This window comes from Populus alba, chromosome 1, assembly GCF_005239225.2.
Source record: "Populus alba chromosome 1, ASM523922v2, whole genome shotgun sequence".
Classification (NCBI taxonomy): Eukaryota; Viridiplantae; Streptophyta; class Magnoliopsida; order Malpighiales; family Salicaceae; genus Populus; species Populus alba.
Genome location: NC_133284.1, coordinates 44,889,207 through 44,950,154, shown reverse-complemented (window position 1 = coordinate 44,950,154; position 60,948 = coordinate 44,889,207). Strand labels below are relative to the sequence as shown.

At 32.1% G+C, this 60,948-nt stretch overlaps 3 protein-coding genes and 1 non-coding gene across 4 annotated transcripts; 1 reads left to right on the top strand and 3 right to left on the bottom strand.

The window, feature by feature from the left end:
* Positions 1–1,215: 1,215 nt before the first annotated feature.
* Positions 1,216–2,400, bottom strand: LOC118038207 (ethylene-responsive transcription factor 4). Its single transcript, XM_035044529.2, has one exon. It carries the CDS (start codon positions 2,214–2,216, stop codon positions 1,551–1,553), a length of 666 nt encoding a protein of 221 aa, XP_034900420.1. The 5' UTR covers positions 2,217–2,400; the 3' UTR covers positions 1,216–1,550.
* A 14,373-nt stretch (positions 2,401–16,773) lies between these two features.
* On the bottom strand, positions 16,774–18,186 carry LOC118038218 (phenolic glucoside malonyltransferase 1). Its single transcript, XM_035044540.1, has one exon. The coding sequence runs from the start codon at positions 18,184–18,186 to the stop codon at positions 16,774–16,776; it is 1,413 nt and encodes a 470-aa protein (XP_034900431.1).
* A 2,180-nt stretch (positions 18,187–20,366) lies between these two features.
* On the bottom strand, positions 20,367–21,797 carry LOC118038220 (phenolic glucoside malonyltransferase 1). Its single transcript, XM_035044541.1, has one exon. It carries the CDS (start codon positions 21,795–21,797, stop codon positions 20,367–20,369), a length of 1,431 nt encoding a protein of 476 aa, XP_034900432.1.
* A 21,187-nt stretch (positions 21,798–42,984) lies between these two features.
* LOC118038228 (small nucleolar RNA R71) lies at positions 42,985–43,088 on the top strand. Its single transcript, XR_004685730.1, has one exon. It is a non-coding gene; the product is annotated as a small nucleolar RNA R71 (small nucleolar RNA).
* Positions 43,089–60,948: the final 17,860 nt, after the last annotated feature.

Below are 60,948 nucleotides of genomic sequence, written 5' to 3'. Positions count from 1 at the left end.
GTGTGGTTAAAATACCGATTATTCAAGATTTAAAATTATTTTTTATTTAAAATTAAAATTTTAATATTTTTGAATTTTTTAATGTTTAGAATAATTTTTTTAAAAAACGTAACTACTCTTTTGCCCTTAATAAAGAAATATAAGTTATATAACAACTAACAAGGTAATCGAAGGTAGTTTCTGCTTCCGAGTGACGGTGGAGGGGCCTACGGGTGACGTAAACGGACAGATCTCTAACATACGCCTTGTATTACGCTACGCCTGCGCATCAAAATCAACACCCAGCTATCATGCCGGCGACATGCTGTTGGGCACTTGGATGTTGCTTACACATTCAAATAAGCAGCCAGCTAATAAATAATCAATAAATACTACATTTAAGACTGTCTAGTAATTTGTTTACCTTTTATATTACATTTAAATTTGCTTTTAAAAATATATTTTTGTTGTAAAAATATTAATTTAATACATTTTTTAATATTCATAAATGATTTTGATGTAGAGATTTAAAAAAATAAATTTAATTCTAATATATATATATATATATATATATATATATATATATATATATATATAGAGACCATATCATATTTGACAGCCTTATATATAAAATTACACAAAATGTTAAGAAAGTTACAAATTTCATTTCAAATAAGATATTTTAACTTCGGAGAGATTTCTGGTGGTATTTGGTAACTTCCCCGTGATTCTTAATAAATGAAAGCCGAAAAAGAAAATGTAAATATTAAAAAACCTAATGAACAGTTAAGACTTCTATAAGATTTTAGAACTTGTCGTACAGCTATATTTATTTTTATATTTCAGAAAGTGTTTTGAAAAAAATTTAAAATAAAAAAAATATTATTTTAATGTATTTATAAATAAAAAATATTTCAAAAAAACAAAAATATTAAAAAAAAAACATTTCCTTCGTGACCACTCTTCCAAAACTCCCAAACAGGCTAGTATGGCGTGAAGTAGAGAAATCCTAATGTATCGTTTTCAGACACCTCAGTTTGAGAAATCCTAATGTAACCTTCATTGGATCAAATGAAAACAGTTTTCCCTTCTTTTTTTCCATTCTTAATTATCTAGCAACGAATTAACTTCTACTAAAGCAATCCATCTCCCTAGCTCGACGGATTTTTTTGGTGGTGTTCTTGGTAAGCATTTGTGGATACAATAAACCAAACCTCTGCAGCAACCTCAGCTGGATGAGACGAGTATAAACTTTGAATTTTAATTAAAAGATTTGATTGATCATACATGACGAGCAACAATGGCAGTACGACCAGCATTTGAGAAACTCCTAGGATTTCCCAGATGCAAAAACAAGGACAACTTTCTAGATCGCCCCCGTTATCTCTCTCTATATACACAAAACATATGTCAGCTGCTTCTCTGTTTTTCCTCCCTTAATTAGCTCTACATCTTTCTCATTTCCGGTCGTACACAGGAAATTAACGAGAAAAAAAATCGACAAACACTAAAGCCACAAGACGACTTCAAAATAAGCTGTCCCCGTGAAAAAAAGAAACAAAACCACACAATCATGCGACTTCCGGTGGTGGGGGCAGGTTTAGATCAAGATCAAGTGATAATCCCTTGTTATCATGATGATGATCATAATCAAGGACTGATGATGAATCACTGTGGACCCCACCTCCATTCACCATCGCTGTCCGGTCAAACCTGCACATGTTAATATTATTCGCTATACTAATTTTGTCATTATTCTTCGCCTGTGCAAACGCGTCGAAAAAGAAAACTGGGCGCTGGGCAGCATGGAGTGGGAACCACGCGCCTCCAGGGAAACTAACCCCATCTGGGAACTGGTGGCGGGCGGTATTGCGGTGAGCACTGTTAAGGGTGAGATCGAGTGGTGGCGGAGGAGAAGCGGCGCGTGGGTGAGTTGGGGAGGAGGACTCGACAGTGCTGCTTTGGCTGGGACTGCGCGTTGGTATAGGAATAAGCTCACCGACTGTAGGGAAATTAGTTTTGGCTTTGGCTCCGCGAAATTCGCGAGCTGCCGCGTCATACGCACGCGCGGCCTCTTCAGCAGTATCAAAAGTGCCAAGCCACACCCTCGTTTTCTTGCCAGGGTCTCTGATCTCAGCTGCATAACGTCCCCAAGGTCTCTTTCTGACGCCTCTAAAACGGATCTCTGATCTGGGGCTATTTGGGTTGCTGCTGCTGGGTTTTTCTATGGGAGCCATTTTGGTGTTGAGAGGGCTTCCTGTTTCTACTTTTATCACAAAAATACAAATGGGATTCGTTTGATGATAAGGTGCGAGGATGGATGGGAAAGAAGCAGGGAGCTGGTTTATTTATAAAGCGGAGAAGCAGAGAGGAAGAGAGAGAAAGGCATGCTGCTTTTGGGGGCAGTTTGTTTGTGTTTTGTGTGTACATTCAAAGATAGGATATGTGGCTTCTCTTACACGAACAACTCAAGTGAGTTTTTGGGCCAATCAGATCTTGACACGTTAGGTTCTCTGAGAATGAGATACTACGAGTCCGTTTGAAAAGGAAAAAAATATATTCGGGAAGTACGTGATTAAATGTTTTATTTTAGAGTGTAAATGTTTTCGTTTTTTTTCGGGGAGGAATTGGGACTCCCATGTGATACTCATTAAAGTGGCTATTTAAAGGGTTGTCCTCACACATAAAGGTTTTCATGTTCATTACTATGGTCAAATACCATTTCTACTTCTTCTTTTCCATTATTGTTTTTGTGCATTGACTTTTCCTTTTTATGCAAATTAACCTCACTCAAGATTATTTTTGTTAATTTCTTTTAATATAAAAAGAAAGATGATTAATAGATGATAACCCTAATTGACTCGGGTTAACTTGACAAACATGTAGAATATTAAATAAGGATCCCTCGTGGAATGGAAAGAGAAAAGAACATAAAAATCAAGGCCTAATAACCTAACTTCAAATGATAAAATTTACACACAAAAAAAAAAACCTTGAATCAACCTGAATTCACTCTAGTAACTCTTCACCTGCAACATAAGATCATGATTAAAAAATTAATATACTAACAAATGACCTAGAGAAAAGTTAAGTTAAATAAAAAAAATATTGAGTTACCTCGGGTTAACCTAAATAATCCATGACCCGGGATAATTTAACTAACCTACGACCCAAGATAACCGTATAGAAAGGAAAAACATAAAAAATCAGAAAAGTTTAAGACTCAATAGCCTAATGTTAAAGTATAAGACTAAAAAAAATTAAAATAAAATCTAAATAACTCGGGTTAACTTGACTAAAAGGCTATTGAAAGAATAAGGACCAAAATTGGATAAAAAGTAAAATAAGATGTTGAGGGATAAAAAAAATTACAAAAAAAAATCATAAAAAATAGCAATTAAAACAATGAGGATCAAAATTAGATAATAAATGCATAAAAAAATATTGAGGGATAAAATAAATAACTAAAAAATTAAAAAAAGAATTAAAAGTAAAAATTAAAAGAATGAGAACCAAAAATAGATTAAAAAAATAAAATAAAATGTCGAGAAAAAAAATAAAAAAAGAAACGAATCAAGAAAAGGATTAAAAAAACAACAATCAAAACATTAAATATCATATTTGATATAAAAATTAAATAAAACCAAATGAAAATGAATGAAATTCAAAACAAATCAAAACCAATTAAAAGAAGGAAGACCACAATTAAGACAAATAAATAAATGGGAGGACAACTCTAAATTTTGGTTGACCTATCACGGATTTCAAAGAGATGAGAGATAAAAGAGAAGGGAGTAGAAAAAAATCTCGCTTGCGTTGAACTGATATAAATTGCACTACATGTGCCACTCATTAACCGTGCCACCACTGGATACTTTGGAAGACATGGTAGGTGAACCTTTTGGGCTGCTAAAAGATGCCGCATTTGCTGCCTAAAGAGAGCGAGTGAGGTACATTTGCTATCACATGCAATGTAGACGCCATCTACCTTTTCTTTATAATTATTTTTTTGTTAAAAATATAATTTGCCCCTAATTCAAATAAATCAGAACAGAAAAAATAGTATAAAAATACCAAAATGCCCTTTGAACCCTTCATTATTTTTTTTACTTGAAGGGAAATTAAGTAAATTTTTTATTTAAAAAAATTGAAATGAAGCGAGAGCCCCTCTCATACTTTAATTTTTGTTTTACTTTTTAAGGGTACTTTTGTCATTTAACTATGCAAAAATTTGATAAACCATTATACCCCCAGTTAATTTCATAAAACCAAATGAATCCCTGAAATAGACTATCTTACCCCATATAAAGGTCATTTCTTTTGTGTAATGAAGGGTAAATACATCATTGCACTGCAACAATTAATAATGCAAGGTGTCTTGTCCTATAATAAAAGATTAGTGCAATTTAGTGTATTTTTTTAATGGGAGTAATTACTTAGATTTATGTTTGCTTTTTATAATAACATTTTATAAGTGCACTATTCTTTTCTCTAAAATAAGGTTTTAACCTACTCCACTGTTTATTTTTATTTTCTTTTTATGCAAATTAACCTTATATGAATAGTAAAGCATATCTCTCTTCTTCTTTTTCTTTTTCATTTTATTTTCGTTTTTTTTTCATTGATTATTTTTCATTGTTTTTTCTTTAATATCATTCTTCAACTTTTAATTGATTTTGAATTGATCTTCATAATTGATTTTGGTTTGCTTTTTATAAGTTTATTGCAATTTCAAACAAATATCTCGATATTTGGTTTATGCTTGATATTGCAAGAGTCTACTTTTGTTATTATATAATTAAGTAAAAATATTTTTTTTAAATAAAGTTATTAAACCTAATAGAGTCCATGATCTGAGTTGGGATTTTGATGTTGGTATTTTTGTTGATAAACCATTATACAATCAATTAATTTCTTAAAACCAAATAAATTCTTGAAAAAGACCATCTTATCCCATATAAAGGTCATTTGTTTTGTGTAATGAAGGGTAAATACATCATTTCGTTGTAGCAATCAATAATGCAATGTGTCTTGCCCTATAATAAAAGATTGGTGGGGTTTAATGTTTTTTTTAATGGGAGTAATTACTTAGATTTGTGTTTTCTTTTCGTAATAACATTTCATAAGTGCACTATCTTCTTCGCTAAAATAAGATTTTAACTCACCTACTCTAATGTTATTTGTATTTTTTTTTCTTATGAAAATTAACCTTATATGAATAGTAAAGCATATCTCTCTTCTATTTTTTTCCTTTTATTTTTGTTTTTTTTTTCTTTGATTTTTTTTTTCCAATTTCATCATTCAAAATTTAATATTTAAATGATTTTGAATTGGTGTCTCAACATTTAATTGATTTTTTATTGGGTTTTCCCACTTTGCCCTTTTTTTTCCTTTCATTTCATTCTTTTTTTTTTCCTTGATTTTTTTTTCTAATTTTGTCCTTCAATATTAGGTTTGTATTAAGATTTTTTTATTTTTTTTTAATTTCATCCTTCAACTTTTGATTAATTTTAAATTGATCCTCATAATTGATTTCAGTTTGTTTTTTATGAGTTTATCGTAATCTCAAACAAATATCCTGATATTTAGTTTGTGCTTGATATTGCAAGAGTCTATTTTTGTTATTATATAATTAAGTGAAAATTATCTTGTTTTTTTTTTAAAAAAACAAAGTTATCAAACCTTGTAGTGTTTATGATCAGAGTCATGATTTTGACGGGTTAAGCAGCTAAATTTATGTCGATCCATTAAGTCACTATCTCAATATTAAAAACAAAAGGATGCCATTTTGATTATTTTTTTAGAAGAACAAACCACGCTTTTTAATTGTCACCCGGGTAGCCTTTAACCTCGCTAAATTGAATGTATCATGTTAGAAACACCCACAAGATTTAGCTTTAAACCCATGTTAGGTAACGAGTTCAATCAAAGATTCAAGGTTGACCTATCAAAACTAAATTTAATAATAATGTCATATACTTCCTTGCAACCTAAATATATATATATTTTTTTATCTAACCTGCAATGTAGCACATGCATGTAAATGAGTATATCTAAATTTTCATAAACAAACTTAGCAAGTGATGCATGATATTGTTTATGAAAAAAATATATCATTTTTTTATTTGTTTGATAAAAATATTTTTAATTAATTTATATATTAATCAAGGTTTAAGAATTCTATCTCGAAAATATTTTCTTTTAATATATGTACATCAAAAGTTATCTTTTCTTAGTGGGTTTTTTTCTTTATAAATTTGTTTCTAAGTGATGTGTGCATATTTGTGATTTTTATTTTTATTTTGAATTACCTAAAAATCCTAGTTATATATACATTGGTTTTAGTATGCTATATTAATTGAGATTAAGAATTCTCTCTAGAAAATATTTTCTTTTAGCATAAATACATCAAAAACTATCTTTTCTTAGTGGTTTTTTCTTTATAAATTTGTTCCTAAGTGATATGTGCATATCTGTGATTTTTATTTTAATTTTGAATTACCAAAAAATCCTTTTTATACTTTTCATAGTTATATGTAGATTGGTTTTAATATGGTTACTTGCATTGACTCAATAAAACTTTTTAGTAGGATTATTAAATTATACTTGGCTTCTGAGGTTCAATCTAGCTCAGGTTAGATTTTAAAGTAAAAAGATAGGAGTTGACATGTGAGACCAGGTCAATTTGATAGGTTCACAAATGATTCTATTAAACCGATCAAAACCTAGCTTGATTGTTTTTTTCTTTTGAAAAAATAAAATTTTAAAGATGACATTATTTTAACATTCTTTACAAACATTGAAACAAAAATGTTTTGAATTAACTCGGGTTTATCTACTGAACCCATAAATCGGGTTATGAACGTGGTTGGGTTTAAGAACTTCACTTTTTGAAATCTTTTTTATATTTAGTTATATGATACTAAGAACAAATATTTATAGTAAAGATAACGAATAAAATTATAGGCTCAAGTTAACCTAAATCAACCAGATTTTTTTGTTTTATAAAAAAGTCAAAATAATATCCTTTTGTTTTAGAAATGAATATAGGAAATATGTTTTTGATTGAATTTTTCCCCGAGTTCACCGAAACATCGGTCTATTTTCATGATTTAGATGAGAGGTTTATCTAAGTGTCCTAAGTTTTTTTAGAAATTGCTTTTTTTTTATTTTTTTTATATATATTTTGTTTTCAATTCTCAATTTTATATTTTTAGAGCTTGATTCCATGAGGTTTGACAATTATTAGTTTTTTTTTTATCTATTATGTTGAGTTGTTGATTTTTTTCATTCTTTAAAATACAATGAAATGTATTAATATTATTTTTTTATGCTATAAAGAAATTGACTCGGTCCGGGTAAAGCACGACCAACAAATTTAGTTAAATACAATATCTAATTATTTTTTTTGTGTAAAAGTTAAAAAGCCGTTGAGATGCTAACCGACAACATTATGATTCTATCAATGCCATAGAATTACTCTCGATTAATTATATCGTGCATGATAAATTTATTTGTTTCTTATCTTTCTTCTCTGAACGGTGAATTTTCTAATAATTTTTTTTTTAAAAAATAGGTGTCATTAAAAGTTCATTCAAAAGTCCTTGAATTTTAAATTATTTCAATTATAGTATCTGTTTTTTTATTCAACTACAGTACGAAAAAACACCACATTCTAGTAAAATAAAAGCCACCACATATCCTGCTCCTAAATAGTAGTATAGTTATCATTATTTTTTAAAATATTTTTTAATTTAAATTATATTTAAATAATATTTTTTTTAAAAAATATTTTTAAAATTAATATATTAAAATGATCTAAAAATAATAAAAAATATTATTTTAAAAAAAAAATTTAATTTTTAATTTATTTTTAAATACAAAAAAACAAACCAGAGATAATTGAATTATTCAACTGTAAATGAACTAGTCATAAAATAATAAAAAAATTTACACCTCTGAAAAGGGATAAATCAACTTACTAATTTGCAGAGCCCTCTGCTTTTTTTTTTTTTTTTTCAAATTAAAAACAAATAATTACAGACACAAAGAGCTCGCGTAACCCGACTCACGTGTGTTATCCAAACTGCAACGAAATCGAGAAAGGGTAACACGTGCATAAGAGCGTGGGTTGTATTAAGGCAACAAATTGTACTTGTTAGCCAAGGGCGTTTGAAGCACGCGCAAAACACGTGGTACTGTGGCTCCCATTATTTTATTGAGCTAATTGATTGTGAACCAAGGGAGGGCTCAGTCAACGAAGTGTGTATAAATAGGGCCGCCGCCCTTACCGCAACTTAATAATTATAGCAACATTTGTTTGTTCTCTTGCGTGTATCTGCTCCTCTATAAATTCACGCCGCCTCTTTATATATCTGCCGCCACGTAGCCACATCACGCTATGGTGGCAGGCGGAGTTTGGCTTCTTTATTTTAAGACTTCCTCTTCTTCTGTTTTTTTTTTTTTTTTTTTTTTAAAAACATGCTAGTTCCCTTCACAAGGATATAAAAAAGAATAAAATCTGCTACTGAATGAGTGGACTTCACTAGTGTCATCCATGTTTTTAAAACCTGAATTGGTTGATTCAAAACTGGATCAGATGGAGTTCAAAAAAATAATAATAATAAAAAAAATTTAGCGTGACTCGGCAACCCGGTTATAAACCCGTTGACTTTTATTTTTTTTACTAAAATAATATTATTTTGATTTTTTTCTTAAAATTTTTTTTTGACCCGGGCCAACCCGGTTGCCTCGCCTAAACCCTGATGACCCGGTCAAAAAACCAGGAACCCGAGCCTTGCACCGGGCTGGGTCCTTAAAACTATAGCATCATCCATATTTTATTTTATTGTGCATATTTTTTTCTTTTTCTTTTTTTTTTAATTATAAATTATAAATCTTGATTTTGAATTATAATTTAAAATTATTTTTATAAATACTTATAATAAAAATAGTTTAAATGGCTTTAAGTATATTTGATAAACAAATTCACTTAAGATATTTTTTTTAAAGTGTGTTTGTTTTTGTGTTTAAAAAATATTTTTCAATTTTTTTGCTTCAATTTATTTTTTAATGATTTTAAATTATTTTTATGTGTATATGTTAAAAATAAATTTAAAAAAGTTAAAAAAAATAGTATTTTAATTTTAAACGATAAATATTTTGAAAAAGCAATCATTACCATAATCTCAAACACCGTCTATATTTAAACTTTTGATTAAGTAAAATTTGGAGTCAATTTTGTAATAATCCTTAGATTTGAGTCAAAAGTTGTTCAAACTAAATATATTTATGATTTTTATTTGATTCAAAATCAAAAGTTAAAAAACTTAAATCAATTTGTATAAATCATATGGGTGAGCAAAAAAATCAAAAAACCAATTAAACCAAGACAACCGGAAAAACAATAATTGAAAAAACTAAATCGAACCCAAATTGAAAAAAAAACCGAGTCAAACTGAAAAAATCGAGCCAAATTGATCCAAACAAAAAAAACAGAGCTAGATCGAAAAAACCGAGCCAAACCGGAAAAAACCGAGCCAATACCAATCCAAACCGAGCCAAAATCGAGCCAAACTGAAAAAAAAAATCGAGCCAAATCTATTAGCATGGTCCTTTCCACTAGAATCATTCGTTTCCATATATATATTTGTTATTTATGTCAAGAAAACAGCTGTAAATATTTATGTAATCATAGTGTAATTAGCTTTCTATAATTAGGCTGAAATTATAGTTAGTAGTAGTAGATTTTATGGAATTTAAATCAAAATTCTTCCTATTTAATGAAAGAGACTCTCATGAAGAGAGATTATTCAGCCAAATCAACATGGTATCAGAGCTATACTTTTGAATTTACATTCCATTGTCTTGCCTTAGTTTTTTTTTTTTCTTAGGTTTTCTTGATTGAGTTTTGGTCAGTCCTAGATACATAGGGCTCTTGGTTTTTTTTTTTTTTTTTTTTGGATTTTCTTTGATTCTTGGTTATCTTTTGGGTTTTGGATTTTCTTTGATTCCTCTTGTTTTGGTTTGTCAAGACAATGACATCAAATAATTCTGATTTGACTAGTTTTTGATTCACTAAAAAGAATTATTTTGCATGGGAATTTCAATTTCAAGTATTTTTCACGGGGAAAGAATTATGGGGTCATGTGGATGGCAGTGATCCAACCCCTATTGATTTTACAAAGTTGCTTCAATAAAAGGTCAAGGATGCTCGGGTAATGTCTTGGATTTTAGGGTCTGTTGATCCTCTTATTGTTCTTAATCTAAGGCCATATAAAACAACAAAAACCATGTGGGAGTACCTGAAGAAGGTTTACTATTAAGACAACAATGCTAGACGTTTTCAATTAGAAAATAATATCTCTAATTATTCTCAATCCAATCTTTCCATTCAGGATTATTACTTTGCTTTTCAGAATTTATGGGCAGAATGTACTGATATTATTTATGCCAAAATACCAGCTAAATCTCTCTCTGTTGTTTAACAGGTTCATGAGCAAAGCAAACGAGATTAATTTTTAATGAAATTGCAATCTGAATTTGAGATTACACACTCAAATTTAATGAACAGAGATCCTTTTCCCTCCTTGGATGTTTGTTTTGGGGAATTATTGCGCGAAGAGTAGCGTCTCCTTATACAAGGCATTTTCAAGTAAGACAATTCACCTGCAGTTGCTTTTATGGCTTAAGGAAAAGGAAAGGGTTGGAATATGAGCAATATACAGTGTTATAGCTGCAAAGAATATAGACACATTGTTAACAATTGTAGAAAAAAAATTCTGCAATTATTGCAAATAGCAAGGCCATATTAGCAAAGAGTGCCCCACTCATCCTCAAAACCGTATAATAAATACTTTTCAAACTGTGGTGTCTGACAATTCATCTACGACAGCTGCATCCGATACTCTTACTCCTAAAATGGTACAACATATGTATCTTACATCCTTTTCAGCATTGGGGCTACAGGATAATACTTCCAATTCTCAATTTTGGCTTGTTGATTTTGCTGTCTGAAATCATATGAACAACTCATCTAATATGCTTAAAAATATGCGTGAGTATTATGGTTCATCACAAATTCAGGTTGCTAATGGTGGTCATATACCCATTACTAAGGTTGGAGATATCACTCCAACTTTTAAGAATGTTTTTGTATCACCAAAGTTGTCTACTAGTATTATTTCGGTTGGTCAATTGGTGGATGATAACTGTGATGTGCATTTTTCTCGTAATGGTTGTCTTGTGCAGGATCAGGTGTTGGGGAAGGTAATCGCGAAGGGGCCTAAAGTTGGAAGATTATTTTCGATGTATTTTTCCATTCCTCATTGTATATCTTTTGCTTGTACAACTATTCAAAATAAGAGTGAAGTATGGCACAAACGTTGAGGCCATCCAAATTCTGTTATTTTTTTTCTCAATTGTTGAATTCTAGTTTGTTGGGAAATAAAACTCAATTTTCTTCTCATGATGTTCTTTTTAATTGTTCTACATGTAAATTAGGCAAGAGTAAAACTCTTCCTTTCCTTTCTCATGGCAGTCGTGCTACAAAATGCTTTGATATTATTCATAGTGATGTTTGGGGTCCTACACCAATTATTTCTCATGCTCATTAAAAGTACTTTGTGACATTTATTAATGATTACAGTCGGTTTACTCGGGTGTATTTCCTTCGTTCCAAATCTGAGGTCTTTTCTGTTTTCAAGTCATTTTTTTACCTATATTGAGACTTAATTTTCTACTGGTAAGGTATTAAGATTTGATTTGGGTTGGGAATATATGTCACATGAATTTCATGATTTTTTTATAGCAAAAATGTATTGTCTTGCATTGTTCTTGTCCATATACACCACAACAAAATAGGGTTGCTGAGCGTAAGAATCGTCATCTTTTGGATATCACCAAAACCTTATTGATCGAGTCTTCTGTACCATCTAAATTCTGGATTGAAGCCTTGTCTACTGTAGTTTATTTAATTAATTGATTGCCATCACAGGTGTTAAATTTTGATTCCCCATACTATCATCTACACCATAAGTCTCCTAGCTATCATGACTTACATACTTTTGGTTGTGTTTGCTTTGTTCATTTGCCTTCTCATGAATGACACAAACTTTCTGCTCAGTCTGCTAAATGTGTCTTTTTAGGTTATAGTATTTCTCACAAAGGTTTTGTTTGTTATGATCTAAGCTGTAGCAGATTTTGTATTTCTAGAAATGTTGTATTATTTGAAAATCAATATTTCTTCCCTACTCATGTTGCATCTTCCTCTATTGCTCCTATTCTTCCTCATTTTGAGGATGTGTCATCTTTTGAGTAGTTCAAGCCTGGAATTATGTATGAAAGATGTCAACCAACTTTGCCACTTATCGAGACTGACCCGTCATCTGATACTGCTCCTGAGATTGCTTCTAAGCCTTCTACTTATCAGCATGCTCTTTGCTGCTCTATGAGAGCATCTCATCCTTCTGATCGGTATGGTTTTTCTGCTACTCTATGCATTATTATTGTTCCATTATATTACTCATAAGCTGTATAGCATGAGTGTTGGCAGAAAGCCATGCAAGAGGAATTTCAAGCTCTTCAGGATAATCATACATGGGATCTTGTTTCTTGTCCTCCAGCTGTTAAGCCCATTGGCTGTAAATGAGGTACTCGATTAAGCTTCGCTCTGATGGAACTCTAGATCAATATAAAGCACGGTTGGTTGCCCTTGAAAATAAACAAGAGTATGGTGTGGACCATGAGGAGACTTTTGCTCCTTTAGTCAAAATGACTACAATGCGCACTATTATTGCCATTGTTGCTTCCTAGGGTTGGCCATATCATCAAATGGACGTAAAAAATGCTTTTTTTTTTTCATGGTGATCTTAAAGAGGATATTTATATGGCTCCTCCACCTGGTTTGTTCTCATCATCTACATTAGTTGTGTGTAAGTTAAAGCGGTCCTTGTATGGTTTGAAACATGCTTCCCGAGCATGGTTTGACAAGTTTCGCACAACCTTACTTCGCTTCTCTTTTGTGTAAAGCAAATATGATTCCTCTTTAATTCTTTGCACGACATCTACTGGTTTTGTTCTCCTCCTTGTTTATATTGATGACATTGTCATTACAGGCATTGATTCTTTATTGATTAGCAACCTTCAACACCATCTTCAGGATTGCTTTCACATGAAGGATCTTAGTTCTCTTACTTACTTCTTAGGATTGGAAGTTCATTCTTCTTCTTCTGGTGTATTTGTGCATCAACATAAATATGCTTAGGACTTGTTTGCCTTGGCTGGTCTTCAAGATTCTTCTTCGGTGGATACTTTTTTGGAGGTGAATGTTAAGTTTCGATGTGATGACGTGGATCTTTTGCCTAATCCAACTATATATCGGCAATTAGTTGGCAACTTGAATTATCTAACTATTATTCGGTCTGATATCTCTTTTGTTTAGTAAGTTAGTCAATTTATGCAATCTCCTCGTCATTTACATTTGGTAGCTGTTCGTCATATTATTCAATATCTACTTGGCTCTTTTAGCCATGACCTGTTCTACCCTGCTAATTCTTTTATCCGTCTTGTTGCTTTTAGTGATGCTAATTGGGCAAGATGTCCCGATACACGTCGCTTTGTCATAGGTTGGTGTATGTTTCTTGGTGATCCCTTGAAATTTTTTCAAAAATGTGGTTCGATAACACTCTCAAACACATTATAAGAGCTCATTTAGTATTATGGTGATAATTGCTTTTCACTTAAAAATACATCAAAATAATTGTTAGCTAAAAAAACTATAATTTTAAAACCCAATCCAACCCAAAACTAGAATGGGCCGAGTTTATAAAAACACAAGGGAAAAAAAGAAGAAGAAGCTAAGGCTCCGTTTGTTTGCAGGAAAGTGAATTCCGGGAAAGTATTTTCTGATGTTTGGTAGTGTTATGGAAAATGAACTGGAAAACACTTTCCAGTGTTTGGTTATGTCATGAAAAATGAGCTGGGAAATAACTTATTAATATTTTATTTTTTCTCAAGTTTATTAAAATAATGAGGAACAAATCTTACAAATTAAAAAGTTGAATGATAATGAAATTAAAAAAAAAAAATATAATTTCATAAATTATCTCAAAATAAAACAAATAATAATCAAAATAATAGGGATCAAATCTAAAAAATTAAAAACAAAATGAAAAATGAAGAAATTAAAAATAATAATAATCAACATTTCATAAATTATTTCAAATAAAATAAGTAACAATCAAAAGAATGAGGATCAAATTTGATAAATAAAAAATTTCAATAAAAAATGATAAGAAAAAAGCAAATAGCAATTATAAAAATAAGAACCAAAGTTAATATAAAAATAAAATTTTAAGAGATGAAATTGAAAAATAATATTGCAAAACAAAATATATATACACAATCAAAAGTTTGAGGATCAAATTTGATATAATCAGCAAATAATGACATTTCTAAATTTTTTCACAACTTCCGGAAAGTGTTTTCCCCTCAAATTTTTCAGGAAAAACACTTTCCTGAAAACCAAGCCAAATTTTCCCTTTACTGGAAAGTGTTTTCCATTGATCAACTTTCCTACTGGCAAACAAACACAAGAAAGTTTGGAAAGTGCTTTCCTGGAAACCACTTTCCGGAAAACAAACACAGCTAAAAGGAAAACACTTTCCTGAAAACCAAGTCATTTTTTTTTTTACTAAAATTAATTGAAAGTGTTTTCCATTGACCGGAAAGTGTTTTTCGTTGACTAGAAAGTGTTTTTCGCTGACCGGAAATTGTTTTTTTCGTTGACCAACTTTCTAAAACAAACAAACACAGAAAAGTTTGAAAAATAATTTTTCAAAAATTACTTTCCAGAAAACAAACAAGGCCTCAAACCACTTTCAATCTATCACTCCTCGTCATGAACAGCGAGGAGACAAGAATCACGTGGAACGCGTAATTCGAGGACAAGCGTCTCTATCACCAATCAGAATAAATATGGGCGGCGGTGGCGTCGTTTAAACGGCGGTTAAGACGGAATAGTTTTAGGAAGCACCTCGCTTTCTGTGTGACGCGTGAAGTCAGCCGCCGTTTGTTTGTCTTCTGTTGGTAAAAACAGTTCAAAATAGATGACGGCAGCTAAACAACATTTGTGTTTTATTGTGGGCCTCCTCTTTCTTCTCGCCGCGTGTGTAGGATGGGTCTGAATCTGCATGGAAGTTGCTGATCCTTCGAAGGGGTCCAGTTAGATCTAACGGTGGATAGGTGAGGTTTTAAATTGCTGTGATCTGGACACGTGTTGGGGAAAATAATAGCAGTGATCGAAATACAGGATTGGTAGGCAGAATCAGGCATCCGCCTATCAAGATTCAAGGACAAAGGTTTGCATTCCATCCAAACTTTTTCCACAAAGTTTTTGTCTGCTACGCCGACACCTTTGTGTTGGATTTTGGAGTGTTTTCTCAAAATTACACAGTTTTTTTTTTTTTTTAACAGGCTTGCATCATTCTTGTTAGATTTTCTTTCAGGTTTTCTATTAGCTGTAAGATTTTTATTTTGTTCTTTTTAAGTGGAGCTTTTATTAAATCTTCTGGAATAAAATAAAGACTTTAATGTAAGTTTTCTAATCTTGCTCTTAATAGTGTGTATATATATATATATATATATGTAAATATCAATCTTTTTAATAAATATTTGGATTTCTTTTCTAAATCTTGTTATACACTGAAATTAACCAAACATTTATGAAATTTAGGTCAGAAAAAACAAGCCAAACTTGATTACAATAGTTAGTGAATGTAAGTAGTTTTTGTGAGGCAGTAGAAACAAGAAAACACAATTAAAAATAAAAAATAAAAAATAAAAAATAAAAAATAAATTTAATTTTTTTAAACACTAATTTTTTGAATAAAATATAATTAAAAATAAAAAATATAATTTTTTTATTTTACTAGGTTGGACCTGGTTCAATGCATTTAGTTCTGGTCCGGATCGGTAAACACTAGTTTTTTTTTAAAAAAACACAATTATAAAAATAACAAAAAACTATTTTTTATTTTACTAGTTAGACCCAGTTAAATATATTTAGCTCTAAATAGACCCGATCCAACCCGGTCCAGCCAAATCAGTGAAGAGTGATACACTTTCCACAGGAAGAAGAGGAAAGCAACATTGAGTTGCTTTTAACGACTTTGTATTTTAAATACAATTAATGATAGGATGCATGAACAATAAATCAAGTTTTACTCGTTATTTAATAAAAAGTTTTTGTTATTTACTTAAAAAATAGTAGCAACCACGCAGATAATATAATGTGCTTGAAACAGATGGAGTAGAGAAAGTGGTAAGTTAACTATTTATTAATGCTTTTCCTATTTAAAAAAAGACAAAGGCAAAAAAAAAAAAAGAAAAAGAAAAAAAGAAGACAAAGGATCGCAATCAAATCAAACACAACAAGAGCAAAAGCATACCATAAACAAAAAGCAGAGTACAGTAAAGAAATAACAAGTAAGAAAAGGGAGATAAAGCTTACAATATTTAAATCCAAGCATAAAACAAATTGACTAGTAGAAATGAGGCAAAGCCAAGGGAGAACATAGAGAACCAACACAGCAAGTGTCCATTGAATAGTAACATGGAGAGCTCTCAAATATTAGTGAAGGAAAACAAATTCCAAGCCATGATATTCATCTAGGATAGTCTCCTTAACCACAAAAAAAAAAAAAAAAAAACACCAAACTAGGTAATTGATAATACCTTCTCACACAGAAAACCTTCTCTTCTTTCTTTTCATTGAATTTGCTTGAATGGCTAAACTTATACGCCAGTAGAGAAAAAAGAAGCAAAAGATTCCATTTCAGGCCTCTTCAAAGCCACGCCAATTTCAGTCCTTCGGTCACTTCCATTTCCAATATCCAACACTGAAAACGCTCCAGTTCTATCTATGGATGTGAGCTCCACCTTCTCGACATTTCCCCATCCAAAATCCGTGGTGTAAAATTCCAATCCGGTCGATCCAGCAACACTAACTAGTTGCACTTCTGGTCCCAAACTTAACAACTTCTCAAGCCTCTCATTTGCACCTTCAAAGAGTCCCTCCTCCAATCCCCTTATGGAAGCGCTAAGCTTCTCGGCTATAATAGCTAATCCATTTTCCTGCATAAAATCTCTGGCTTTACAAACAAAGTGATGAACCACAACAGTGTCACCAAAATGATTTGGTGGAAGAGGAGGGTCTAAACGACTTCTACAGTCCGCTGACCACGAAAAGTAAACCTCTCTGTCGGCATCTCCTCCTCTTGCTTTGACAAGACAGATCGATACATAAGAGCATGCCAGAACATAAGTGGAGAGATTAAGTCGTTTTGTAGGGTCTGTTGCTTCCGGGTGATAACGCAACACGCTTTCTCTAAGCTTCTTAATGACTTCACTAGATAAATGAAAGTTTGCTCTAAGCAAGTTAGGTTGCACTTCAAGTTTCGGCAACGGCTTCACACTCTTTGGGTTCGAGTCTGAACCTGATTCGAACCGTTTCCCCATGGTTGCCCACAAGTTAATGTACGCCTCCTCCAAACCTTTGGAGTCTTGGATACTTTTCCATTCAAAACTTGGGTTGATTTCTGCTGGCAATAAACATGGGGCTTCACCTTTTTCGACAATAAATTTGCATGTATAAGCCCAAGCTCTGAGGAACATAGATGCGCTTTTCCCGTCAAATATTGCATGGTGCGTTGCCATACCAATGCAAAAGCCTTTGTTGGGAAATAATGTTACTTGTAATGCCAATAATGGTGACCTAGTTTCAGTTGCGACGAAATGGGGAGCATAAGGATGTGATTCAACAGCTTCATGGATTCCATTGCCTATAAGGCGATCGAAATCACCATTACACTCGGCAAGTGTAACTGAAACGGAATCGTTTTTAGGATGGTAAACAAAGAACGGTCTGGAGGATTCAGGGGGCCATGTTAGGCTGCCGACGATAGGGAGGAAGTGGAGGAGTGCATGGGAAAGTGATTGTTTGAGACTGGGGAAAATTACAGAGTGAAAGAAGGTAGGGTTTGAATCAGTAAGTTTGAAGAAGCAGAGGCACTCAGACGGAGGAAATCTGAGATATGTCAGTTCAAAAAAAGTAGGAGAGAGTATTGTTTCGGTGGCTGACTTGGTATGGTCATAAGCGGCAGCCACATCGCAGATATCAAGTATCTTTACAGAGTTCGGTGATGCCATCGAGATAGCTATAGTGAGAGAATGAGAGAGAGATTGAGAGTGGGATATGTTTTTTTCGTTTCAGCTCTTGCTCCTTTAATAGAACTCGGCAACCAATAGTTTTCAGATTGATCGAAATGAGCCATTTCTGTGCAAAGAAAAACACAAAAGGAAAGTAGCTGAGCCTGCTCCTTAATTATCATATGTTCTTCTTCTCGTTTTGACTGATTGGTAATAGATGAGCTTGATCCTTATCATTATGTTCTTCTCCTCGTTTTGACTGATTGGTATTTCTCTCCAGTCATCCATAATAGCTGAGCTTGATCCTTATCATGATGTTCTTCTTCTCGTTTGGACTGATTGGTAACTAGGTTTTTTTTTTTTTAATAAATTCTTGTAAAATAAATTATTTTTTGATGTTTAATATTTGATAATGTTATGAAAATTAAGTTAAAGAATACTTTCCGGTATTTAGTTATGTAATAAAAAATACTTATTAATATTTTATGGATGTGAGCTCCACCTTCTCTACATTTCCCCATCCAAAATCCGTGTTGTAAAATTTTAATCCGGTCGCTCCAGCAACATCCATACATTGAAAATAAATATGATTTGATAAAATAATTATATTTTATGCTATAATATTTAAATTAAAATATTATTGATTAATGAATAATAATTACACTAAAAAATTAGTTATTAAAATATTAAGTTAAATCACTCATCACTTTCTTAATATTTAAAAGATTATGATAGGTACTAAGCCATTATACTTGATCTTTAAATATAATTCAATTAATTGTTGAATTGATAATAATTTAATTTGTTTAATTTGTTTAATTTAATTTTATTTAGGATTGTGATTTATATTTAAACCAACTTATTAGAAAATCTAATGAGTATACACATAATAACCATAGGTAAACAATTAACCTGGGATGATTAATTAAATTTGACTTGATTATAAATAAGTTTTAGAAATTAAGCAGTAGAATGTAATTTATACATGAAATTATAATTCTAGACCTAGATAAATCAAGTAGAGACTTGATCGAATAAATTTCTAAAATTTTCCTGAAATAATATATATAATATTATCTAGGGGAAAAATTGATATTTTACCATTAATAGGGTTTTCATATTTTTCTATAAATAAAATGTTATGTCTCACATTTTATGTACAATAAATAGTATAGTACAAAACACATGAAAAACACATAAAAAGCTAGCAATTAAAGTCATATCCATCTCTCTCTCCTAAAAAGATTCAAAAGATTTCTCATTGATGGTTAATGTGGATTACCGTTAAATGCCAAACATTTGGATGACTTAAAGTTTACAACAACCCATACTTGAAGTAATTACTCAAAGCCTAAAAAAGAACATATGATCTTCAAGAAATATTTGTATAAACCCTCAACAACTCTAAATCTGTCTAGCAAAGTTCTTGGGTTTTCTTTAAAAAACAATTATTGTTTTTGTTGTCTATATGTGTTTTGAAATACCTAGCAATGGTATCATAGCATGCAAAAATTATTTTTAAAAATTTTCTCTCTTGATTTTTTTTTAAAAAAGTCTCGATTACTGTTCCAGTCATATTTGGCTAAATTTTCTAGATCTGGCTAGGAAACTCATAATTTTTTTTTTAAAATTAGCATTTTGTGGCTGAGAAAGCCATTAGTGGTGGTGAACATTACTCGCACTACTAGCATGGCTGGCTATGCTTCGTGTATAGGCAGCACGCTGCTAGCAACGAGGCATTATAAATAACTTAATACATAGCAGAGGAGATGGATAGAACCTATTAAAGATTATGATTGTGTTATAGGTTGTCATTCGAGAAGAGCAAATATAGTCGTAGATGCTTTTAGCAAAAAATAAAAAAAGACTATGATGGGAGAATCAGTAGAATGAAATAAAGGAACCATGATAGAGTTAAAGAAGAATGATGTTTAGTTAAAAGTAGGGTAGGAAGGGTCTTTATTGACGTAGCTAAAAGTATGATTTATGCTTCAAAACAAAAACAAAGTATAAGAAGCTTAATGATTAGTATTTAAAAATATATTTTTATTAAAATTTTATATTATTATTTTGTACTATTAAAAAATTCCATTAAAAAAAATCAATGCAGTCTAGAAATAAAGGTCGTATAAGACAAAGATCTTAAAAAATATTTCTTTTCATAATACTTCCTATGATTTTTATAGCCTAGGCATAACTTTTACGCCATTAGAGAAAAAAGAAGCAAAAGATTCCATTTCAGGCCTCTTCAAAGCCACGCCAATTTCAGTCCTTCGGTCACTTCCATTTCTAATATCCAACACTGAAAACGATCCAGTTCTATCTATGGAAGTGATCTCCACCTTCTCGACATTTCCCCATCCAAAATCCACGTTGTAAAATTCCATTCCGGTCGATCCAGCAACACTAATTAGTTGCACTTCTGGTCCCAAACTTAACAACATCTCAAGCCTCTCATTTGAACCTTCAATGAGTCCCTTCTCCAATCCCATTATGGAAGCGCTAAGCTTCTCGGCTATAATAGGTAATCCATTTTCCTGCATAAAATCTCCGGCTTTACAAACAAAGTGATGAACCACAGCAGTGTTACCAAAATGATTTGGTGGAAGAGGAGGGTCTAAACGACTTCTACAATCCGCTGACCACGCAAAATAAACCTCTCTGTCGGCATCTCCTCCTCTTGCTTTGACAAGACAGATCGATACATAAGAGCATGCCAGAACATAAGTGGAGAGATTAAGTCGTTTTGTAGGGTCTGTTGCTTCCGGTTGATAACGCAACACACTTTCTCTAAGATTCTTAATGACTTCACTAGATAAATGAAAGTTTGCTCGAAGCAAGTTAGGTTGCACTTCAAGTTTCGGCAACGGCTTCACACTTCTTGGGTTCGAGTCTGAACCTGATTCTAACCGGTTCCCTATGGTCGCCCACAAGTTAATGTACGCCTCCTCCAACCCTTTTGAGTCTTGGATACTTTTCCATTCAAAACTTGGGGTGATTTCTCCTGGCAGTAAACGTGGGGCTTCACCTTTTTCGACAATATATTTGCTTGTATAAGCCCAGGCTCTGAGGAACATAGATGTGCTTTTCCCGTCAAATATTGCATGGTGCGTTGCCATACCAATGCAAAAGCCTTTGTTGGGAAAGAATGTTACTTGTAAAGCCAATAATGGTGACCTAGTTTCAGTTGCGACGAATTGGGGAGCATAAGGATGTGATTCAACAGCTTCATGGATTCCATTGCCTATAAGGCGATCGAAATCACCATTACACTCGGCAAGTGTAACTGTAACGGAATCTTTATTAAGATGGTAAACAAAGAACGGTCTGGAGGATTCAGGGGGCCATGTTAGGCCGCCGACTATAGGGAGGAAGTGGAGGAGTGCATGGGAAAGTGATTGTTTGAGACTGGGGAAAATTACAGAGTGAAAGAAGGTAGGGTTTGAATCAGTAAGTTTGAAGAACCAGAGGCATTCAGATGGAGGAAATCTGAGACCTGACAGTTCAAAAAAAGTAGGAGAGAGTATTTTTTCGGTGGCTGACTTGGTAGAGTCATAAGCGGCAGCCACTTCGCAGATATCAAGTATCTTTACAGAGTTCGGTGATGCCATAGAGATAGCTAGAGTGAGAGAATGAGAGAGAGATTGAGAGTGGGGTATGTTTTTTTCGTTTCAGCTCTTGCTCCTTTAATAGAACTCGGCAGCCAATAGTTTTCAGATTGATCGAAATGAGCCATTTCTGTTCCCAGAAAAAAAACAAAAGTAGCTGAGCTTGATCCTTATCATGATGTTCTTCTTCTTGTTTGACTGATTGGTAATAGCTGAGCTTGATCCTTATCATGATGTTCTTCTTCTCGTTTTGACTTATTGGTAAGTAGGTTTTTTTTTTTTAATAAATTTTTAAAAAGTAAATTATTTTATGATATTTGATATTTGATAATATCATGAAAATTAAGTTGAAGAACACTTTCCGGTATTTAGTTATGTAATGAAAAATAAACTTATTAATATTTTTTTTTTAAGTTTATTAAATAATAAGAAACAAATCATACAAATTAAAAAGTTGAATAAGAATGAAATTGAAAAAAAATAATTTAATTTCATAAATTATCTCAAATAAAATAAATAAAAATAAAAATAATGGAGATCAAATCTTACAGATAAAAAAAAATTAAAAGATGATGAAATTAAAATAATAATAATAATAATTTCATAATTTATTTCAAATAAAATAAGTAACAATAAAAAGAATTAGGACTAAAATTGATAGATAAAAAATTTCAATTAAAAAAATGATAAAAAAATAAATAACAATTATAAAAATTGTTGTTACTCAATTTTGGACCTCACGTGCTAGAGACAGTGTATACCTCTTTCGAACCAAGTGCAGGAGTGTAGCTCATGTTTGCTGGAAAATTGACAAAAGCAGAGATGAAAGAAATGTTTTTCGAATGTTGTTTAGCTGTTTTCTACTCTCTTTATCCTCCCAATTTGCTACTAAAAACGTCAAGTTTTCTAGACTGATTAAGAGTCTTCATAATGCTAAATTCATTTTTTTTATTTGGTTTTTAAGGTTGGATAAATCCCTCAAAATTTACACTAAAAAAATAATGATTCTGCTGCTGTCGTAATTTTTTTGTTCCAACTTAAGCTTTAATTCTGACTTGGTTTCGTACGATATCTGACCATCCTAGCTATATTCTCTCACTTATGACATGTTGAAAAATTGACCTACACCTTTAATAGGTCCTAGGGATTATTGTTTTTAGGGCAGATTCTTAGTCAGATTTGGATGCTCAGCGTTGTCAGATCAAGAACCTTTTTTACCATCAGATTACTACCACATTTTGTTCTCTAAAATGATTTTATTTCACTTCAACTCCTTCATCAAAGTTGTAGTCCTAGACATGTAGATAAATTTGAGCTTTTGAATAGCTTGATTTCAATATCAGAAGCTCAAGATATTCTCGTTTGAATATCTAACGTGAAGACGGAGAATTTTGTCGCAAAAAGGATCCTCAACCGAGTTTTTCACTAAAAAAAATATTTCTGTCAAGAATTTGTTGATTTGTTCTTAGATCATACTCTCAGTCATATCAGGATTCTCGGTATTTGTCAGTTTCTAAATTAGACCCGGAGATCTTTTTTCACCAAACAAATTACTACCACATTCTGTTCTCTAAAACGATTTTATCTCACTTCGACTCCTTCATCAAAGTTGTAGTTCTAGAAATGTAGATAAATTTAGCCTTTTGAATCGCTTGATTTCAATATCATAAGCTCAAGATATTCCCATTTGAATATCTAACGTGAAGATAGATAATTCTGCAGCGAGAAGGATCCTAACCCGAGTTTTTGCACTAAAAAAAACTATTTTTTTCACAAATTTGTTGATTTGTTCTTAGATCATACTCTCAATCATACCAGGATTCTTAGTATTTGTCAGTTTCTGAATTAGACCCGGAGATCTTTTTTGACCAACCAGATTACTGCCACATTCTGTTCTCTAAAACGATTTTAGCTCACTTTGACTCCTTCATAAAAGTTGTAGTCCTAGACATGGAGATAAATTTGGGCTTTTGAATCACTTGATTTCGATATCAGAAGCTCAAGATATTCTCATTTGAATATCTAACGTGAAGATAGAGAATTCTGCTGCGAGAAGGATCTTGACCCGAGTTTCGCAATAAAAACTCTATTTCCATCACAAATTTTATTGATTTTTTCTTAGATCATACTCTCAGTCATATCAGGATTCTTGATATTTGTCAGTTTCTAAATTAGACCCGGAGATCTTTTTTGACCAACCAGATTACTGCCACATTCTATTCTCTAAAACGATTTTATCTCACTTTGACTCCTTCATCAAAGTTATAGTCCTATAAATGTAGATAAATTTGGGCTTTTGAATCGCTTGATTTCAATATCATAAGCTCAAGATATTCCCATTTGAATATCTAACGTAAAGGTAGAGAATTCTATCGCGAGAAGGATCCTGACCCGAGTTTTTGCACTAAAAAAACTATTTCCATCACAAATTTGTTGATTTGTTCTTAGATCATACTCTCAATCATACCAGGATTCTCGATATTTGTCAGTTTTTGAATTAGACCCGGAGATCTTTTTTGACCAACAGATTACTGCCACATTCTGTTCTCTAAAATGATTTTATCTCACTTCTACTCCTTCATAAAAGTTGTAGTCCTAGACATGGAGATAAATTTGGACTTTTGAATCACTTAATTTTGATACCAGAAGCTCAAGATATTCCCATTTGAATATCTAACGCGGAGATAGAGAATTCTGCTGCGAGAAGGATCCTGACTCGAGTTTTGCACTAAAAACTCTATTTCCATCACAAATTTTATTGATTTGTTCTTAGATCATACTCTCAGTCATATCAGGATTCTCAGCATTTGTCAGTTTTTGAATTAGACCCAAAGATAATTTTGACCAACCATATTACTGCCAGATTCCGTTCTCTAAAACGATTTTATCTCACTTCGACTCCTGCATTAAAGTTGTAGTCCTGGATGCGTAGATAAATTTGGGCTTTTGAATCACTTGATTTTGATATCAGAAGCTTAAGATATTCCCGTTTGAATATGTAACATGAAGGCAGAGAATTCTGTTGCGGGAAGGATCTAGCCAAGTTCGCGGGACTGATTTCGAAGGAATTTTTTTGGACCAAGGACTGAATCAAAAAGTGCTAAAATGAGGGATTTAATTGAAGAAGGATATGGAAAGCTGGAGAGGGGGGCTGGATCATCATAAATGACAAGATTTTTACCACATCGAATAAGGAAAATAAGACTTTGCAGCATGCACCTTTACCCATCTGATTTCTTTCCTTTTTTCTCTGCAAATTCCTGCTGTTTTCCTTTATCATCACGCCTAATTTTTGGAGTTGAAGACCATGTTTTTATTTCCTCATTTCAAAGGGAGCAGCTGACCCTATGGAAGGAAAGAAAAGAGCCACACTATCCTCTAAAACTAGAAAGAAATCAGATGTGAGCACAAAATCAAAATCAGAATATTGCAGTTCCTTTTTGCATTTTTTTACTACAAATTAGTAGGGATTTGCATCCTAGAATTAATGCATTAAATCTTTCCTAAATAGAGATATGTTAGACTATATATAAGCCCTTCTAATGACCTAAAAAAAAAGAAAGAAGAAGAGCACAAAAGAATAGAAAACTGGAGAGTAAGGAGTAGAAAAAAAAAACACAGCAAAAGAGAGACAAAAAAAAAAAATGCAAGAGAGACAGAGTAAAAAAAAGCGCAGTAAATAGAAGGAGTTTCTTTCTTGCATTCGGGTGTTATTGTGAGGAAAGAGGAGATAAAAAAGACAAGAAGGAAAGGGAGATTTGTTGCTAAACCTTGACAGGAACGTTCGCTTGGTTTTCCATTTCATCTTCTGCAGAAAAAGTGTTGAGACCTGCAGGTATAAGTCTTAACTTTCTCCTCCTTTGCTGCCTTTAAATTTGCTGTGTTGACATTTTAAAAACCTGTTTTGTCTTTGCTTTGCACATTCTTTTTCAATTTTAGACTACAATGAACGCTTTCCTTTTGTTGTTCTTGACATTTTAAAAACCTATTTCTTTTTTTTTTTCTTTTCTTTCTTTCACTGGTTCACAAGGAACCATGAGAGGGGGGCTGTTGTTTCTTCATCATCAGCTCCCTTTTCTGTTTGTTTTTTTTTCTCCTTGCTTCTTGAGAGATTAGCCGGCCATGGTTTTTGTTTTTCCTATATACATGAATAGAGCATGCTTTTTTTTTTTTCTTTTTTTCTTTCTTGTTGTTTGTGTGGGGGAGTTAAAGCAGGTTTTAGTTGTATCAAAAAAGGGGTTTGTGGGTATAAACATTGTCACTAGAATGGGTTTATGGGGGATGAACACTGTCATTAAATTCTGGTTTCAAAGTCTTGGCTCCCTCATGCGCATGTTTTATTTCTCTCTAGTTATGATTTTTGTTTTAAGTTGCTTTAAGCTTTCTTAAATTTTAGAATATATGTGACGATTGGTTACCTTTTATTGCAATTTTTGTATTTAATTGCGATGCTTGTGATATTTGTTTTTAAATATTTTCTTGTATGTTGCATATGACCAATACCCTAACATGTTTTGAATGTTCTTTTTATATATAAAAAAACAAATATTGGAAGTTTTGAAAATATGTTTTCGCATGGATTTCTTAAATACAACAAAATTTATTTTCTTGCATTTCTGGATTTTACAACATGTTTGTAAAACTCCAAAGGGTATTGGCCAATATTCCAAAAAAAATATAAAAATCTTATTTTTGGGGGGAATTCATCTATTATTCACTGCTAATGTTTGGATAAAAAAAATCCTTAAAGGACGAATATCGAAAATATTATGAGGAATAATTTGTTATTATTCATTGTTAATATTTGGATAAAGAAACCCAAAGTGTTAAATATCCAAAATAATTTTCTAGGAATAATAAGTCATCACACATCCTTGAAAGAAGCCTTGATTATAATCGAGGACATTTCAAAAGTTCTTTTGTACTCCACGGTTTACGAGTTGTGAGTGTATAAAACACTAAGGGAAAAATAGTTTTTTTTTTAAAGCGCCCTAGATTTCTAAATTTTTGTCCCTCCTCCTTGCAATTTACGAGTCGAAAGCTCTTGAAATACTAAGGGAAAAATGAGATTTTGAAACACATGGAATCTCTTTGGATTTCTATCTTAATAAATTTAGTTTGAAACAAACCTAGGAAAATTGATGGGATTAGAAAACACTAACACCATAGCAATTATAAAGCAAACCAAACATCAGACAGCTTAACTTAGGTATGACGTATTAGGGGTACTAATACCTTTCCTTTACACAATCAGTCCTTTGTCTTAGAATCTCTGAAAGACCAGTTAGGTTTTCAAGTGACCAAAATATTAGGTGGTGACTCCTTTACACAAACAAAACAAATAACTCAAAATCAATCGATGGTCGCCGTGACGTCGCGCTCCGCCGCGAGAGTGCGACAAAAATAAGGATCAAAGTTAATATAATAATCAAATTAAATCAAATTCTAATGGATAAAATTCAAAACAAAATATATAACAATAAAAAGTTTGAGGACAAAATTCTATATAATCAACAAATAATATGATATTTCTAAATTTTTCACAACTTCTGAAAAGTGTTTTCCACCCAAAATAAAATGAAAACACATTTTGCTGGAAACAAAGCCAAATTTTTCTTTGACTAGATTGTGTTTTCCGTTGACTAGTTTTTTTTAATGGTAAACAAACACAGGAAAGTTTGAAAAGTAGTTTTCAGAAAACTATTTTCCGTGAAACAAATGGGACCTTAAAAATTAGGCTATCGTGTTGATTGACGAATACAACGATATGAGACAACAACCAAAAAAGTAAGTGTATCCAGAAACTCTTTATTTTTTTATACTCCATCCAATTGTCCACTACGTTATCTTTATGATACTTTTTCATGATAAAATACTTTTAAAAAATTATAAAGTTATTATAATTATAATATTTTTATTGCATTAAAGTATTGTTTATAAATATTTATAGTTAATGCTTTACTTAGATTAAATATTAGTTAAAGTTATTGAGATGAATACAAATGATATTTTTTCCTTTATGAGTAAAAGGAGGAGGCATGACCTATAGTTAGTCAATCATTTTCTATTTATATGTGTAGAGCAATATATAATAATAAAGGTAGAGGTTAAAACATTAGAGTAGTGCCTATAATATTTCCTATATATACATTTTAATATTTCATATATATACATTTTATAATATGATAGAAGTTGTTTTTCAAAATTCTTTTTACTCAGAAATATATTAAAATAATATTTTTTATCATTATTTTTTTAAAATCTATTTTTGATATCAATACATCAAAACAATCCCAAAACACTTAAAAATTAGTTTTGAGTAAATTAGTTTTTTTTTATTATAAAAAATTTAGCTTTTAGACAAACGACCCTTGATATCTATGTACAGCTTTCCACTATTTATATTGTTTAGATCCTCTAAAAATAGGAAAAATTAAACTACAAAAAAATATTGCTAGGGAATTTTATATTGTTTCCTTATTGGTTTGTTGATTTCTAATTAATTAAATTTTTTTTAACGTGCATGATACCTTTCCTACAATTTTCCAATTTTTTGTTTAATTTCTTATCTATTTTTCATATATATATATATATATATATATATATATATATATATATATATATATTGTTTTTTGCATAGTCTTCCACTATTTTTTAGTCCTTAATCATTTTAGACCCCTTTTCATACTTGACTCCAATATGGCTCCCTAAATTATTTATATTCTCTTTCTATTATTTTTATTTACCTATCTTATTACGCAAACAAAGTAACAACAATCCAAAAAATAACGTATATTGATTAAACTTCACTGAAACATACTTTTTTCAGGAAAAACATTATCTTTAAAAATACATGAAAAACTTAGAAGTAAAAAATAAATTATGACGACTTTATTTTGTTTTTCCACAATTTTGTAGTGTAATATTTTTTTTGTTATCTGTAAAATCAACCTCGAAGAATAAATGAATCATTTAATCATTATTTAAGAATATTGGCAAATAGATGATATAAATTATTAATATACGGCTTCTTATTTTTTGAAAAAAACAAAAAAAATTTATTTTAATTTTTTTATTATATGATTTTTTTTTTTGATATAAGTCTATTTACAAATGTATTAACCATTATCATTTATTTGGATCCAGTACCCGTATTCCAGAATTAAAAATTAGATGATGTAGTTAGGCATGGATCCTAAATTAATGCATTAGGTTTTGATAGTTTTTTATTTTATTTTTAGTAATATATATAGACATATATTAATTTTGACAAAACTTTTTAGAATGTACACACAATTAAATATTTTATTATTAAAAACAAACACGAAAAAACTTATTTTGTTTAAAGTATTTTAGAATAATCTTTAACTTTTCTTTAACATAATTAGTTTTTTTTACCTAAAATATCTAAGGAACAATTAAAATTTCTAATCATCATAAACAAATTTATTTTTCTTTTAGTTGCAGCTTCATCCTGAAGTCTCCAGTAACACTTTTCATGTCTATGTAATTATTAAGAATTGTAGAAAGTACATATCGATTAACACATTAGTTTGACAACGATCGTATTAGAGTTTTATTAAACATTGATTGACGCGTTAGTTTCTAATACCGTTTTTAAGAATGTAGTTGTAATTGATTTTTATTAAAAATATATTAAAATAATATTTTTTTATTTTTAAAAAATTATTTTTGATATCAACATATCAAAATGATTTGAAAATACCAAAAAATATTAATTTGAAGCAAAAAAAATAAAAAAAAAATTTATTTTTTTTTCAAAAACACTTTTAAAATACAAAAACAAATAGACTCATAAAAAAAATAAAATCACTTGTTTTAACTACTTTCATATAACAAAGAGAGTAGCAGGAAGACAACACAAAGAGAGGCTTGATTGTTTTTTAGGGGTGTATAAGAGTATAATAATAGTAATTTTTAAAATGTTTTTTTTTAGATATATATTAAAATAATATATTTTTTATTTTTAAAAAATCACTTTTGATATCAGTATATCAAAACAATTTAAAAAATATATATAAAAAATTGAATTTAAGCAAAACGAATTCAAAAATTGGTGGAATACGGTTTACACTGCGCTCTCAAACGGGATCTTGGTGCTTACAACCACAATTTCATAAAATTAATTTTTTTAATTTAAATTAGTTTTTTTATTGAATTTTAGATTTTTTTTTAATTTAGCTTTTTGATTTTTAAAATTATTTTAATGTAATAATATCAAAAATAAATTTTACAAAATAAAAAAAAATTATTACCAAACACCGCCTTCCTATAATGGGAGAAGATAATATATATATATATATATATATATATATATATATATATATATATATATATATATATATATATATATATAGGTGAGAGACAGTTGGTGTTAAGGTTTGTGGATGCTTGCACTGTGTAATTGATTTTCAAGAAAAAAACAAAAGGCTAAATTTTAAAAATATATGGCTTCTTTTAGAATTAGAACCCGCTCGAGAAAACGTTAGTCTACATGGCTACTTCCTGAAAGTGCTAGTGACGCCCCCCCCCCCCCCCCCCAAAAGGGAGCTATAGAAATAAACGACCAACAAATCCTAACATTCTAAATTTTTTAAAAATATTAGTTATACTTGCTTTTTTAAAGTATATTTTTACTTAGAAAAATATTAAAATATTTTATAAAAAAAAAATATTTTTAATATTAACATATCAAAACAATTTAAAAATATTAAAAAAAAATGTAAAACAAATAAAAAATAAAACATTTCCTTTAAATATTAAGATTTTGCAAAACTTCAAAAAAAAAAAAAATCTACAGTAAAAGTCATAATGTTTTAGTTTCTTCGTTAATGGATGGTGGAGTGATTTTATCATGTGAATTATCAACATAAACATGCCTAAAACTATTTCTAGCATCTAATTATGATTGGAAGATGTTTGAGAATTCATTTATTTTTGTGTTTTAAAAATATTTTTTTTTAAAAAATGAATTATTTTTTAATTTTTTCTTTGCTTCAATTAAGTTTTTTTATGTTTTCCAATTATTTTGATGTGTTTATATAAAAAATAATTTGTTTTAAAAAAAATATTATTTTAATATATTTCAAAAAAAAAAAAAGCATTTTGAAAAGCAACCATTATTTTACTTCCATACGCCCCTTTAATGTTGATTAGTAACTTCACAAAGAGGGGGGTTGGTGGGTGGGTGAACATCTTCAGGTCAAGCTCTTATTTTCAGTATTGGACGTCTTCTAGATATGTACTAGTTAGGTGGCCCGTAGCGTAAGACCAACCTTTTTACTTTCATAAAAAATATCAAACAAATTTAAGACCCAATAGCATTGAGTCTGACTGCAACACCAGATCCAATAATAAATATTTATAATATTAATAATAATATTTAACGTGTATGTCCATGTTCTTATATTTTTTTAAGGTTTTTAAAAAACAATTTATGATTTTTCTTTGATGGTAATAATAGTTTTTTTTTTTTAAAAATTAAATATTATTATTACCCTTCAAATGAAATCTATTTTTGTTTTTCAATAGTAATAATATTTTTTTCAAATTTATTTATAATACAAATAATAATATTAATAATATTTATTATAATAAAAATAATATTATTTATAATACAAATAATAATATTTTTAATATTAATACCTTTAATTTTAATAAAAAATAATAATATTTATAAAACAAATAATAATATTTGGAAACGTAAGACCTAAGAACCTTGGGTCCTGGCACCGAACCCAATAGAATTGGATCCTAACGCATGACCCATTAACCTTGAGTATGGATGACGAACCTAAGAATCTAGACACCTGACGCCAGACCAAGAGAATTGGATCTTGACATCGGATCCATTAGCCTTAGATCTGGACACGGATGCATTATCGCTGGGTCCGAACGCCAAACCCTAGAGCCTGGGACCATGTGAGGTTGCAAGACTCAAGGGACTTGAGTTTGCATCCCAACCACCCCCAAGTTTCTTGGGTCTAGAAAGGGATGCCTGACCCAAGTTAATAATAATAGTAGTAGTAATTGATTTTACTCTTAAAATCAAATCTATGTTTTTTTAGATAGTAATGATATTTATAATATTAATAATAATATTTAACTTGTGTGTCCAAATTCTTATATTTTTTAATCTTTACAAGAAATTATTGTTTTTCTTCAATAGTAATTTTTTTTCTTCTAATTTATTAACGATAGTAGTAGTAGTAGTATTAGTAATTGATTTTAATCTTTAAATCAAATCTATGTTTTTCTGAGCGGACCAAGTTCAAGATAGTATGGGTCCACCACGCATACCAAAACCACTATACACTTGGCCATGACATCTAGACTTTGAAGCAAGCCCAGGCCAAGTCCAAGGTAGCGTTAGTCAAGTACACATGTCGGACCCATTACACTTGAACTCCAAGTCCAGGGGACTTCTAGACTTGACATGCGATCAAATCTAGGGCATCGTGGGTCTAGCATGTATGATGGACCCACTACACACAGACTTGACAGACAACTAAGTCCAAGGTATTTGGACTTGGTAGTTAGCCAAGTCTAAGGTAGCGTAATAATATCTATACCTTGGACTTGGCTAGCTGCAAAGTCTTTGTACCTTGGATTTGGATGACTGCTAAGTCCAAGGTAGTATGGGTTCAAATTTAAGTCTTTTTTTAAAAAAAATTGTAGTTTTTAATTTTATCTTTGAAATCAAATTTAAGTTTTTTTTTCTTCTAATAGTAACAATTTGTTTTTTTAAAATTCATTAATAATTTTATATCTGAACTGTAAGAACTCCCTCAACACATGTATATTCTCCCTACTCAAGGGCATGATTGTATTTTCATTGATTTTTTTTAAAGACAAAATAAGTCTCTAAACAAACTGTTAAGAACATATGTGAAAAAAAAAACATATTCTAAGATTGAAGCATATAATAGATTTTCTTAATTCTAAAATAATATTAACTATTTTTACCGCATGATGCAAGGTTTGACATAATTATAAGACAAAATACATAGAATAGTAATGCATGTTACTATAGTATACCAACACACCAAACAATAAAAACACTAATACAAAAGCCTCATGATTCAACGGATGAAAATGAACAAGTTCTTCCAATTTTTTTTTTCATACAAAAGTGAGGAATAAGATGTAGCTCTTCTAGCAGCTGTATCAATATGCATGTTGCCTTAGGCCTGGCAATCCTGCACAATAGAAAAAGGTGAATGTTATTGTCTTTATAAATTGTACAAAGCCAATGTTGTCATATTGGTGGAACAATACCTTTTGATTTGGTTGAACCGTTTGTCCTTTGTTTCTTTTGATTTGGTCAGAATAATTTATTATGGACAATTAAAATGTGCAAAGCATCAAAAAATTAATTAAAATGATGTTTTGATTTGGAGTGGAAGAGAGATAAACCTTTGTTCAACATCATCAGAATTGAACTAAAGTTTTCTCTTTATTGTCATAGCCAAATGACACGATCAAAAGATCGATGTCTTCTCCTAAGTGCAGGAGTGTCAAAGTAATAAATAACCCGGCAAGACCGGGGTCGAACCACAGAGAGGTTAATTGTATAAATTATAAATAACAATACAATAACAACAACAACAACAATAACAAAAATAATAACAATAATAGTAATAATAATAATAATAATAATAATAATAATAATACTCAGTTCGTGGCGTTGTTATACCAGAGAATGATCTAAAAGATCGAGTCACAGGTTTTTAGCCTATATACTGAGTTTATGAAAAGATCAAAGAGATATATTATATAATATAAATAGATTTCTGATGCGAATGAATAAGGCAAGACCAACAATGTCAGGATCCTTGATCAAACACAGAGCATACTTAACGTACATAAAATATGACAAGAATGTTAATAATACTAGTAGTAGTAGTAATAAAAAAAGAGAAGAGGAAGAAATTAATGAGAACTTTGATATGGAAGATTACTGTAAGGATTAAAAAATGATAAAAACAAATGTCAAGGTTAGAGGATCTACTAATGGTATTTCAAACAAGTATAGTATAAACTCTTATTACTAAATTTGAAACCACACACGAAGGAGGTTCCAATAAGATGATTTGTCATTAATAGCTCATTATAAATTGTTAACATGATCATATTAATTATCTTATTTATGTAACACCAAACTTTTAAATATTGTCAGGAATTCATGATGCTAACTTATGTTAATAATAAATCAAGTTCCTTTCATAGCATAGGTGTAAGTAATACCATACGGTTGCGCTATGAGAGTGCCAAGCATTTTTTGTACCAAGTGTTATACAATACAAATCTAGATTAACCATTTAACAAGTAAGGTATTAAGAATTAGTAAGATAAAAAGATAAGACATGTTAATATTAAACATTAAGGTCCATGTTGAGTTTACACTATACTTATTCTTACACCATTAGTGTAACCTTTTCACCTTGACATAATAAACTTAGCTAAACATAATGAAGAAGAGAAAAAAAAAAATAAGAACATAAATAAGATACAAGTTAACTAAGGAAAGGAAAGGAAATGAAAAGCATAAACAAGATATTAATGAAAGCAAAACTTAAGAATTACAAAAAAAATATAAAGAGAGAAATAAAGAGCATGATCTTGATCTGAACAGCCAAGCCCCTAAATGCATGGAAAATGCCTCCTTTTATAGGCCAAAATTCGGAATTATTGATTTGATGACTAATTGTTGAGTGGGTGGCCAATTCTTGACTTGGTGAAAATCCTTATCTTCTTGTATGAATAAAAAAAAATTACTAGCATCAGAACTAGGACCACTTAAAAACATGAAAGTTGTGGGAACTTGTCTCAGCTTTCCATAAAAAAAAAGTGGAGGTCATTTGGACTTCTAGAACTCCAGATATGGGCCAAACACTGAATAGTGTTTGGGCTGCAGGACAGATTCGGACTTCTCCGTTGGTGCTATAATTTGGACTTGAAAACGGCCTTCTTAGATCTTGGTGTCCATAGGCCTATGTCTTACTGAATCTGTGTAAACATTTAAGGTCATTTGGACATCTAGAACTCAAGATATGACCCAATTACTGAACAGCGTTCCAGTTTGGACTGCACCAACATCTTTTTTCTAAGTTTGGCCCTCTCTTTGTCCTTTCAATTTTCATACTTGAACTCATCAATCAATCCTTTGATGTAGTGATAGGCCTGCATTTAAGATGAAAATTTACCATATATTAAGGCATTTTATAGTATTAGACTTGTTATTATAAAACATGCTTTAGTTAAGGAGTTATTGATACTTTAAGTGCAAAATGATGATATAAAACCTTGATAAATATGCACTTTTAAGTACTAATGACACCCCCCAACCAGCTTGTTACTAGTCCCTAGTAATCAAAGCGTTAAAATAGAAAAAAAATTTGCAAGTTTCATAAAGCAAGGCATTCATCATTCAACTTCCATTAATCTATCCAGATAAATAAACTCTCATTAAATTCATATATCTGCTCAATACCTCTTAAACAAGATATTACTAAACCTTTCTTTTGTGCTCAAAATATTAATATTTAGTTATGGGGCTTTACTTGGAAGAAAAACAAATATCAAATTGTTCAGCAATAGCAGTAGAGCTTATGATTTATCGTGCTGAAGATGTTAGAAATTGCTGTTCCACAGCATGATCAAGAAAAGACAACAACTTATCATAAAAACCATTAACATTTAACAAACCTATGGGTTTATGGTGAATGTGCAGTTGGGCCCAAGAGGAAATATGAAAGATCTCTTCCAATGTGCCCAAACCACCTGGTAAGGCAATAAAGGCATCAACATGATTAAACATGGTATTCAGCTGGTCAGACATTGTGGGGACATGTAGTTCCTCTCCAATTGTTTTTCCAATGATGTCCCCTTGTGCTAAAGCTTTGGGGACAACCCCCAAAACTTGACTACTTGTTGGTTAAATTTGCAAGTGCACAAATCGTAACAAGTAATAAAGTGATGAGTAGAGTATCGTCCCACGAGGATTTGTAAAAATTACTACTAATTACCAAAGTCTTTTAAATTATGATCTATTTGAGGAATCAAATAAGATAGTTTATGAAACAAAAATTAATGATTAAAAACAAACAACCAATTGATTAAATATTAATGAATTCAATTGTACTGGTTCTAGGATTTCTGACTTACCGTAACTATGCTTACATGAACTTTCTCGATTAAATTAATTACTCCTAATGATGATAATCAGGTTTTCCTTATGTAAATATTAATCTCTCTCGAGCATCAATAAATTATTTCGACAAACAAATTTCATATACTCTACAAAAGTTCTGAACTTGTCGAAATTTATTAAGTACTGTAAAACCTGTAACGATTACAAAAGTTCTTAGGATATCTCTATCCTATAGATTTCTTACGGTATTTCAAACAATAGCTAAAACAATTATCACTTCTCAGTTTCAAATTGAAATCTAAATCATGCAGATGTTGGCCAAACACACGCAAGCATTACACATAGAATGAAATACTCAACATCTTAATGTAATAATTCAATCGAAGAAATTGTTCACATAATCATAGTAAGGTTACATCAAAAATCCCAGAATAAAAGTCTACTCCATAGTTAAATTAAAGAGAAACAAACTTGATACGATGAACATCACTCAAGAGCATAGAATTTCCGTCGAAAAGATAGGTGTCCTCCCGGTTTTCAATAGTTTTGCCTCTGCCCCTCTTTTGTTCCTTTGGTGCCGCCTCCTCTCTTTCTATTTTCTATGTTGTAGGGTTTCTGTTCTGTCCTCTCTCCTCCTTTTTCTTCTTTTATATTGTGGCTTTTCTACCCCTGCAATAATGAGGAAAGTTTCCTTTTCTGTATTAAATTCCTTCCTACTCAGACATTGCGGGCCCGATTTGAGGTAGAAGACGTGCGAATTCAAAGATCTCTATTTCTGGAGAAATTGTAGAGAATCAAATTTTCTTTCCAACGAAACTGATCTTGCAATATTTGGACGTCTGAACGTTGAGATAAGGGCCATAAACCGAAACAGTCTTTGCAGTGCAGGAATTTCGGGCTGGTTCAATCCTTGTTTTTCAACTCGCTTTTTGGGCTTCGAAACAACAAAACTGAGTTATATGCCCTTCATATGTTTTGTAGACCTTCATCTCAGCTATTTGAAAATGGTTACGAACATCCGAAACTAAATTGTATAGCTTCTTTGCAGCACATAATGAATCACTGTTCAGTTTCACTGCCCGGCTCTGCCTGTTCAGTAACCTAAGATCTGAAAACACATTAATTTCCCACGAGGTCAATAGTTCAAAAAGAGATTCAAAATTCTAATTGTCTTGTGCAACACATCCAAAATATTTAAAAATCAAGCATGAATAGCATAAATTATACATGCTAAAAATTCCCTTATCAAATACCCCGAAACTTGAATGTTTGCTTGTCCTCAAGCAAAAAGGAAACCATGAAAGCAGAGTGCTAAAAGCTCATGATAAGTTCAACTTTCACATTTAAAAGGCTCCATCATGCAACATTCACTTCTTGACTTAGCTCATAGACAATATTAGATAATGAAAAATTAAGCATTCCTACTCTCTGTGCAGGTCGTTGTACAAACTTCCAACTCATCCATGTGTTTCATGTGTTTAGCATCCTTGAACCGTGCACAGTCATTCCGTCATTTTTTTTTTGAACAAGGTAGCAAACTTTAGGAGTAATAACACACTTTTACTTGTCTTTTGACAAGGGTGATTTTTTTAAATTTATCACTTGTCTTTTGACGCGAATACAAACATTTGTGATGAATGCACCCGGTTACTTAACAAGTCATAAACTTAAAATGCTTTGCATACTCATATTTTAAGCTGCCGTTTGACGTAAAAGTAAACATTTGTGATGAATACTCCTAGTTACTAAGCAACTCAAAACATTGGAGTAGATACACATCATATATTTATTCATTCAATTTCATACTCATTATCCACTCCTTGTTTTGATTTTTTTTTTTTAGAGGGTAATAACAAGAAAGAACAACACACTTATCTCTTATGCATAACTACACAATTCACATGACTGTGCTGGAAAAGTGTACTTCAATAATTCAAAAGAAAATAGTCATGTTTAATCCAACTTTATAAGATATCATCCGCTCTAAGCCAAGAAATATCATGGTTACATCATGAAGCACCTAAAAATGTCAAAGTTGGTCTTAAATGCATATCACTTTTCACCCTCTGTTTTCATGGTTCTAGTGTGCAATGTCTTTCATAGTCAAAACATGCAATGTCTCCCCCAAACTTAAATATCACATTGTCCTCAATGGAAAAATAAAGAATAGAAAGGCTTACGAATACTTCCTTTTGACTTTGTGGGTGTGACTTTGCTGTTGCTCCTGGTTATTTTCTTGTATGATCAATTCCTGCACAACTCAATGAAACAAATAAGGGTTTTTTTTTTTTTTTTTTTTTTTTACGTGGGTTGCCTCCCAATCAGCGCTGAGTTATAGTCATTAGCTTGACTTTTCCATTTATCTAAGATGAAGTGAGAGGGATATCATCCCTTTTCCCAATAGACTCTCCATTCCTATAATGCTTCAGACGCTGCCCATTCACTGTGAATGTTCCCTTTTCATCATGGGTGACCTCTACTGCTCCATAAGGAAATACCCTCACAACCGTAAATGGTCCTGACCATCGTGATTTGAGCTTACCAGGAAACAAGCGGAGCCGTGAATTGAAGAGTAATACCTGTTGACCAGGGACAAACTCCTTGCGTACAATGTGTTTGTCATGCCATGCCTTGGTTCTTTCTTTGTATATCTTGGCATTTTCATAGGACTCATTGCGAAATTCATCCATCTCATTAAGTTGCAGGATTCTTTTCTCACCTGCAACCTGCAAATCCATGTTCAGTTGTTTCATTGCCCAGTATGCCTTATGCTCTAATTCAACAGGAATATGACATGCTTTCCCAAAAACTAATCGATACGGAGACATTCCCAATGGTGTTTTGAATGCTGTCCGATATGCCCATAATGCATCATCTAGCTTTCTTGCCCAATCTTTCCGAGAATTACTTACTGTTTTCTCTAAAATTTGCTTCACCTCTCTATTTGATACCTCTGTTTGGCCATTTGTCTGAGGATGATAAGCCAATGCTCTTTTGTGTCTGACTCCATACTTAGATAGCAGTGCTTCAAACTGCTTGTTGCAAAAATGAGTTCCTTCATCACTGATGATGGCTCGAGGAGTACCAAATCTGGTAAAGATGTTCTTTCGTAGAAAATTAAGTACTACCTTGCCATCATTTGTAGGCGTTGCGATTGCCTCGATCCACTTTGATACATAATCCACTGCTAAGAGAATGTATTTGTTGTTACAGGATGAAGGAAAAGGTCCCATGAAATCGATGCCCCAAACATCAAATAATTCAACTTCTAGGATATTCTGTAGTGGCATTTCATTTCGTCGAGATATATTCCCTGTATGCTGACATCTATCACAAGCAGTAACAAAAGCATGAGCATCTTTAAACATATTGGGCCAATAAAAACCTGACTGCAAAACTTTGGCTGCAGTGCGTTGTGTTCCAAAATGCCCCCCATATTCAAGTGTGTGGCAGTGCTTCAATATATTTGTCATTTCCTCTTCTGGAACACACCTCCTGATGACTTGATCTGCACAATGCCGATAGAGTATCGGCTCCTCCCAGAAGTAGTGTTTGACTTCAGAAAAAAATTTCTTCTTTTGCTGGTAAGAAAAATCTGGCGGTATGATCTTACCTGCAAGAAAGTTGACATAATCTGCATACCAAGGAAAGAATTTGTTAGTGGAAATTGCTAAGAGTCTTTCATCAGGAAAACATTCATTTATAACCGTGAATTTAGGCTCCAGCTGCTGTGTCAATTCCAGCCTTGAAAGATGATCTGCCACCACATTCTCAGTCCCCTTTTTATCTTTAATTTCTACATCAAATTCTTGCAGTAATAGGATCCAACGGATAAGTCTAGGCTTGGCATCTTTCTTAGACACTAGGTGTCTAATTGCAGCATGATCAGTATACACCAGTACTTTGTTTCCCATCAGGTAAGGCCGAAACTTATCAAATGCATAGACCACAGCAAGCAACTCTTTCTTGGTTGTGGCATAATTGAGCTGGGCATCGTTGAGTGTTCTGCTGGCATAGTATATGGTGTGAAACACATTATTTTTCCGTTGCCCCAGTACTGCTCCAACTGCATAATCACTTGCATCACACATAAGCTCAAATGGTTTCTCCCAATCCGGTGCAATTACAATAGGAGTTGTCACTAACTTCTTTTTCAACAACATAAAGGTTGTCTCGCATTCCTCATCAAACTGAAACTTTGTGTCTTTTAGCAGCAGACTGCATAGCGGTTTGGATATTTTAGAGAAGTCTTTGATGAACCTCCTATAAAATCCCGCATGACCAAGGAAACTCCTAACCCCTTTTACTGTAGTTGGCGGCAGAAGCTTGTCTATTGCCTCAATTTTAGCTCTGTCTACCTCTATTCCTTTTTCTGAAATCCGGTGCCCCAATACTATACCTTCATTTACCATGAAGTGACATTTTTCCCAGTTCAATATTAAGTTTGTCTTTTCACAACGCTCCAAAACCAACGCCAACTTTGCAAGGCAGTCATCAAAAGAAGTTCCAAATACAGAAAAGTCATCCATGAAGATCTCAATGATTTGCTCCACCATATCTGAAAAAATAGCCATCATGCACCTCTGAAAGGTAGCTGGTGCATTACACAACCCAAAAGGCATTCTTCTGAAAGCAAAAGTACCATAAGGGCAGGTGAAAGTGGTCTTCTCCTGGTCCTCAGGTGCGATGGCTATTTGGTTGTATCCTAAATAGCCATCTAGGAAACAGTAGTATTCATGCCCAGCTAACCTGTCTAGCATCTGATCAATGAATGGTAGGGGGAAGTGATCTTTGCGAGTTGCCTTGTTGAGCTTTCGATAATCCATACAAATCCTCCATCCAGTTACCGGTCTAGTAGGGATCAAGTTGTTGTTTGCATCTTTTACCACTGTCATTCCTCCTTTCTTTGGCACAACTTGAACTGGGCTCACCCATGAGCTGTCAGAGATTGGATAAATAACACCAGCATCTAACCATTTCAGAACTTCTTTTCGGACTACCTCTTTCATGGTCGGGTTAAGCCTTCTCTGATGTTCTACTGTTGGCTTGACTTCATCCTCCAACAGAATTTTATGCATGCAAATAGAGGGATTGATGCCTTTGATATCTGCCAATACCCACCCGAGAGCTGCCTTATGTTTTCTCAACACCCTCAACAATTTTTCTTCCTCTGTTTTGGTCAGCTTTGCAGAGACTATCACAGGATAGGTGGAAGCTTCTCCAAGATATGCATACCGAAGGTGTTCTGGCAGAGGTTGCAATTCCAGAACCGGTGCTTGTTCACTGGTTGATTTTATCTTTGGTGCTGGTTGTCCCAAATCTTCAAAGTATCTTTTGCGGTTAGGTTCAAAAGAGTCCATCCAACATGAATATTCTGCTATTTCAGCATCCTCTTCCAGTACATTATTTACCAAACATGCTTCCAACGGGTCGGTTGGAAGCTTGACTTTGTCATTAATTAAGGAGTCCACCATTTGAATGCTGAAGCAACTCTCCCCCATATCTGGTTGTTTGATGGCTTTGAACACATTGAAAATCACCTCCTCTTCATTCACCCTTAACTGCAGCTCCCCTTTCTTCACATCAATTAACGCACCTCCAGTGGCCAAGAATGGTCGGCCAAGCAAGATAGGAATCTCATTATCCTCCTCCATATCCAGTATGATGAAGTCTGCTGGAAAGATGAACTTGCCCACTTTCACCAGTACATCTTCAATTATTCCCCTTGGATGCTTCAATGACCTGTCAGCTAGCTGCAGTGTTACTGTGGTTGGCCTTGCTTCACCTAAACCAAGCTTATTAAAAATAGATAAAGGCATGAGATTAATACTTGCACCTAAATCACATAAAGCTTTTTCAAATATAGAATTTCCAATGGAACATGGTATAGTAAAACTCCCTGGATCCTTAAGTTTAGGAGGTAGTTTTTTCTGCAAAATAGCACTGCATTCCTCAGTAAGAGCGACAGTCTCATATTCCTCTAGCTTTCTTTTGTTTGAGAGGATGTCCTTCAGAAATTTCACATAGCTTGGCATTTGTTCAAGAGCATCTGCAAAAGGAATGTTAATCTGCAATTTTTTAAACACATCAAGAAATTTAGAAAATTGCTTATCAAGTTTATTCTTCTTGAGACGTTGTGGAAATGGAATTCTCTGCATTATTTCTTGCATCGGTTCTGGCAGAGGATCAGATTTTTTTATATTCTGAATTGGTTCGGCCATTTGCTCCTCTTCTTCTCTTCCTGCACTCTTGTTTCCAGCAGTCTGCTCCACTTCTTTTCCACTTCTTAAAGTTATGGCCTTGCATTGCTCCTTAGGATTAATTTCAGTTGTGCTTGGTAGATTTCCTTGTTGTCTACCCGTGAGCATGTTGGCTAACTGACCAACCTGAACCTCCAAATTTCGAATTGAGGCTGCTTGGTTCTGCAGATTGGTATTTGTTTTAGTCATGAATCTGCTGGTGTTGTTTGCTAATTGTGTCATAGCTTCTTCAAGTTTTGATTTCTCTTTCATGTGCTCACTTGACGATGGCATGGCTGGATTCTTCATGACAGTTTGATTGTTCCATGAGAAATTAGGATGATTTCTCCAACCGGGATTATATGTTGCACTGTAGGGGTTGTTCTGCCGGTTGTAGTTTGACACAAAATGAGCATGCTCTGCCTGAGAGAATGGGTTCCCAGTCTGACACTCTTCACTTGTGTGATTTCCATGGCAAAAATCACACGTTGTATGGACGGCATTTGCTGACAGTTGAGTGGTTTTCAGTTGCTGAGTTAGTGAATGGACTTGAGCTGTTAATGCCGTGATTGCATCAATTTCGTGCACCCCAACAATCTTCTTTTGTATGCTTCTTTCATTTGGCCATTGGTAATTGTTCATAGCCATTTCTTCCAATAAGTTGTAAGCATCATCCTGTGACTTACTCATAAAAGCTCCTCCTGAAGCTGCATCAATTAGTGTTCTTGTGGAGGCATTCAATCCATTGTAAAAATTCTGCACCTGCATCCACTTCGGTAGTCCATGGTGGGGGCATCACCTGAGCAAATCCTTGTATCTCTCCCATGTCTCATACAATGGTTCACTCTCAAGTTGGGCGAAGTTAGCTATCTCAATGCGCATTTTTGCTGTCTTGGCTGGTGGAAAAAATTTAGCAAGGAATTTCTGGGCTAAATCTTCCCAGCTGATAACTGAATCTGCAGGCATGGAGTTTAACCAGTTCTTCGCTCTATCTCGCAAAGAAAATGGAAACAGTCTGAGGCGAATGGCATCATCAGTAACGCCATTATGTTTAAATGTGTCACAAATTTCCAAGAAACTTGCAATATGGGCGTTAGGATCATCACTTGGCAACCCATAAAACTGAACTGAGGTCTGAATCATCTGCAGTATTGCTGGTTTGATCTCAAAATTATTGGCCTCAATCCTTGGTTTCCTGATAACAGAACGGATTCCTGTCACTTGTGGGAGAGTAAAATCTCTCAATGCCCGTGTATCTTGCTCAGGATTTTCATTGTCTGCCATGATGCCTGAACTGTTTTGAGTCTCTCGCGTTTTCTTTCTTAATCCCCTTGCAGTTCTCTCAATCTCAGGATTATAAGGTAGCAACGGCTGGTTTTTGTTGCTTCTCATGCACTAGACAACACACCTAAAGAGCTGAAGACAAAAGGCAATCAAATTAGATCAAATTTAATTTATATTGATATTATTAGTAATTTTATCTAAAATCCCCGGCAACGGCGCCAAAAACTTGTTGGTTAAATTTGCAAGTGCACAAATCGTAACAAGTAATAAAGTGATGAGTAGAGTATCGTCCACGAGGATTTGTAAAAATTACTACTAATTACCAAAGTCTTTTAAATTATGATCTATTTGAGGAATCAAATAAGATAGTTTATGAAACAAAATTAATGATTAAAAACAAACAACCAATTGATTAAATATTAATGAATTCAATTGTACTGGTTCTAGGATTTCTGACTTACCGTAACTATGCTTACATGAACTTTCTCGATTAAATTAATTACTCCTAATGATGATAATCAGGTTTTCCTTATGTAAATATTAATCTCTCTCGAGCATCAATAAATTATTTCGACAAACAAATTTTCATATACTCTACAAAAGTTCTGAACTTGTCGAAATTTATTAAGTACTGTAAAACCTGTAACGATTACAAAAGTTCTTAGGATATCTCTATCCTATAGATTTCTTACGGTATTTCAAACAATAGCTAAAACAATTATCACTTCTCAGTTTCAAATTGAAATCTAAATCATGCAGATGTTGGCCAAACACACGCAAGCATTACACATAGAATGAAATACTCAACATCTTAATGTAATAATTCAATCGAAGAAATTGTTCACATAATCATAGTAAGGTTACATCAAAAATCCCAGAATAAAAGTCTACTCCATAGTTAAATTAAAGAGAAACAAACTTGATACGATGAACATCACTCAAGAGCATAGAATTTCCGTCGAAAAGATAGGTGTCCTCCCGGTTTTCAATAGTTTTGCCTCTGCCCCTCTTTTGTTCCTTTGGTGCCGCCTCCTCTCTTTCTATTTTCTATGTTGTAGGGTTTCTGTTCTGTCCTCTCTCCTCCTTTTTCTTCTTTTATATATTGTGGCTTTTCTACCCCTGCAATAATGAGGAAAGTTTCCTTTTCTGTATTAAATTCCTTCCTACTCAGACATTGCGGGCCCGATTTGAGGTAGAAGACGTGCGAATTCAAAGATCTCTATTTCTGGAGAAAATTGTAGAGAATCAAATTTTCTTTCCAACGAAACTGATCTTGCAATATTTGGACGTCTGAACGTTGAGATAAGGGCCATAAACCGAAACAGTCTTTGCAGTGCAGGAATTTCGGGCTGGTTCAATCCTTGTTTTTCAACTCGCTTTTTGGGCTTCGAAACAACAAAACTGAGTTATATGCCCTTCATATGTTTTGTAGACCTTCATCTCAGCTATTTGAAAATGGTTACGAACATCCGAAACTAAATTGTATAGCTTCTTTGCAGCACATAATGAATCACTGTTCAGTTTCACTGCCCGGCTCTGCCTGTTCAGTAACCTAAGATCTGAAAACACATTAATTTCCCACGAGGTCAATAGTTCAAAAAGAGATTCAAAATTCTAATTGTCTTGTGCAACACATCCAAAATATTTAAAAATCAAGCATGAATAGCATAAATTATACATGCTAAAAATTCCCTTATCAACTACCTCCTAAAAATGCAGTTTTTGACACTCCCCCCCCATTAACCCAAGGCTGCCTCTTCCATACACTAAATGAATCTTTCGCTCAGCTAGTACCTGATCAAGATGATTTGCTGATTCTAAAAACTCGTTTTCTTTCCCAGGACTGGATCCACCGAAAACACAAATATTGTTTATGTGATGACTTGAGGAACCTGCCATTTCTCACACTTCTGTATTTGATAAATGTATGGGTTGAGTAGAAATGAAGTGAAGAAGAAGAAGCTTTTATAGATGAGAAAAAAGAAAATGCAATCATATCATCTATATAGAAGCCAGTTGGAGTCTCTCTCTCTTTCTCCCTTTTTTTTTGAAAAAAAAAAAACATATGGATGTACAGGTAGTTGTAATTATGGCTCACATCTTTCCTTGGTTTTACGTCCAAGAACGATTTAAACGCCCTCTATGGGTCGGGGATAGGCTTCCCATCCAGTTTTCTTAAAAACTAGCAAACAGGGTCTTTTTTTTTATATATAGTCAGATTCCCAAGACTATGATGAGTTTGTTGATTAGTACTTAAAAGTGCATATTTATCAAGGTTTTATATCATCATTTTTTACTTAAAGTATCAATAACTCCTTAACTAAAGCATGTTTTATAATAACAAGTCTAATACTATAAAATGCCTTAATATATGGTAAATGTTCATCTTAAATGCAGGCCTATCACATAAATCAAAGGATTGATTGATGAGTTCAAGTATGGAAATTGAAAGGACAGAGAGAGGGCCAAACTTAGAAAAGAGATGTTGGTACAGTCTAAACTGGAACACTATTCAGTATTGAGTCATATCTCGAGTTCTAGATGTCCAAATGACCTCAAATACTTACAAAGATTTGGTAAGACATAGGCCTACAACTTTCATGTTTTCATCAAGATCTAAGAAGGTTGTTTTCAAGTCCAAATTATAGCAGCAATAGAGAAGTCTGAATCTGTCCTGCAGCCCGAACACTGTTCAGTGTTTGGCCCATATCTGGAGTTCTAGAAGTCCAACTGACCTCCATTTTTTTCTGGAAAGCTAAGATAATTTCCTACAACTTTCATGTTTTCAAGTGGACCCAGTTCTGATGCTAGCATTTTTTTTTTATTCAGACAAGAAGATAAGGATTTTCACAAAGTCAAGAGTTGGCCACCCACTCAACAATTAGTCATCAAATTAATAATTCCGAATTTTGGCCTATAAAAGAATTAGTTCATGATCAAATTGAATCTACTTTGAGTAAAATTGAGTTGGATGAATCTGAAGATTTGCAAATGATTTATTCTCAGGAAGAAACCACGGATGAAAAAGGCACTAAAAATATTGATGCCGATCTTTTGTCAAGAGTGACAACAAATTTGACATCTGACATCCCACCAATCAATGATTACTCTCCTGGCGAATCCTTACTTTCTCTTAGTTCAATGCCTTGGTTTGCTAAAAATATCAACTTTCTTGCTTCAGGAGATTTGCCAACTCACTGGAGTACTGAAGATAAAGGAAAGTTTTTGAACGAAGTGAAGAACTTTTATTGGGATGACCCTAACTTATTCAAATATTGTCCTGATAAAAAATTTCAAAGATGCATTCCTGACAATGAGGTAAGTAGTGTCATTAAACTTTGTCATTCTGAAGCATGTGAGAGTCAATTCTCATCAAGAAAGACGACTGCAAAAATCTTACAAAAAGGATTTTATTGGCCCATCATGTTCAAGGACACACATGTATTCTACAAAACTTGTGAAAACTGTCAAAAAGTTGATACTGATCAAAAAGTTTTACTTTATAATTCTCAACTCCATTTATTTCCTGAAAAACTAAGATCAAGATGGAGTGGTCCATTTATTTTGAAACATATGTATCCTTATGGGGCCCTTGATATTGGGAATTCAAAGAATGACAATGTTTTGAAGGTAAATGGACATCGTTTGAAAGCTTACTTTGATGAGTTTCCTAGTGAAAATGAATCTATTGGTTTGAATGATCTTTTAGATAAAGGTTGATTATTTTGTTTTTCTCACATTTTTTTTTGTTCCTTTTTTGTGTGACTTTTGTTTTGCTAGTCTCTCTCACCCCGGTCAAATGGCGGATAACGATACTCCGTGACTCTTAAGTCGGTTCTTTCAGTTTCCCATAATAACTGATAGCTGTGTATATATTTGTGCAATTCTATGTTATTTCTTCTTTCTTTGAATCTCTCCCCTAATCTTAGTTGAAAATGGATACCATTCTTGAAAAATTGAAAAAGTATTTTCCCGCTCTGCCTCAAAATGCGATTGCAAAAATTTACTGTGCTAGATGTGCAAGATTGAGGTTGTTAATGAACAATGGAATTCCTGAAGATATTCGTTGGCTGATTGAAGCAAAGGTCCGATTATCAGGTGGTTTGGGCACATTGGAAAAGATCTTTCATATTTCCTCTTGGGCCCAACTGCACATTCACCATAAACCCATAGGTTTGTTAAATGTTAATGGTTTTTATGATAAGTTGTTGTCTTTTCTTGATCATGCTGTGGAACAACAATTTCTAACATCTTCAGCACGACAAATCATAAGCTCTACTGCTATTGCTGAACAATTGATTGACCAACTACAATCTTTCATCCCTGTAATTAATCCCTCCATGAGTCGCATAAATTGGTCAACTAAGGAAAGCCGTAAAAAGCTTAGATTGGATTTGAGCCTTCGTTTGTAAAAACTTTGTGTCTTTTGGTTTTATTATTGTGTTTTGTTCTTTCTTATATTTGTTTAAGTGTGTTTCAGGTTTGTTAGTGTTCGCTATTTCAGGTGATGTCTTTTATACTCTATCTTTCTACCTTAAGACATTGAGGACAATGTCTCATTTTGGTTGGGGGGAAAGGGTAGTATTTGATATTTAAAAAAAAATTGTGTTTTCTATTTCATAAACTATTTGTAAAATTGTTGTTACTAGGATGGTAGAGTAAAAGGAGTTCTTTTGTTAAAGTGACTCTTGAGACGCATCTTAGTAAACATTCTTAACAAGGTCTATCAGAATACTTCTTGAAATATTCAGGTTTACAAACTCTCGTATTGGTAGCACTTGATTCTGCTCATATGCTCATTTAACAAGTATTTTTAAATCTTCATTTTCACACACACTTTAACATATGATTGTGGGTTGCACATTGGATTATTACATTATTTATGTTCTTTTGTTAAAGGTAACAGCTAAGGGAAAGGGATAGCACATAATTTGCAAAAAACAAAAAACAAAAACGAAAAAAACGAAAAAAATAATAAAAAAAATAATGATAATAAAAAGGTAGATAAGTTTGGTTTCATAGCCTCCATAACCTAAGTAATTAAGCCCGAATGGGTGTTTTAACACTTAATACCCTAAAGTCAACTGACTTGGGAGCTATTGGCCCAACGCTTGTTACATGGGTTGAGGAGAAAAGCTTAAGGGAATCAAACATTGCACTATCTACGTATCAGTATTTGTAACCCGAGTTGCTAAGCTCGTAGGGGTGTCTCAACACCTAATGCCCTAAGGCCAACTGGTATAGGATTCATTAGCCTAAAACTCGTTACTTGGGTTAAAGATACATTGTGTTTCAAGTTGTATGTGTATATAAATAAATAAATAAATAAAAAGAAAAAGAAAATAATAATCCTAACCTAAGGAAGTTAACCTTAAACATTAGAACAAAAATTTGTTTTTCTTCCAAGTAAAGCCCCATAACTATATGTTGATATTTTGAGCACAAAAGAAAGGTTTAGTAATATCTTGTTTAAGAGGTATTGAGCAAATATATGAATTTAATGAGAGTTTGTTTATCTGGATAGATTAATGGAAGTTGAATGATGAATGTCTTGCTTTATGGAATTTGCAAATTGTTTTTCTATTTTAATGCTTTGATTACTAGGGACTAGTAATAAGCTGGTTGAGGGGTGTGATTAGTACTTAAAAGTGCATATTTATCAAGGTTTTATATCATCATTTTGCACTTAAAGTATCAATAACTCCTTAACTAAACCATGTTTTATAATAACAAGTCTAATACTATAAAATGCCTTAATATATGGTAAATTTTCATCTTAAATGCAGGCCTATCACATAAATCAAAGGATTGATTGATGAGTTCAAGTATGGAAATTGAAAGGACAAAGAGAGGGCCAAACTTAGAAAAGAGATGTTGGTGCAGTCTAAACTGGAACAATATTCGGTAATTGGGTCATATCTCGAGTTCTAGATGTCCAAATGACCTCAAATTCTTGCATAGATTTGGTAAGACATAGGCCTACAACTTTCATGTTTTCATTAAGATCTAAGAAGGTCGTTTTCAAGTCCAAATTATTTCAACAACGAAGAAGTCCGAATCTGTCCTGCAGCCCGAACATTGTTCAGTGTTTGGCCCATATCTGGAGTTCTAGAAGTCCAAATGACCTTTATTTTTTCTTTTCTGGAAAGCTAAGATAATTTCCTACAACTTTCATGTTTTTAAGTGGATCCAGTTCTGATGTTAGCATTTTTTTATTTATTCAGACAAGAAGATAAGGATTTTCACAAAGTCAAGAGTTGGCCACCCACTCAACAATTAGTCATCAAATCAATAATTCCAAATTTTTGCCTATAAAAGGAGGCATTTACCATGTATTTGGGGGCTTGGGTGTTCAGATCAAGTTCATGCTCTTTATTTCTCTTTTTATATTTTTTTTGTAATTCTTAAGTTTTGCTTTCATTAATATCTTGTTTATGCTTTTCATTTCCTTTCCTTTACTTAGTTAACTTGTATTTTCTTTATGTTCTTGTTTTGTTTATTTATGTTTCTCTTCTTCATTATGTTTAGCTAAGTTTATTATGTCATGGTGAAAAGGTTACACTAATGGTGTAAGAATAAGTATAGTGTAAACTCAACATGGACCTTAATGTTTAATATTAACATGTCTTATCTTTTTATCTTACTAATTCTTAATACCTTGTTTGTTAAATGATTAATCTAGATTTGTGTTGTATAACACTTGGTACAACAAATGCTTGACACTCTCATAGCCCAACCGTATGGTATTACCTACACCTGGGCTATGAAAGGAACTTGATTTGTTGTTAACATCAGTTAACATCATAAATTCCTGACAATATTTAAAAGTTTGGTGTTATGTAAATAACATAATTAATATGATCATGTTAATAATTTATAATGAGCTATTAATGACAAATCATCTAATTGAAACCTTCTTCGTGTGTGGTTTCCAAATTGAGTAATAAGAGTTTATACTATACTCGTTTAAAATACCATTGGTGGATCCTCTAACCTTGACATTTGTTTTTATCATTGTTTAATCCTTACATTAATTTTTCATCGTTCTCATTAATTTCTTCATCTTCTTCTTCTTCTTTTATTATTATTATTATTATTATTATTATTATTATTATTATTATTATTATTAGTACTAATACTACTACTACTACTACTACTACTACTACTACTACTATTATTATTATTATTATTATTATTATTATTATTATTATTTACATTCTATTTATATTATATAATATATCTCTTTGATCTTTTCATAAACTCAGTATATAGGCTTGAAACTTGTGACCCGATCTTTTAGATCATTCTCACGTATAACAACGCCACGTACTGAGTATTATTATTATTACTACTACTACTACTACTACTACTACTACTACTACTACTATTGTTATTATTATTGTTATTGTTGTTGTTGTTGTTGTTGTTGTTGTCTTGTTATTTATAATTTATACAATTAACCTCTCTGTGGTTCGACCCCGGTCTTGCCGGGTTATTTATTACTTCGACAGTCCTGCACTTGGGAGAAGACATCAATCTTTTGGTCGTGTCACTTGTTCTTTATGAAAATGGGGTCATAAATCATGAATTGCCCGATGCACATCTCCACTATGACGAGACTTAAGAGTTAATAGAAGATTATCTAAAGACTCTCTATGTTTTGAAATAAATCTTACCTTCGACAATTTTCACAGGTTTTACAGAATGCATATGAGTCCTTGAACATGGTGGGCCAATAAAATCCAATTTGTAAGATTTTTGTAGTCGTCTTTTTTGACGAGAAATGATCCCTACATGTTTCAGAGTGACAAAATTTAATGACACTACTTACCTCATTGTCAGGAATGCATCTTTGAAATATTTAATTAGGACAATATTTGAATAAGTAAGGGTCATCCCAATAAAGGTTTTGCACGTCGCTCAAAAACTTTCTTTTATCTTGGTTATCCAAATGAGCTAGCAAAAATCCTAAAGCAAGAAAATTGTTATTTTTAGCAAACCAAGGCATTGAACTAAGAGAAAGTAAAGATTCATCAGGAAAGTAATCATTGATTGGTGTGATGTCAGATGTCGAATCTATTGTCAACTTTGACAAATGATCCGCGACAATATTTTCGGTGCCTTTTTCATCATCGATTGCTTCCTATTTGGTCATGGCATAAGGAAATGGAAGTGCTGGTGGGGAATCAGTCTTTTCTTTGCAATGTTTAGATTCAACCCCTTCCTTACCCTCAGAGATTTACTCATCATCTTTCTCATAAGGTTCAAGAGTGGGTTTTTCAATAACCTTACCACTGCGAAGAGTGATGACTGATTTGACATGATCCATGTGTTGGCTTCCGGAACTACTTGCATTTGCATTGTATTTCCCCTTTGGATTTTACTGTGGTTGAGGTGGAAACTTACCTTTCTCTTGAAAACTGAGATCATATGTGAATTTTGCAAGAGCATCTTTAAAATCTGTCATGCCTTGAGTAAGTTGAGTGTTGATTGTCTCTTACTTTTCAATGAATGCATGCAATGTTTCCTCAAGATTTCTTCTAGGAGGTGCATATCCATGAGAATTTTGGAAATTATGGTGTGCTTGAAATGGTGGCTGTGAAGTTTGTGGATTGTTGTTATCACTCTTCTAACTGAAATTCGGGTGATTTCTCCAACCAGGGTTGTATGTTTGCGAGTATGGGTTATGATTGGGCTTTTGGAAACTGTTTAAAGCATGGGCTTGTTCATGGAGGCATTCCTTGAAAGAAAGCAAAGTTGGACAATCATTGGCTGCATGTTCATTTGTTTCATAGATTTGACACACAATGTCTTGAACAGATTTCAATTGACCACTTTTTTTCAATTCTAGTGCCTCAACTTTTCTACCTAAAGATGCAAACTTGGCTTGGAGGTCATGATCTTCCCTAAGGTTATACATACCTCCACTAGATGTATGAGGTTGGGTTTTACTTGGTGCCTTATAAGTGCCCGTAGTGTCCTAATTTTACGCGTTTTCAGCTAGCAAGTCTAGGTACTCTATTGCTTCATTAGGGTCTTTATCTTCAAAAGTTCCATTGCACATCAATTCAACCATTTGCCTATCTTTAGGTGTTAATCCTTCATAAAATTATGAAACCAATCTCCATGTTTCAAAACCATGATGAGGGCAAGTATTAAGCAAGTCTCGATACCTATCCCAACATTGGTAAAATGTTTCACTTGGTTTTTGAGTGAAAGTGGTGATTTGTCTTTTGAAAGAGTTGGTTCTATGAGATGGAAAAAACTTCTTTAAAAATTGTTGTTGCATTTCATCCCAAGCACGAATGGATCCTGGTGTCAAATTTTGTAGCCATTTTTAGCTTTATCTTTTTTTTTAAAAAGGAAAAAGCTTTAATCTGATGGTGTTCATGCTACAATTTGAGTCATTATAAGCATTACAAACTTCTTCAAATTCTCTCAAATGCAAGTATGGATTTTCTAGATGTAAGCCATGAAAAGAAGGTAAAAGTTGAATAATAACTGGCTTAAACTTAAAATGAGATGCATCAGGAGGAAAAAATATACATGATCGCACAATTGTTCTTGATGAATTCATGTAGTCTCTAAGTATTCTAACCCGATTATTCTCATTATTCTCATTATAAAGCGACTGATTATCCTCTTCATTCATGTTTTCTAAAGAAGATAAGGATACCCTACAGAGTTTATCATTTAATGTACGTGACCAAACTCTCATGCACGTGTAGGAAAAGAATAAAAAGAAGAGAAGAAAAGAAAAAGAAAAGGAGATGAAACATAAGAAACAAAAGCTAGATAAAAGAAAAGTGAAAGGAGAAAAATATAACAAAATTTATAATCTGTACAAAAATTTACCTCCCCAGCAACGGCGCCGAAAACTTGACATGACCAAAACATTTATGTCTTCTCCCAAATGCAGGAGTGTCGAAGTAATAAATAACCCGGCAAGACCGGGGTCGAGCCATAGAGAGGTTAATTGTACAAATTATAAATAACAATAATACAACAATAATAACAATAATAACAATAATTGTAATTGAAATAATAATATCAATAGTAATAATAATAATAATAATACTTCAGTACATGGCGTTATTATACCCTGAGAATGATCTAAAAGATCGGGTCACAGGTTTCCAGCCTATATACTGATTTTATGAAAAGATCAAAGAAATATATTATATAATATAAACAAATTTCTGATGTGAATGAACAAGGCAAGACCAACAATGTCAGGATCCTTGATCAAACACAAAGCATACTTAACGTACATAAAATATAACAAGAATGTAAATAATAATAATAATACTAGTAATAGTAATAGTAATAGTAATAGTGTAATAGTAGTAGTAGTAGTAGTAGTAGTAGTAGTAGTAAAAAAGAAGAAGAAGAGGAATAAATTAATGAGAACTTTGAGATGGAAGATTAATGTAAGGATTAAACAATGATAAAAATAAATGTCAAGGTTAGAAAATCCACCAATGGTATTTCAAACAAGTATAATATAAACTCGTATTACTCAATTTGGAAACCACACATGAAGGAGGTTCCAATCGGATGATTTGTCATTAATAGCTCATTATAAATTATTAACATGATCATATTAATTATCTTATTTATATAACACCAAACTTTTAAATATTGTCAGGAATTCATGATGTTAACTGATATTAACAACAAATCAAGTTCCTTTCATAGCCCAGGTGTAGGTAATACCATACGGTTGGGCTATGAGAGTGTTAAGCATTTGTTGTACCAAGTGTTATGCAACACAAATCTAGATTAACCATTTAACAAGCAAGGTATTAAGAATTAGTAAGATAAAAAGATAAGACATGTTAATATTAAATATTAAGGTCCATGTTGAGTTTACATCATACTTATTCTTACACCATTAGTGTTACCTTTTCACCTTGACATAATAAACTTACCTAAACATAATGAAGAAGAGAAACATAAATAAACAAAACAAGAACATAAATAAGATACAAGTTAACTAAGGAAAGGAAAGGAAATGAAAAATATAAACAAGATATTAATGAAAGCAAAACTTAAGAATTACAAAAAAAAAAATATAAAGAGAGAAATAAAGAGCATGAACTTGATCTGAACAACCAAGCTCCTAAATATATAGCTAATGCCTCCTTTTATAGGCCAAAATTCAGAATTATTGATTTGATGACTAATTGTTGAGTGGGTGGCCAACTCTTGACTTTGTGAAAATCCTTATCTTCTTGTTTGAATAAAACGAAAATGCTAGCATCAGAATTGGGTCCATTTGAAAACATAAAAGTTGTAGGAAATTGACTCAGTTTTCCAGGAAAATAAAAATGGAGGTCATTTGGACTTCTAGAACTCCAGATATGGGCCAAACACTGAACAATATTCAGGCTGCAGGACAGATTCAGACTTCTCCGTTGTTGCTATAATTTGGACTTGAAAACGGCCTTCTTAGATCTGGATGAAATCATGAAAGTTGTAGGCCTATGTCTTACTAAATCTGTGTAGACATTTGAGGTCATTTGGACATCTAGAACTCAAGATATGACCCAATGACCGAACAGTGTTCCAGTTTGGACTGCACCAACATCTCTTTTCTAAGTTTGGCCCTCTCTTTGTCCTTTCAATTTCCATACTTGAACTCATCAATCAATCCTTTGATTTATGTGATAGGCCTGCATTTAAGATGAAAATTTACCATATATTAATGCATTTTATAGTATTAGACTTGTTATTATAAAACATGCTTTAGTTAAGGAGTTATTGATACTTTAAGTGCAAAATGATGATATAAAACCTTGATAAATATTCACTTTTAAGTACTAATCAACTATCTAGGAGATAAGGCCTTAAATGCTCACTCAAGACAAAAGAGATAGGAATCAAAGAAGCATTATCTAAGAGATGAGAGCTCAAAAACACATTCAAGACAAAAGAGATATGGCTTAAGGGTGCATTATCTAGGAAAAAAGGGCTTAAAGACACACTCAAGACAAAAAAGATAGGACTCAAATGCACACTATCTATGAGATGACGGCTCAAAGGTGTAGTTTAGAAAAAAGAAATAGAGCTCAAAGGCACATTATCTAAGAGATGAGAGCTCAAAGGCACACTCAAAAGTAAAAGAGATAAGGCTCAAAGATGCATTATCTATGAGATGAGGGCTCAAAGGCGCGTTAAAAAGAAAAAGAGATAAGACTCAAAGGCATATTATCAAAAAGATGATGGCTTAAAAGTGCACTCAAAAGGAAAAAAGATAGGGCTCAAAAGCGTACTCAAAAGAAAAAGAGATAGGGCTCAAAGGCATATTATCCAAGAGATAAGGGCTCAAAAATGCATTTAAAAGAAAAAGAGATAGAGCTCAAAGGTGCACTATCCAGGCGATGAGAGCTTAAAGACACACACAAAAGGAAAAGAGATTAGGCTAAAAAACATAATATCCACGAGATAAGGGCTCAAATGTGCACTCAATAGAAAAAGCAATAAGGCTCAAAGACACTCTATCTGGTCTATGAGGGCTAGAAAGCACACTTAGAAGGAATAGATAAGGCTTGTAGACGCATTACCTGGTATTCAAGGGCTAAAAAGCACACTCGAAAGGAAAGGTATAGGGATAGAAAATGCAAAATCTAATAAGGGCTAGAAATCGCATTAAAAAAATAGATAATGGATAAGTTTATAAAGCACATTATTTGGTATGCGTTAGCTAGAAAGCGCACTAAAAAAATGGATAAGGTTAAAAAGTGAACTATTCGGTATGCGAGGGCTAAAAAACACACCAGAAAGAAAGAGATAGGGCTCAAAGCGCACTATCAAGTGGGTCATTTCAAAGGTGTTGTCAAAAAGCGAGTGACTTAAAAAACACATTCTAAATGATATGCTTCATAAGAAAAATAATGTCAAAAACACTATATGAAATAGTTAAGAATAAAGACTTTCTGATGATAGATAGATTGACTAAGATCTTATTATCACTTGTTAAAGTTGTAGCCTCCTTAAAATTCACATTAACCCAAATACTTTGGATAAACTCATTGAATGCGTATTTAAGTTTCTTTGCCCTTGATCTTATAATTGGCTCAATTAGAACTTTTAATGGATCCTTTGATATAGTTTGGATCACATCATTATCATTTAAAGTATGTATCAAAGCATAAAAATACATATTATCATAAAATCAAACAAACAATCTTAGCCCTAAATCCTTAGTAGAGCCATTTCTACTACGTTGTTAGAGACATCTTGGCAATCTAGTAAGTAAGAAAGGGTTAAAATAAAATCAAATGTTTTTGGGTAAGTGCCTAGTTATGATAAAAAGATGAAAAATCACCCTAAAATATTTTACCTAAAATAAGTTGTTTTATCATTTGTTTTTAGTAATAAAAATACATATTGTCGATACATACTAAGATTTTGCCTAAACAAAATATTTATATTCATTATTAAAGGTAAAAGATTCCTATGATTTAACATATTGATTGAGGATTTAGCCCAAACATGACCTAATTCTATTTTTTAAAATATAGATGCAACATCTAAAAATATTGGCAAATAATAAATTGGGCATTGGTCTATTTTTTTTCAGTTATGTAGTTTTTATTTTTATTTTCAAAAAGGATAGAGTATCAACTTCATAACCCTTTTAAGAACTTTCCTATACTGGTCAATTCTTCAATAAAAAACAAAAAGAGGAAACTTAAAAAATAAAAGCACAATAACACATTTTAAGGAAAATAAACAAATCAACCAAACAAACCCATATTGATCACAAACCACTTTTAATTAGATTACACAACAAGGAAAATAAACAAATATTCATTTGGGATTCGACATTGACCTTCGAGAGCAACTGAAATTGGACCGAAATCGCTTGAACTCGGATTGGGGAGGCATTATGCCATTGACTGCAGTAAAAGATTAAGGTTTGTTCGCCTCTGGTGGCTTCTCTTTAAAATATAATTGCAACGTGAGCATCTTGGAGTTCGGATCCCAATGTGAGAAATAGTAGATTTTTCAATTTTTGTTCTGAAAATAAAAGATACTAAAAACTCTTATCTTTGTTACATGTATATTTTTGTGATTTAAAAGTAATTTAAAAAAAAAATTGAATTTTTTTTTATTTGCAGCAGGCTTGGTTTTCTATAGCGAAGGCTTTCAGTGATTGCTTTTTTCTATTTAAATGATCAATGTGCAGATACTAGCTGTGTGCACTTTCACGGTGTTTTTGGAAAATCCTTGCACTCGAAGTTAATTTCCTGGTGATTTTGTACTATATTTGCATTAATTTTCTTCACCACAGAAATCATGTAAAGCTCATCATCTGGTACAATCTTATATTCCATTCCCTTCCATTTTTATTTTGCCAAGGTCAATGCATTCTGGTAATAATTGACTAATAAATTATTCAACTCGGTTAATTCTGTTAAGATCCATCGCCTCTTTCATGCCCGTGTGTGTGTTTTGGTGTCAAGAGGAGAAAACAAACGTAAAACTAAAGTTTTAAAATGTATTAGACTAGTGTGTAAATATATTTAGTTTATCATAATAAAATTATGGTTAAAAATAATTAGTATGAATTGATAGTTTATCATCACAAAAACATGCTAAATAAAAAATATCATTGAAAAGAGTAATATTTATACATATTTAAATCTACAAACTCAAGACATAAAAGCTTAAAACAACTATATTTGAATTAAAACAAGAAGAATAATTATTTGATGAATTAATTTAAAGTAATGAAATTTTTTTATTGTTGTAAAGGATAAATTATTTGTCCTTAAGACTTTTTCGCTCATCACTTGTGCAACTAGGATGTATGCAATATGCCTTCCAAGATTCTAACACCACCACCTTGGTTTAGATGCATTTCTTAATCAAGGTCTTTAAACCAAATAATATGAAATTCAAATATCTCTTAACAATATGAATATAAGCTCTAGATTTTAGAGGAAAACTAAAGTATAAAATAAGAATAAAAACCTAAAATATGAGGTGAGGAAGAATGTGTAACATCTAAAAAATTCAAGTACTAAACTATTGCTCCATTCCTTCTTTTTTATAGTGAATTTTAGAAGCTACAATGTTGAAGAATTAATAAGAATTGATTCCCATAATTATCAACTATTTATTAACTACCATAAATCAAGAATTAAATTAAGACAAACCAAGAATTTTTTTTTAGCGGGAAAATTAAGGGTTCTTTGATATTATTTTCTCATTCACCTACAATTTGTTTATTTAAAACAAATTTCTAGCAATCCCCTAGATGAATGGAAATTGTCTTGCCAGTTTGAAAATGACTCAAAAATTAGTTGAGAGATTAGTATAAGTAGCTATTGATTTTGACCCTTTCTTGGTGAAATACTATCGGATTTACGTTGCTAAATAGTAAATATGATGTCTTGAACTATTCAACTTTTTGTGTAAACCAAAATAATAGTACTCACATAGTTTTCTACCTAAAGATTTCATTTGTTCTTAGTGTTGTGTTCATTTTGACACTGAACAACTCTTGAATTCACAAGTGCTTTATTGAAATTCTCAAAGAAGCAGCTATATTTCTCATTCATGTAGGTGAAGTTTCATTAAGAGTATTTTGCTATACTTTATTTGGTGTACCAAGATATGAAAATCATTAAGATCTCAACTCATCATTTCTCATGATATAATCAACACTTATTTCATTATAAGAATAATTAGCCAATAATAATTTCTTAGTGCTACTAAGAATGTCATATAACTTAATTTTCCATTTGAACCTAGATCTTGGAATCTATAATCAACTAGATATGATTACTATAATTATACTCTTTCATCGTTTAAAAACTTTAAGCTTATTCCCCTTGATGAATTATACAAAAGCTCTCTTGACAAACCTTTAGTTAGCGGATTCACAATAATTTCCTTTGACTTTACAAAGTCGGAAATAATTTTAGTTAAGAACAAGTGTTTAATGGTATTATGTCTACAATGTATATATCTAGACTTACTATTATGCATAATACTTTATGCCATTCTAATTGTTGACTGGTCGTCGCAATGGATATAAATAGCTAACACTAGTTTTATTCAACATGGAATATTCTCTAAGAAATTCCAAATCCATCTGGTTTCCTTTACACCTTTATCAATTTTTATTTGATCATGGATCTAGTGATACATATTTGTTTGGGAGATTTCCATAAGTTGATCCACCAAGCATGAAGACATATCCATTTGTGGATTTTGAATCCTCATTGTTAGATATCCATTAGCATAATTATACCATTTTAGCATTGCTAGGTACCTAGTATAGTGTTGTAGCCTATTGTTAATGGTGTACCTTAAATATTTTAGTACCCATTGTATTGCTTCCTAATGATCCATAGTTAGATCACTTAAAAATCTACTCAGTTTACTAACTAAGTAAGCAATATTTAGTTTTGTGCAGTTCATAACATATATTAAGCTCTTAATTATCCAAGAATATTCTAATTGGCCTATTCCCTTCTCTTTACTTTTAGATAGATAAACACTTAAGTCCATTGGTGTTTTCACAATGCTATTGTCACCTTTAAAAAAATTATCAAGAATTTTCTCAATATAATGAGATTAAGACAATATTAATTCATTAGATGTTCTAAAAATATTTATTTCTAGTATGACATCTGCAACAGCTAAGCCTTTCATGTCAAACTTGTTTAGTCAATATTTGTCTAGTAGACTTAATAATGAGATCATTACTGTCTAAAATAAGCATATCTTTCACATAGAAATATACAATGACATAACCTTTATTTGTGTTTTTCACATAAACACATATATCAAATTTTTTAATTTTATATTTCAGAACATAACCTTGTTAAATTTTTCATGTCATTGTTTAGGTGTTTATTTCAAACCATATAATGATTTGACAAGTTTACAAACTTTCTTTTCTTGTCCATTGATAACAAACCCCTTAAATTGTTCCATATAAATTTCCTCATAAAGATCATTACTTTAAGAAAGTTATTCTTACATCCATTTGATATATTTCTAGTTTAGTAATAGTTGTAATAGATATTAACATTTGTATGGAATTTATTTTTAACACAAGTAATATATGTCAAAATCATCCATATCTTCTTGTTATTTAAAACCTTTAACAACAAGTGTAGTTTTATATCTATCAATACTACCATCAACTTTCATATTTCTTTTCAAGATCCACTTATGGCCTAATGACTTACTTTCAAAAGGAACATCCACTAGTTCTCATGTATGATTATTTATAATGAACTCAATTTTATTATTGACTGCTTCTTTTCAATAAGAAGCTTCTAGAAAAGATATTGTCTAGGAGTAGGTTCAAAATTTATTTCCTAACAAGTGTGTTAAAAAATCAAGATTGAATGATTTGAGGACATTAAAAAATTTTAAAGCTTGTGTCCAGGGGTTTTTTCATTTTTTCATTATGGTTTTTTTTTTTTTTTGT

Bases quoted from the DNA above. Each gene is read 5' to 3' on its own strand.
- LOC118038207 (XM_035044529.2), bottom strand. From the start codon at position 2,216: ATGGCTCCCATAGAAAAACCCAGCAGCAGCAACCCAAATAGCCCCAGA.
- LOC118038218 (XM_035044540.1), bottom strand. From the start codon at position 18,186: ATGGCATCACCGAACTCTGTAAAGATACTTGATATCTGCGATGTGGCT.
- LOC118038220 (XM_035044541.1), bottom strand. From the start codon at position 21,797: ATGGCATCACCGAACTCTGTAAAGATACTTGATATCTGCGAAGTGGCT.